Below are 72,089 nucleotides of genomic sequence, written 5' to 3' on the forward strand. Positions count from 1 at the left end.
AACAAATAAAGTTATTCGATCTAATGTAATTCCAGTTGATCGTAACTTAATTAATGTAGTAATAAAATTTACTGCTCCTAAAATAGAAGAAATTCCAGCTAAGTGTAAAGAAAAAATTTTTAAATCTACTGAAGAACCTCCAAGAGCGATTCCAGCAGAAAGAGGAGGGTAAACTGTCTATCCTGGTCCAGCTCCGTTTACAACAATTCTTCTCACTAATAGTAAGGAAAGAGCAGGAGGTAGTAATCAAAATCTTATATTATTTATTCGTGGTAATGCCATATCTGGTGCTCCTAATATTAAATGTACTAATCAATTACCAAATCCTCCAATTATAATTGGTATTACTATAAAGAAAATTATAATAAAAGCATGTTCGGTTACAATTACATTATTAATTTGGTCATCCCCAATTAATGCTCCTGGATGACCTAATTCAGCTCGAATTAAACTTCTTAAAGATGTTCCTACTATTCCGGCTCAAGCTCCAAGCTCAAGCTCCTAAAATAAAATATAAAGTTCCAATATCTTTATGATTGGTAGAAAATAATCATTGTCGCGATTTGATTAAGTGGCTGAAATTTAGGCAATAGATTGTAAATCTATTTATAAGAGTTTTTCTTCTTAATCAAATATTATTTTATAATTATTTAGGCTTTATAGTCAATAATGATATCAAACTGCAATTTTGAAGGAGGTAAATTTTTACGAAGGCTTAAAGGATAACCCTATATTTACAGCTTTGAAGGCTATTAGTTTAATTAACTTAAAACCTCAGCATATACAAAAAAATATAGAAATTAAAAATAATCCCAAAATCGAAAAAAAGTTATTAAAAAATATAAATTTGTATTATTACTATTTAATCTCCGTAATTCAGTTATTTTCAAAATAGTTAAGTATAAATGCTGAATAACAAATTCGTAAATAAAATAATAATGTTACTAAAGTTGATATTATTATTAATGCTAATATTGATTACATAATGTTAATTGTTGAAATACGAGTCATTTAGGTAAAAATCCTGTGAGGAGTCTTAAAACTCCCCACAAATTCCGAGGCAGGAGAGCTGCATAGCAACAGCGAAGGAGGCGAGAATGCCGGAGGAGTCAAGGGCAACAAGGTCAAACGGTAAACAACGGACCTTGGACCCGGGCAAAGCGGAGACACCGTGAATTAACGGTACCACGCTGGACATTGGACCCTCATACGGCAAGGGCAACAGGGTCGAACGGTAAATTGGCGGACTTCGGACCCGCACAAGAGGACGCACCGTGAACTAACGGTGCGGCAGTGGACCTTGGACCCGATCACGCGAGCTGGAAAAGGGAAATAACGGGACCATCACAGGCTATAAAAGGCGGCGCAAGCGCAGCACACAGGAGAGTAATAGTGCGAGAATCAAAGCGAGTGCGTGTACGCGAGACTAGTAGCAAGTTAATCAAGTGCCGAGTACCAGGATCAAGATCGCAAAGTCGAGACGCCGAACGACTGAGAGTCTACAAGGCTGAGGCTTCAACGCTGAGATCCAAAGGGTGCTAGGTCGTGGTTAAATCGAGCTTAGGGAGTCCTTGCGTGGAGTCTGCGATAAAGGTGGCTGGGCGAAGAGGTCGAACCGAGTTCAACCGGCTAGGCGATACACCTTGCCGACACAATCCGGACCAACTTAGGGAGCCTGCGATAAAGGTAGCTAGGCGTAAAGGCAGAACGGCGTTCTACCTGCTAGGCGAAACACCTTGCCGGTCCCGATAGTGAGGTTCGCATAACATCCAGAGTCTCGAAGGAGCCGTCACGAGGCAGATACCAGCAACAGTCGACGACGAGGAGCGACGCCGCGAAGGACAGCGACGAGGAGCGACGCCGCAGAGGACGACGACGAGGAGCAGCAGCAGCTGAAGAGCCGCGAGGCTTGTACAAGGAGACGAATAAAGACAGTTACGATCCCAACAGAACTCTTGCGTTATTCATTGGTCAAAGGCAATCACCCAATATAAATTTGGTGGAACGAACCCATAACCTCTCTGAGCTAGCCGCCCGTTAACGTAGCGAGCGAGAATACATAGAAATCAGGTCGTTACATCTGGCGCCCATGAGTGATTGCCCTGACCAAGAGAACAAAAGATCAAAGATGGGAAAGTCCTGGATTTATAATCTCAGGAAGGAGGACTTCGCCGAGGTGAGCAATGTTCTGGGAATAGAACTTGAGGGCTCGGTAGAGGCGATGAGGAAGACCCTGGCAGAGACGGTTGACCGCATAACAGAAGACCCGGTCGTGGCAGAGTTAGTGGCAGGTCTGGAGGTCAAATTCCGGAAGCTGCCGGTCCCAAAATTCAAGCTAACAGCCGCAGATGCCGAAGGCCTTATAGCAAGCCTGGATATTCAGAGCATGGCAAGCGACGGCAAGGCAGCGAGAAGGCAGCCGCGAGAGGAAAGAAAGCGTACGGCCACATCCGCAGGACTACGCCAAGGTGGCCAAGCAAGTCCGAGAGTGGAACTTTCGGTATGACGGCAACGACAAGCCACTGGAGTTCCTGGAGCAGGTGGAGTGGTCAGCCGTGACATATGGTCTGGATATAAACCAGATCCCACGAGCAATGCCGGAGCTGCTGCAGGGCAGAGCCCTAAAGTGGTTCATAGCCAACAACCGGCAGTGGGACAACTGGGGAGACTTCATATTCAGCTTCCAAGGATATTTCCTTCCTCGAGGCTACATGGAGAAGCTAGCGGACCAGGTCAGGCAGCGGAGGCAGACATACGGGGAAAAATTTAAAGATTACATGGTGGACATGCAGACGATGATGCGGCCCCTGGGTATGTCTGCCAAGGAAGTCCTGAACAGGATAAAGGAGAACAGCACGCCGGCCCTCCGAATGTTTATCCGGCCGTACGAGTGTCTGCACCTGGACACCCTGATGGCGCTGGCAGACGAGTTCGAGGAGCTGGAGGAGCAACGGGAGAAGTTTGAAATGGAAAACCACTCCCAGAGGACACAGAACCGCCCAGTGCCAAGGCCAAGGGCAGAGCAGGGTGCGGTGTGTAGGCGGTGCCAGGAGGACACGGAGGCGCCACGGAGGCATACCCGCAGGAACACGGACCACCAGCCGATCGCAGTGGATTTATACAGAATCCGGCCAACGCGTGTCGCAGATGCGGGGGCGCGGACCACTGGACGAAGGAGTGCCGGAACCGGCGACTCACATTCTGCTGGCGATGCGGAAAGATAGGCGTCCGAACGGTGGAGTGCTGTTCGGGAAACGCGCAACGATCCCAGCCTCCGAGGGGCGGCCAGGGATCGTAAGGTGCTGCCTCTCAAAAATAATGGGCGACCTGAAGGCGGAAGAAATGCAACTGTCCGCCACAGTGCTCATAGGTGACGCGAACGTTAAGGCCACGGTGGACACCGGCGCGACAGCGAGTTTCATCAGCAAAGAGCTGGCGGACAGGCTGCAGGCGGCAGGAAAGGTTGGACCCACAAAGAGGCAAGTACGGATGGCGGACGGTAGATGCGGAGACGTAAAATCGCAGTTAGAAATTCAAATCGGACTTGGCACAAGAAAAGTGTCAATGGAGCTTCTGATCCTCCCAGGATTGATTGACGAACTGGTGCTAGGATGGAACTTCCTCAACAAAATCGGAGCCGAGGTGAAATGCGCAGGTCACAGAGTGATGATACCGGCGAGGGACAGACACCGAGGCTGGCTAGAGGAAAAACTGTCGGTAGCAGTCGTGGAAGCCGCGAAGGAATTTTCGGAGAAGGATGTGGACCAGTTTTTAAAGACCGAGTTGGAGAGCCTGGAAAATCTGCAAGGCACGTCAAACGTGGCAGTACACAGGATCACCATGAAGGACGATCAGCCGGTCAAACAGCGGTACTATCCGAAGAATCCAAAAATGCAGGGCGAGATCAACGCCAAAGTAGACGAGCTACTTGAAAAGGGATGCATCGAACCGTCAAGGAGTCCGTACAGCTCACCAATAGTCATGGTGAGAAAGAAGACCGGGAAATGGAGGCTCTGTGTGGATTTCAGGCAGATCAACGCAAAATCCGTGAAGGATGCATATCCAATGCCGATGATCAACTACATCCTGGACCAACTCCGAGAAGCTAAATATATAAGCAGCCTCGACTTAAAGGACGGGTACTGGAAAATACCGTTGGAGGCAGCCAGCAGGCAGTATACCGCATTCACAGTGCCAGGGAAAGGCCTGTTTCAATGGAAAGTTATGCCTTTCGGTTTACACTCGGCATCAGCAACATTCCAGCGGGCGTTGGACCAGGTAATTGGACCAGAAATGATGCCGCACGCTTTCGCGTATCAGGATGATATAATCGTCATCGGACGGGCACTAGAGGAGCACATGCGGAACCTAAAGGAAGTATTCAGAAGACTGCGAGCGGCAAACCTGAAAGTAAACGCGGATAAGTGTAAATTCTTCAGGAAGGAACTTCAATACTTAGGGAATCGCATTACAGACCAGGGCATCGGGACGGATCCGGAAAAGGTATCAGCGATAGCATTGCTAAAACCACCGGCAAATGTCAAGGAACTACGGCAGTACTTGGGAGTGGCGTCGTGGTACAGGCGTTTTGTGCCAGATTTTGCCACGCTAGTGCATCCGCTGAACGCCCTTCTCCGAAAGGGTGTCAAATGGGAATGGACCGACGACCACCAGCAGGCCTTTGAAGCTGTCAAGGCAAGATTGGTCGCCGACCCAATTTTGGCATGCCCGGATTTTACAAAGCCGTTTGTGCTGCAGACCGATGCCAGCGATTATGGGCTGGGCGCCATTCTCACTCAAAATTCCGACCAGGGTGAGCGTGTGATATCCTATTCCAGTCGGACCCTAAACGGGTCGGAAAAAAGTTACTCCGCCACTGAAAAGGAATGTTTAGCAATCGTGTGGGCCATAAGAAAATTAAAGCCATACCTGGAGGGATACCACTTCAAAGTGATAACAGATCACATGGCCTTGAAGTGGTTAAATAGCATCGAGAGCCCAACCGGAAGAATCGCGCGGTGGGCACTGGAGCTCCAGCAACACGACTTCGAAATAACATACAGGAAAGGCCAGCTGAATATTGTGGCGGACGCACTGTCGCGGCAGCCCTTACCCGAAACCTGCCGAAGGTTGAAAACGAAGTCACCTGGCCAGTCAGCAGAACAAGCCGAATGTAGCTGGATAAGGGACATAAGGGGCAAGATAGCACAGAGCCCCCAAAAATATCCGGACTATTTAGTGGAGGCCGACCGGCTGTACCGGCACATTCCTCACAGAGCAGGCAACGAGGATGTGGGCGCATGGAAGCTATGCGTACCAATCGGGTCAAGGCAGCGAGTCATGGTTGAGAACCACGATACGCCGACGGCCGGACACATGGGCAGCCGGAAGACGATCACGAGGGTGGCAGCGAGGTATTATTGGCCGGGCATGCACCGCGACATTAGGAAGCACGTGCGGAACTGTGAGAGCTGCCTCAGGTACAAGCCCAGTCAGCTCCAGGCAGCCGGAAAAATGCTCACACAGATCCCAGAGGAGCCCTGGGCCACAGTATGCGCCGATTTCGTTGGGCCGCTTCCTCGGTCGAAACACGGGAACTCGATGCTACTAGTGCTCGTAGATCGGTTCTCGAAGTGGACGGAAATAGTACCAATGCGGAGGGCTACCACGGAGACGCTGGAAAAGGCAATCCGGGAAAGGATTGTCTCAAGGTACGGCGTGCCGAAGGTCTTAATCACCGATAACGGGGTGCAGTTCACGAGCAGGGCGTTCAAGCGGTTCCTGACTGAGTTGGGAGTGCGGCACCAGTTCACAGCCCCGTACACACCACAAGAAAATCCCACGGAGAGGGCCAATAGAACCGTAAAAACAATGATCGCCCAGTTTGCCGGACAAGACCAGAGAACGTGGGATGAGAAATGGCCAGAATTGCAGCTGGCCGTGAACACTAGTGTAGCCGAGTCCACAGGGTATTCGCCGGCATTCGTCACGCAGGGTAGAGAGCCCAGGTTACCGAGCGCGTTGTTTGATGAAGAAACCACCGGCACAGGAAGGGAAACCCAGACCCCGTCGGAGAATGCGAAAAAAATAAACGAAATATTCGAGCTGGTCAGACGGAACATGGAGAAGGCGGCGCAGGATCAGGCGCGCCACTACAATCTCCGGAGGCGCCCTTGGAAACCACAGATTGGAGACACGGTATGGGCCAAGGAGCACCATCTATCCAAGGCGGCAGAAGGATTCGCGGCGAAACGAGGGACCGTTTAAAATAATTAATTTCGATTCTCCGGTTATTTGCAACCTGCGGCACGAACACACGGGCAAGGAAAGGAAAACACACATAAGCCAGTTAAAACCCCAAAGCAAAGAGGGGCAGTGTCAACAAATCCGGCGTATCGGAGGAGCACTGTACCCTAACCGAAGAAAGGGGGAGGACGATACGCAGTATCGAAATTAACGGTCAAGCACACACACAATGGCACACACATCAGGAGCGCGAGAGCGGGAGGGTTTAAAAAGCCGTAGGCACCGTTACCGGCTAAACACACACATGCACGGGTTGCGTAGGAGGCGTGTACACGGAGGGCACCGTTACTTTTAAACGTTACACGGACACAGAGCGGAGAGCGAGTCCCGTTACCGGTACACTTCTCCGCGAATAACGGAACCGAGGATACGCGGAAGAACCGAGGTTTCGTCAGCGACGGCGCTGCATGGTGCAGGTCTTTCCAAACAAGATCGTCATCATGAGCGCACGTGAGAATAACACCCAACAGCGAGTGGAACACGAGGTGAGGGAGGAGCGCGCCAGGGAACAGCCAGTGGCGAAGTGGAGACGGGACTCCGATTCCGTTCTCCAGCTTCTGGCGTCCCCCCTGGTGTCGCGATCCCCGTCACCGGTCAGCGAGGCGGACGAGGAGTCCACCGGGGAGATCTCGGACGTGGAGCTGCCGTCCGAGGAGGAGGACCCAGGCGCAGACGCGACGGAGATCGCAGAGGTAGTCGCCATCTCTTCCGACGAAAGTGGGCCGGAGGACGCGAGTGAGGAGGAGGAGGAGGGGACGGAGACCGTCAGTCTCGAGGTGTCGTCGGACGAGGACGACGTGGCGCGGCGAGCTGCGAGGGACAGGATGATCTTCCGCCGGTTGAGCAGGGCGACGGCAGGGCTCGGGAGGATCGGCCTAGGGCACATACCACCGTCGGGCGAGCCCAAAGAGTGGGCTCGTATATTGGAGGCGCGGGCGGTCACTGTCCGCCAATGGGAGGCCCGGCGGGCGGCGAGGAGTGCAGCAGTCGCCGCGTGGCAGCAGAGGCTGAGGGACGCCGAGGCCGAGGAGGCCGCACTGTGGGAGCCGCCGCAGCCGCCGCAGTGGCAGCCACAGCCGCCGCAGTGGCAGCCACAGCCGCCGCAGGAGCAGCCACAGCCGCCGCAGGAGCAGCCACAGCCGCCGCAGGGGCAGCCGCAGCCGCCGCTGTCGGCACCGCAGTCGCCACCAGCAGCGCGGCCGCCGCCGGTAACGCAGCCGCCGCTACCGCCACCACGATCGCCGACGCCACCACCACCGCCGCCACCACGATCACCGTCACCGCTGCCACACTCGCCAACACCACCACCATTGTCGCCGCCGAGGCAGCAGGAGTGGCACCTGCCACAAGCGCAGGTCGCGCAAGCGCTGCGGACCATCGTGGTGGAGGGGCGGCGGTGTCATCAGCAGACGGTCACGTGGACGTGGCCCGCGCCCGAGGAGGCAGCAGAGGAGGCCAGGATGAGAGAGGCCATCGAAGCCATCGAGTGGCGGCGCCCACCGCCGCTGAGCCCGCGCGATCCGAGGGCCAGGTCGACGAAACGCGTCGCGGAGACGGCCGATCGCGCGGGGCTGGAGGTGACGACCGAGGAGGAACGTGAGGCCCAGGAGGGGCTGGAGAAGGGGCCATGGGAGTGGCCAACCCCGCCGGAGACGTCGCGGGACTCGGCGCCACCCCCGAAGCTGGCGCGGCAGACTTCGTGCCCGGAGTCGCGAGCCCCACCGGCGAGGCCGACGCTGCGGAGACAGCAGTCGGAGGGCGCGGAACCGTGGGCGGAGGTTCCGGAGGCGGATTGGCCGGCGCGGGTGGCCGAAGAGGCGCAGCGACAGCGAGGGAGGCAGAGGAAGGCCAGGTGGGCCAAGCTCGTGCTGGAGGAGGGACAGCGCTACCGAGTCAAGGTAGCAGGGGGCCGGGTGCGGGTGTTTAAGGCCCAATAAACAGATAATAGCATTTGACCCAGCAGTTATTTTTTGGGCAGGGGATCACAACAAGGCACAACACAGAAAAAAAAGAGTGGTCCGCCGCAGCAGCCGATCGCGGAACGGGGGCGGTGAGGGGGGGAATCGCGGGCCAAGCACGCGGGCCGGCAGAAAACACGAGGCTGCCGCAGGCGTAGGGCGAGGGGGGTCACTTGCCGCCGCAAGGGTCTCCCGGGGCACGCGGTCCAGGGTCAGCACCCCGAGACATGTCAGGGGCATCAGGGGCATCATGGTCATGGTGTCGCTGTAAAGAAAAAAGTCGTTAATTAAAGGAAAACTATCATCAGCAAGTTAACTTACCAGTTTTTCCAAAACAACGAGGCCGTGAGGAAATTAGGGACGGGGGCGCCAGGCGATAGGCGGTCGATCGATAGTTGCGATCGATGGGTACAAAAAATACTGGATTTCTCAAGAAACGGTCACACGGAGGCAACTTAAGACAACGGAAACGATAACGGCAACAACGATGGCAATGCTGGAACCACTATCGATAAGTGCGATCGAGGTGTGGTCAGACGACGGGAATCGGAATGGTGATGTCAAACACGGGGAAATGTCTGGGCGGGAAATTCAAATTCTACGCGGGGAATTATCGAAGGAACAAGATGCAGTTTTGGGAAAGTTAAAGTCTTTCGGGGAACTGTCTGGGGAACAGGCTAACGCAGCACAGCCATGGGAAAGTTAAAGGTCTTTCAGAGCGCTGTCTGGGGGGAGTCTTACGAGGGCAGCTCAGGGAAAGTTGAAGTCTTTTGGGGAACTGTATAGGGTCACGAGGAGAACGAGTTTGGGCGGGGAATTTGAATGAACGAACAACAGGGGCGGGGAGATCACCACTTTCATAACATTTCCGAAGAAAGGGGGAAATGTGAGGAGTCTTAAAACTCCCCACAAATTCCGAGGCAGGAGAGCTGCATAGCAACAGCGAAGGAGGCGAGAATGCCGGAGGAGTCAAGGGCAACAAGGTCAAACGGTAAACAACGGACCTTGGACCCGGGCAAAGCGGAGACACCGTGAATTAACGGTACCACGCTGGACATTGGACCCGCATACGGCAAGGGCAACAGGGTCGAACGGTAAATTGGCGGACTTCGGACCTGCACAAAGAGGACGCACCGTGAACTAACGGTGCGGCAGTGGACCTTGGACCCGATCACGCGAGCTGGAAAAGGGAAATAACGGGACCATCACAGGCTAAAAAAGGCGGCGCAAGCGCAGCACACAGGAAGAGTAATAGTGCGGGAATCAAAGCGAGTGCGTGTACGCGAGACTAGTAGCAAGTTAATCAAGTGCCGAGTACCAGGATCAAGATCGCAAAGTCGAGACGCCGAACGACTGAGAGTCTACAAGGCTGAGGCTTCAACGCTGAGATCCAAAGGGTGCTAGGTCGTGGTTAAATCGAGCTTAGGGAGTCCTTGCGTGGAGTCTGCGATAAAGGTGGCTGGGCGAAGAGGTCGAACCGAGTTCAACCGGCTAGGCGATACACCTTGCCGACACAATCCGGACCAACTTAGGGAGCCTGCGATAAAGGTAGCTAGGCGGAAAGGCAGAACGGCGTTCTACCTGCTAGGCGAAACACCTTGCCGGTCCCGATAGTGAGGTTCGCATAACATCCAGAGTCTCGAAGGAGCCGTCACGAGGCAGATACCAGCAACAGTCGACGACGAGGAGCGACGCCGCGAAGGACAGCGACAAGGAGCGACGCCGCAGAGGACGACGACGAGGAGCAGCAGCAGCTGAAGAGCCGCGAGGTTTGTACAAGGAGACGAATAAAGACAGTTACGATCCCAACAGAACTCTTGCGTTATTCATTGGTCAAAGGCAATCACCCAAAATAAATTTGGTGGAACGAACCCATAACCTCTCTGAGCTAGCCGCCCGTTAACGTAGCGAGCGAGAATACATAGAAATCAGGTCGTTACACTATCATTGCTTCAAAGTTGCTTTGTGTCTGCTCCGTTGGTTGACGTTGTTGAGTCATGTTGTGTTCTAGACATGCTGCTTGTGGAAATGAAGTTTTAGATACAGGAGAAGCCAGTCCTAATTTTAGAGCGCTTGCAAATGTCACATTTTTGTTGAGGGTTACGGGTCCTAGTGAGGAGCTGGGTGCAGTCGAAAAAAAGACTTCAGGGTTTGATTTTGATGCTGTGAGCTGTGTGTTGTGGGAGCGGGCAGTGGTTCCTCGTTGATGGATGCGACTTTTTAGCTCCTTGTATATTGGGCAACCTCTGTAGTTGGCTGTATGAGTGCCGCCACAGTTGCCGCACTTTTTTACATTGGAGTCGTTTTTGCTCGCTGGGCAGAGTGCTGAGTCATGAAGGTCTCCACAAACTACACACACTGGGCGTAGTGTGCAGTATGACTTTGTATGGCCATATTCTTGGCAGTTCGTACATTGTACCGGCCCATTGCGCTTATGTGGTTGCTCTACTGTGATTCTACGGTGGAGAAGGAACTGAAGTTTGTATATGGGGTGCACTTCGTTTCTATTAAAGGGCTTAGTTTCCGGTTCCAGCTCTATCTTGAAGAGTGGTTGCGGTTTCCTATCCCTGTTCAAGATATTGAAGACTGCCTTAGTGTTAAAACCTTTGTCTTGTAGTGCATTTTTTACTTCTTCAGGTGTTACATCGGATTCAATTCCTTTAAGTACAACTTGCAGACCCTTGCTGCTTTTAAGTTGGTACGTGTAGAAGTTCTTTTTCTTGTCATTAAGATATTTAGACAACACTCGGTAATTGTCTTCGTTCTTCGTTTGAACTTTTGTTTCGTGTATGCTGCCCTTCACAAGGGGAATTATATGGAATTTATCTTTTCCAATAAGCTCAATTATTTTGTTAACAAGTGCATTGCAGCTTTTCTCCCGGATGTGTATTGGGGCGGGCTTCGGTTTCTTCTTCTCAGCTTCGGTAGCTTCGTCAACCTCTTCGTCAGTAGCGGAAATAAATACAAAAAAAACTATAACTTTGCTGATTTTTTTATTAGTTCTTCGACATATAGTAATGGTTAATTTTTCAGAATTACGGTATAAATTTCATCAAAATCGGACGACTATATCATATGGCTCCCATAGAAATAATATAAATATATAAAATAACTATCTATTAATTGAGCTGCAAATCATCATAGCTTCAATGTTTTTAACAAATACGCAAGTAAATCTTAATTTTAATGTTTTCAAAAATATTTAGTTCTTGCAATAGCCGGCTTCTTCGGCTTGCCGAATTTTGCTTCCTTTCTTGTTGGTTTTGTGGTAAGCTATCCAGTGGGAACTCCTGCATTCGAGTCATACAAGTTAATCTCCCCACTCTCAATATTTTAACTTTAACATTTTTCTTAGAGTTTTTTTTGTATTTATTATTGACTGATGTGATTATAAAAAAGTTTCCCCATTCTATATTATGTTTCTACACTAAAGATTTATGCTAAATAACAATAATTATAAAAGAATACGACTTGAAAAGCTAAAAAAAATAACATCCTTGTTCGTAATATTAAAAATAGGAACAAGGTAAATCACCCACCATTTATTTACAAACACAATAGGAGTCCTTCTGGTTGGTCCGTCAAACTACGGGAAAACTAATATTATGATCAGTCTAATTAAGAGTCCAGATGGTCTGAGATTTGCAGATATATACGTGATTTCAAAAAGTTTATGATATGATTATTTGTAAAAACTTTTAAAACTAATTAAGGGTATGGAAACTGAAACTGTTTTAGCACGGACCGAAGCTAAAAATAACTCAATGGGAGTGGCCAACCCCGCCGGAGACGTCGCGGGACACGGCGCCACCCCCGAAGCTGGCGCGGCAGACTTCGTGCCCGGAGTCGCGAGCCCCACCGGGGGATGTTCGCATAACATCCAGAGTCACGAGGCAGATACCAGCAACAGTCGACGACGAGGAGCGACGCCGCGAAGGACAGCGACGAGGAGCGACGCCGCAGAGGACGACGACGAGGAGCAGCAGCAGCTGAAGAGCCGCGAGGCTTGTACAAGGAGACGAATAAAGACAGTTTCGATCCCAACAGAACTCTTGCGTTATTCATTGGTCAAAGGCAATCACCCAAAATAAATTTGGTGGAACGAACCCATAACCTCTCTGAGCTAGCCGCCCGTTAACGTAGCGAGCGAGAATACATAGAAATCAGGTCGTTACACTATCATTGCTTCAAAGTTGCTTTGTGTCTGCTCCGTTGGTTGACGTTGTTGAGTCATGTTGTGTTCTAGACATGCTGCTTGTGGAAATGAAGTTTTAGATACAGGAGAAGCCAGTCCTAATTTTAGAGCGCTTGCAAATGTCACATTTTTGTTGAGGGTTACGGGTCCTAGTGAAGAGCTGGGTGCAGTCGAAAAAAAGACTTCAGGGTTTGATTTTGATGCTGTGAGCTGTGTGTTGTGGGAGCGGGCAGTGGTTCCTCGTTGATGGATGCGACTTTTTAGCTCCTTGTATATTGGGCAACCTCTGTAGTTGGCTGTATGAGTGCCGCCACAGTTGCCGCACTTTTTTACATTGGAGTCGTTTTTGCTCGCTGGGCAGAGTGCTGAGTCATGAAGGTCTCCACAAACTACACACACTGGGCGTAGTGTGCAGTATGACTTTGTATGGCCATATTCTTGGCAGTTCGTACATTGTACCGGCCCATTGCGCTTATGTGGTTGCTCTACTGTGATTGTACGGTGGAGAAGGAACTGAAGTTTGTATATGGGGAGCACTTCGTTTCTATTAAGGGGCTTAGTTTCCGGTTCCAGCTCTATCTTGAAGAGTGGTTGCGGTTTCCTATCCCTGTTCAAGATATTGAAGACTGCCTTAGTGTTAAAACCTTTGTCTTGTAGTGCATTTTTTACTTCTTCAGGTGTTACATCGGATTCAATTCCTTTAAGTACAACTTGCAGACCCTTGCTGCTTTTAAGTTGGTACGTGTAGAAGTTCTTTTTCTTGTCATTAAGATATTTAGACAACACTCGGTAATTGTCTTCGTTCTTCGTTTGAACTTTTGTTTCGTGTATGCTGCCCTTCACAAGGGGAATTATATGGAATTTATCTTTTCCAATAAGCTCAATTATTTTGTTAACAAGTGCATTGCAGCTTTTCTCCCGGATGTGTATTGGGGCGGGCTTCGGTTTCTTCTTCTCAGCTTCGGTAGCTTCGTCAACCTCTTCGTCAGTAGCGGAAATAAATACAAAAAAACTATAACTTTGCTGATTTTTTTATTAGTTCTTCGACATATAGTAATGGTTAATTTTTCAGAATTACGGTATAAATTTCATCAAAATCGGACGACTATATCATATGGCTCCCATAGAAATAATATAAATATATAAAATAACTATCTATTAATTGAGCTGCAAATCATCATAGCTTCAATGTTTTTAACAAATACGCAAGTAAATCTTAATTTTAATGTTTTCAAAAATATTTAGTTCTTGCAATAGCCGGCTTCTTCGGCTTGCCGAATTTTGCTTCCTTTCTTGTTGGTTTTGTGGTAAGCTATCCAGTGGGAACTCCTGCATTCGAGTCATACAAGTTAATCTCCCCACTCTCAATATTTTAACTTTAACATTTTTCTTAGAGTTTTTTTTTGTATTTATTATTGACTGATGTGATTATAAAAAAGTTTCCCCATTCTATATTATGTTTCTACACTAAAGATTTATGCTAAATAACAATAATTATAAAAGAATACGACTTGAAAAGCTAAAAAAAAATAACATCCTTGTTCGTAATATTAAAAATAGGAACAAGGTAAATCACCCACCATTTATTTACAAACACAATAGGAGTCCTTCTGGTTGGTCCATCAAACTACGGGAAAACTAATATTATGATCAGTCTAATTAAGAGTCCAGATGGTCTGAGATTTGCAGATATATACGTGATTTCAAAAAGTTTATGATATGATTATTTGTAAAAACTTTTAAAACTAATTAAGGGTATGGAAACTGAAACTGTTTTAGCACGGACCGAAGCTAAAAATAACTCAATTATGATTTTTGATGATGTGGCTTGTGAAAAACAGAATAATATTCGTAGCTATTTCTGTATGGGACGTCACAAAAACATTGACTCTTTTTATATGTCAAACATATAAGATACCAAACCATCTTATACGGGACAATACAAATGTAATTTTATGTTTAAACAATATCAATGTTTCACAAGCTACTGAAGTAACATACCTTGGAGTGCACTTGGAGAGACGTCTTACTTGGCGTAAGCACATAGAAGCTTAAAGAAATCTACTCAAAATTAGAGCTGGGAGTCTACATTGGCTAGTAAACGCCCGTTCACCGATAAAGCTGGAGTATAAAGTACTTTTGAACAATGCAGTCCTAAAGCCAATTTCGACGTATGGCTGCTTACTATGGGGGAACGCTCGCGTTAGTAACTTAGAAACAATCCAAAGAGCTCAATCAAAAATTCTGAGAACTAAATGTGGGATATGTAAAAAAGGATGCTTTAAACTTGCGTCACTTATATCGGGATCATATTAATACTGTAGCAAGCAGTCAAACATACATTGTAAAGAACTGATTTTGTTAATTATCTGCGGCTAGCTCAGAAGATGAATGTATCCGTCCCACCAAATTTATATAAACGTGACCACCCTATTGATGAGTGAGAACGCACAGAAAGATCAGAAGTGTACAAGAATCTTTATTCGCCGACTTGACCCTCGGCCTATGTGTAGAAATACGCTCCGCCGTCGGTTTCTTCCCACGTTGAACGGCTTGCTTGGTTATGACTGCTCTTGGATGAAGTCTCCGTCGCCTGCTACGTTCGTGGTGACTTCGGCTGCGTTTTGCTCGGCGGACTAACAGAGCCTAGGGATGCGTCACCGTTCCCAGACTAGTGTGAACAGGCACTGTGCTCTCAAGGCGCACACCTTTCGCAGCCGCATCCTTTGCTCTGTCCTGGCCGGTCGCAGCGGACGTCTGCTCAGTTTCTACCTGACGGTTCAAGCGTACGCCGGAAGCCGCCAACGCAGTCATTGGGTCAAACGCCAGGATCTGGACGAACGCTTCCACCATACCCTCTGTCCCGCAGACTTAGTAATGGTTAATTTTTCAGAATTACGGTATAAATTTCATCAAAATCGGACGACTATATCATATGGCTCCCATAGAAATAATATAAATATATAAAATAACTATCTATTAATTGAGCTGCAAATCATCATAGCTTCAATGTTTTTAACAAATACGCAAGTAAATCTTAATTTTAATGTTTTCAAAAATATTTAGTTCTTGCAATAGCTGCAAGGGTATATGAACTTCGGCTTGCCGAATTTTGCTTCCTTTCTTGTTGGTTTTGTGGTAAGCTATCCAGTGGGAACTCCTGCATTCGAGTCATACAAGTTAATCTCCCCACTCTCAATATTTTAACTTTAACATTTTTCTTAGAGTTTTTTTTTGTATTTATTATTGACTGATGTGATTATAAAAAAGTTTCCCCATTCTATATTATGTTTCTACACTAAAGATTTATGCTAAATAACAATAATTATAAAAGAATACGACTTGAAAAGCTAAAAAAAAATAACATCCTTGTTCGTAATATTAAAAATAGGAACAAGGTAAATCACCCACCATTTATTTACAAACACAATAGGAGTCCTTCTGGTTGGTCCATCAAACTACGGGAAAACTAATATTATGATCAGTCTAATTAAGAGTCCAGATGGTCTGAGATTTGCAGATATATACGTGATTTCAAAAAGTTTATGATATGATTATTTGTAAAAACTTTTAAAACTAATTATGGGTATGGAAACTGAAACTGTTTTAGCACGGACCGAAGCTAAAAATAACTCAATTATGATTTTTGATGATGTGGCTTGTGAAAAACAGAATAATATTCGTAGCTATTTCTGTATGGGACGTCACAAAAACATTGACTCTTTTTATATGTCAAACATATAAGATACCAAACCATCTTATACGGGACAATACAAATGTAATTTTATGTTTAAACAATATCAATGTTTCACGAGCTACTGAAGTAACATACCTTGGAGTGCACTTGGATAGACGTCTTACTTGGCGTAAGCACATAGAAGCTTAAAGAAATCTACTCAAAATTAGAGCTGGGAGTCTACATTGGCTAGTAAACGCCCGTTCACCGATAAAGCTGGAGTATACAGTACTTTTGAACAATGCAGTCCTAAAGCCAATTTCGACGTATGGCTGCTTACTATGGGGGAACGCTCGCGTTAGTAACTTAGAAACAATCCAAAGAGCTCAATCAAAAATTCTGAGAACTAAATGTGGGATCTGTAAAAAAGGATGCTTAAAATTGCGTCACTTATATCGGGATCATATTAATACTGTAGCAAGCAGTCAAACATACATTGTAAAGAACTGATTTTGTTAATTATCTGCGGCTAGCTCAGAAGATGAATGTATCCGTCCCACCAAATTTATATAAACGTGACCACCCTATTGATGAGTGAGAACGCACAGAAAGATCAGAAGTGTACAAGAATCTTTATTCGCCGACTTGACCCTCGGCCTATGTGTAGAAATACGCTCCGCCGTCGGTTTCTTCCCACGTTGAACGGCTTGCTTGGTTATGACTGCTCTTGGATGAAGTCTCCGTCGCCTGCTACGTTCGTGGTGACTTCGGCTGCGTTTTGCTCGGCGGACTAACAGAGCCTAGGGATGCGTCACCGTTCCCAGACTAGTGTGAACAGGCACTGTGCTCTCAAGGCGCACACCTTTCGCAGCCGCATCCTTTGCTCTGTCCTGGCCGGTCGCACCGGACGTCTGCTCAGTTTCTACCTGACGGTTCAAGCGTACGCCGGAAGCCGCCAACGCAGTCATTGGGTCAAACGCCAGGATCTGGACGAACGCTTCCACCATACCCTCTGTCCCGCAGACTTAGTAATGGTTAATTTTTCAGAATTACGGTATAAATTTCATCAAAATCGGACGACTATATCATATGGCTCCCATAGAAATAATATAAATATATAAAATAACTATCTATTAATTGAGCTGCAAATCATCATAGCTTCAATGTTTTTAACAAATACGCAAGTAAATCTTAATTTTAATGTTTTCAAAATATTTAGTTCTTGCAATAGCTGCAAGGGTATATGAACTTCGGCTTGCCGAATTTTGCTTCCTTTCTTGTTGGTTTTGTGGTAAGCTATCCAGTGGGAACTCCTGCATTCGAGTCATACAAGTTAATCTCCCCACTCTCAATATTTTAACTTTAACATTTTTCTTAGAGTTTTTTTTTGTATTTATTATTGACTGATGTGATTATAAAAAAGTTTCCCCATTCTATATTATGTTTCTACACTAAAGATTTATGCTAAATAACAATAATTATAAAAGAATACGACTTGAAAAGCTAAAAAAAATAACATCCTTGTTCGTAATATTAAAAATAGGAACAAGGTAAATCACCCACCATTTATTTACAAACACAATAGGAGTCCTTCTGGTTGGTCCATCAAACTACGGGAAAACTAATATTATGATCAGTCTAATTAAGAGTCCAGATGGTCTGAGATTTGCAGATATATACGTGATTTCAAAAAGTTTATGATATGATTATTTGTAAAAACTTTTAAAACTAATTAAGGGTATGGAAACTGAAACTGTTTTAGCACGGACCGAAGCTAAAAATAACTCAATTATGATTTTTGATGATGTGGCTTGTGAAAAACAGAATAATATTCGTAGCTATTTCTGTATGGGACGTCACAAAAACATTGACTCTTTTTATATGTCAAACATATAAGATACCAAACCATCTTATACGGGACAATACAAATGTAATTTTATGTTTAAACAATATCAATGTTTCACAAGCTACTGAAGTAACATACCTTGGAGTGCACTTGGATAGACGTCTTACTTGGCGTAAGCACATAGAAGCTTAAAGAAATCTACTCAAAATTAGAGCTGGGAGTCTACATTGGCTAGTAAACGCCCGTTGCACCGATAAAGCTGGAGTATACAGTACTTTTGAACAATGCAGTCTTAAAGCCAATTTCGACGTATGGCTGCTTACTATGGGGGAACGCTCGCGTTAGTAACTTAGAAACAATCCAAAGAGCTCAATCAAAAATTCTGAGAACTAAATGTGGGATCTGTAAAAAAGGATGCTTTAAACTTGCGTCACTTATATCGGGATCATATTAATACTGTAGCAAGCAGTCAAACATACATTGTAAAGAACTGATTTTGTTAATTATCTGCGGCTAGCTCAGAAGATGAATGTATCCGTCCCACCAAATTTATATAAACGTGACCACCCTATTGATGAGTGAGAACGTACAGAAAGATCAGAAGTGTACAAGAATCTTTATTCGCCGACTTGACCCTCGGCCTATGTGTAGAAATACGCTCCGCCGTCGGTTTCTTCCCACGTTGAACGGCTTGCTTGGTTATGACTGCTCTTGGATGAAGTCTCCGTCGCCTGCTACGTTCGTGGTGACCTCGGCTGCATTTTGCTCGGCGGACTAACAGAGCCTAGGGATGCGTCACCGTTCCCAGACTAGTGTGAACAGGCACTGTGCTCTCAAGGCGCACACCTTTCGCAGCCGCATCCTTTGCTCTGTCCTGGCCGGTCGCACCGGACGTCTGCTCAGTTTCTACCTGACGGTTCAAGCGTACGCCGGAAGCCGCCAACGCAGTCACTGGGTCAAACGCCAGGATCTGGACGAACGCTTCCACCATACCCTCTGTCCCGCAGACTTTAGAAGTCAACGTATCTGATGCTCGCACGGCGCTTGTTGTTCGTCTTTCGTGGTGTCCTCGTTGTCATTGATCTGCTTCCAGATATGTTGATTGGCTAGGCTCCTAGCTGACGTAGCGCTCGCGATTCGGTAAGCTGCCGTTCTGGGACTCTAGCGTTGAACTGCTGTGCTCTCAAAGCATACGCCTTTCGAGACACTAGCTGAACAAACGCGCGTCCTTCCGGGCTAGACGCATCAGGACCTGTACAATTCTAGCGGGACGATCTGACATACGCCGGATTTCACCAGTGCAGTCCTTTTAGGCAGGCTGCTAGTTCTATACCCCTTTTCTTCCGTGCCCACGGTTCCTTGTCGAAGGTCTCCATTTGTTCAACTCTGTCGGACACGCCGGGTGGGATGCCAAGCTCAAACAGCGAAAGAAGTTGTGACAAAGCGCCTGGACTTAGCCGTGTGATGCCGTAAGGACCTCAGCTACCTTCGTCTCAATTCAGAGACTTTAGCTCTTAGTCCCGAACGTCTCGACGTAGCGATCTTGTTTCCTTGATGACTCCGCACGGCTCTACTTGGTTCTTCACGTTGATACTTGTTGACTGGTAGAAAACGACTGATCCAGCTTCCTGCGCTCGGCCTGCTTATATAGGCCTCTGTTTACCGCTAGTTATCGGAGTCTCCTTGGCTCCTGGTCCAAAGTCCACGGTTTTACCGTTCGACCTTTCGCCCTCTGCGCACGGCATCAATGCACGGCCCTTCGCTACTCCCTTATATTGTCGTCTCGCTCTGACTCTCCCATTACTTGTCTGGTCCTCAGGGCACCACTCTCTCTCGCCGCACTACAGTTACTACAGGCGAATTCGCCGCGTAACTGGTCACTGGTAGGCCACTGCTTGCGTGTGTTTATACTGCATTTGCTTTTTAATTTGTGGGGAGTTTTTCACGACGTAGCGATCTTGCACCTTTTTGACTCCGCACGACTCTGCTCCTCGCTGACGTTGATTCGATGTGTCGTGATAACTGCTTGATGATTGACTGATGACTGACTGATCCCGTTTCCAGAGTCCAGACTGCTTATATAGGCCTCTGTTTACCGGTTATTCTCGGTGTCTCTATGCCTCCTGGTCCAAAATCCACGGTTTTACCATTCGAACTTTTGCCCTCTGCGCAGGGCACCAATATCAAAGTCCCAAGTCCGGTGCTGTCCCGTTATTTCCTTTTGCACACGGCGCTTCGCTGCTCCATAATATTGCCGTCTCTCTCTGACTCTTCCATTCCTTGTCTGGTGCTCAGGGCAGCACTCTCTCTCGCCGCACTAGCATTACTACGGGCAAATTCAATTCCTATTATTTCCTTTGTATGTCTCTTTTAAACTTGCCACAAACAATTTCAAAAAATTTTTTTTTAGTCTACGAGTGAGTAAAAATGGAAACCATCGGTGTAGACGACTACAGTGCAGCAGAATTTCGAAGATGGTTGGAAACCTCGGATTCCAGAAATGCGGCAACAACGCGGCACTCGCATGGCGTCTAAATAAAGTATTTCCCAAAGCCCGTGGAGTTTGCGCAACGTTGGGTTCCAAGGACATTTGCGCGGCAGAAGCTGGATCAGAGGAAAGGCCCAATTTGTCAGCAGACGGCAATGAGAACAATAAAGCCGAGGCTACATCGCTCACTTGCCAAGATAACGGCGAAACCCGAAACAACGTTTCGTTGGAATCCATAAAGCGTCAGTTGCAATTACTCTAATTGGAAAACGAGTTGCTGAAAAAGGAAGTTTATCGGCATCAGCCGGTAGACGGTGTGACCGCATCCTTAACAAACGATATTCCACAATGTCAAAACAACGTGGCCACATCCAATAACAATAATGCTGTCCCATTAGATTTGAAAAACGTCATCGCCGAGGATGCCAGATCTGGCATATCATTATCTAATAACAATTATTTGCTGACCATGGTGACAGAGATGCTCCCTGTTTTTGATGAACTGGTTTGGGTACGACTAATAAATGTTTCAACTGCAACTGTGTTGGACATTTCGCAGCCGTATGCCGCAAGCCCAAGCGCTAGTATGGATCCTGCAAGCTCAACTGTCGATTGATCGTAGCACGATCAGGCTATGGTTCCGCCACAATCCCCTTTCCATTACACTTGAGTATCAAATGGATTGTCACCAACCGTTCAATACAATCCCCAATAGTCAAGGCTGTCCGTCAAAAATTATGTAATATTTTCTGACCTAGTGGCAACCAAGTCAAGTTTCATTTATGATTACTATTCTATTGGGTATCATGTTTTTTGGTTTCTACATATATGCTTTCACATTTATCATTGTCGTCTCCATTGCACAGAATTTTGTATATAACATTGTTTTTATCGAACATTTGAATTTTTGACTTTGTTTTGCTAAACATTTATCGTAACATTCGGAGTCCTTTAAGCGTTCTGATATTCTTGGTATTTATATTGCGGACATAAACTGTTTGGATTCTGGGCATTTTGGTTTTTGGTCAATGTTTTGGTGTCTTTTTATTAATGTTTTTCTTAAATGCTTCCGGAAGTTATAGTATTTTAGAATAAGTCTAATCTCTTCTTTGCTTTCTTCGTGAAATATTTGGCCAGAAATGGTTAGCATCCGATGAATACAACATTCAGCAGTTTTATAATTTATTGCCTTTGGGTGTTTGGAATTTAAGTTTATGATTCTTCTTGATGCTGTTGGTTTTTGTATACCACTTTAGTTTTAAAGTATTTCCATGTCTATGAACCGTTGAGTCTAAATAAGCTCGTTCATTACTATATCTGCGATAATTGGTGAAGCAGGGAATCCCATCGGCATTCCCTTCAGTTGTGCATATATATCGTCCTTGAATTTAAAGTATCTGTTGTCTTGAATGCAGAATTGGACATAAACGGTTTTGTTTTTAATATCTGTGTGTTGTTCTATTTTTGTTCATTTTTCTCTGATTCTGTCTAGTGCAAGATCTATCGGTATACTGGGGAATAACGAGACTACATCGAATGATATTAATATTTCATCATCAATATCTTCCCTTGATTCCACTGAGTTTTTAATATTTTAGAACGAGTCCGTCGTGATGTTCTTTAATATGTTTATAATTTATTTACAAAGCCCATATGATGATGATCCAATCGATGAGCATATGGGTTTTAAGGGAGTCCCTTCCTTGAGAATAATTGGTATTCCGTACATCCGTGGTGGTAGTGCTGTTTTGGTGACTAACATATTCCTTTCGGTCCGTGTAAAAAGTGTGTACATGATTATTCATTGTTTTTGGTTTGAAGCCATGATGTTGGATCCTTTCGCAATATTCTGTATGTGTTTTTCTCTTACAATATGTTGTCCATTTTTTGGTTGTAAGTATCTTTGTCCATAGCCACTGTCTTGTTTCCTCTGTCAGAGTTTAAAATTAGTATATTGTCATTTTCCTTTCAAAATCTCAGTGTCTGTACCACTGTGTCTAGCATTGCACGATCTATTGCACTTTCCCGAACTGACGTCAGATAGTCTTTGAAAAGTAAAGAGAATTTGCACCAAGAGCTCTCCGACCGCTATGTACTTAAAGAGAGGGAATTTCTTCTTCTCTTTCGCGCTTTGTCGTCTGGAGGGAATGTAAGTCAGCTTAGTTTAGCCTTCTCTCCAGAATGGTTTTGATTCTTTTAATTTTTTGGTTTATCTTTTCCAGATACCGTAACAGTTATGATTTTTAAAATAAAAATTCCGATTTAGGAGTTAACTTACTTTACGTTATGATATGGCGACCGTGAAAATGATAGGAAATCAACCGGACATCTACAAAAACAATCAAAAATCTAATGTGTAAAAAAAACTACACAAGGAATTCAAACAAGGATAATTGGAAAAGACAAGAAAGAAAATGGAACGGAACGGCAACGAAGGATTTTACAAATATAAAAGTCTGAGTGAGAAGGGTGTGTGAGTGAGTAGAGTGTGAGTGAGTAGAGCGTTAGTGAGTAGAGCGTGAGTGAGTAGAGTGTGAGTACTGGAAACTCCATTACAAATTTTAAAAACTCCTTTGTCCGAATATAAATGTTATCATTAAATTAGATACCGAAAAAAAACAACCACATAACCGACGCGCTATCCAGAATTCCTAGGCATCCTTTAACTAAAGCTTTGCGTATAACAGATTCGAAATGCTTATATATTAGATTTATGTTGAAGAACTGTATTTAGTTGATTTTTATGTTCTGAAAAATAAAGAACACTCGCTCGTAATTATAAGTTTGGTCAAATCGGTCGTTAACATTGCTCATTTCTCTTCCTTATCCCAAGGCTAGTAGTTAAAAAGGGTTGTTTCTTTCTACCATAATCAATTTAATAAAATCAAAGCTGCTACGCGCGGGCCCTATTAGCATAGTGGGCAGTTATCTAGTTCGCGAGGAAAACACAAATAACATAATGTAGTGGCATTTATAAGAAAAATAAAACTAAGTAAGTGAGGAATTGAGAAATTGGATTGTGACCGTTGGACAGTGATTTAAGTAAAAAATTTGATGACACTGTTTTGATTCTAAAATCCTCGATTCTATCAGAGATTTCAAAACGGGTCTCGCAAATGCTTTCCCACTCGACTTTAGCCGGCTCCCATCAGAAAACAAGCTCGGCATAGGCCAACTTCGCTGCCCGCATTGGAACTTCCAAAATTCTTTGGAGGTTATGTAAATTGGTTCTCGGTCCTCAAGAACTAGTGGGATGGTTCGAAGGGAGGCTTAGCTGAGGCCACCAGGCGGGTCGCCGGTTGCGGATAGCGAACGACCTTCTGGGAAGGTTAGTTGCGAATAAGCGCAAGCAAATTAGCAACCCCGGACAAACGCGGGTATACCGATGGAGGTATACCGACAAGACGCTTGTTTGGCCGTCTTAATACCGTAGCCTTACACACCCCCTCCCTCACAACTACCTACCTCCATCCTATCCCCCACATCTCACCTCGGTGCCTGACTATTTGACCTCTCGCGTCTGATAGGCCAACCTCAATCAGACAGCTGAAGAAGCAGGACGCTCTTCCAGCCCTAGGACAGCCCGGAGGACTGGACGACCCCAACAGGCGTGGCCTGCCAGGGTCAAAGGTAAAGTGGTACCTGAGGTACCTCATGCAGGGCATGACACCGGAGGAGGCCTTGAAGAAGGCAAAGGAGCCGAGGGAGCAGCTGGCATTGGGGGCAGCACCGGCTGGCAAACGGCTGAACACCAGCCGCACACCACCAACGGACACCCCCAAAAGGTCTAGGCACGGCCCAGGGGCTAGTGAAACGTCCTCACGGGTCCCTGAGCAAGAGGGGCCTAGCACATCAGCAGCAGCGGCAGAAAAGGCAAAAGTGCAGGCCAGGAAGATACCTTCCCAGCCCCACCAAAACCAGAAGCCGACAACCGCTGGAGGAAGACCCTCTAGCTCGGCACCACCGGTCATCGGACCCCGTCCGACTTAGGCGGAGGCTGCCAAGAAAGCCACCCTCATTAGGGTGGCTATACTCCCGGAGGGTTTCCCGGCGGCCAGCCTGACCGCAGAGGAACTATCCGGGCTCCAGGAGTCGGTCATGGACGAGATGCTCACGTCAGCGTGGAGCGGTCCCGTCGTGTTCAGGGGAATCCACTTCAGGGTGGGTTACCTGATTATCGACTGCCTGGATGAAGGCTCAGCTGATTGGCTCAAGATTGCCGTACCTCAGCTGCGGACGTGGAAGGGAGTACCCCTAGAAACATCCCGGCAGCGTACAACGCCACGTTGATCTGCCCGAGGAGCTCCGACCGGACCAATGAGGAAATATTGGCCTTCATTGGTTTCCAAAACCGGGTCGAGACGAACGCCTGGAAGGTCATCTCCAGGAAGAACGACGGAGCTGGTGCACTCCTGGTCGTAGGGATGGACCAGACCGGAAGGGATGAGATAGTGGAGCGTGACCACAAACTCAACTTCCGGTTTGGCCACGTCACCGTGAGCGGTCTGAAAAAGACCAAGAGAGCTCCGGAAGAGACGCCCAATGACGGCACATGCAAGGTTGTCGAGGATACCCTCGAACCACTGAATGTGGGGCCGAAGCTACAGAGTGGTGAGCAGGATGAACAATCCATCACCAGCATGGACATTGGGGACGACCAAGGGGATGGACACCCTATGTCATCCCAAGAGCTGGCCCAGGAGCTCCTCCTGGACGAAAGCTGCGAAGAAGCCGAGGTTACCGTGATAGACGGTGGTGGAGAGACTTGCTCTCTCTCTTCACCAGACCTCACGGAGCATAAAACCTCGGAGTGATAGCTGCAACAAGCAGCACTCGGCTAGCCCAGGTAAACATCCATCGGGCCAAAGCAGCATCTGCTGTCTTGGCGAGGATGTTCACCTCCCAACACCTCGGGCTAGCCCTTGTACAGGAGCCATGGTGGCACCATGGCATAAAAGGCCTGTACACGAAGGACACTAAGGTAATATGCGATCCAGGAGGATCACCTCCCAGATCATGCATCGTTATAAGGAAAGATATCAATTATAGTATCTTTTCAGAGTTCATGAGCAGAGACTGCGTCGCCGTAACCATCAACGGCACAGAAGCTGCACCGAAGCTAGCAGTGGCCTCCGCCTACTTTGCCGGGGAGGAGGCCTGTCCACCGCCAGGAATACCCGGGCTAGTGGACCACTGCCGGACGAACAAGATCCCCCTCATCATAGGATGTGATGCCAACGCACATCACGTGATCTGGGGTAGCATGGATGTCAACAACAGAGGTGAGCAATTACTAGAATTTATTTTAAACAATAACCTAGAGATCTGTAATGTCGGTGCCAGGCCGAAATTTGTTACTAGGGTACGAGAAGAGGTGCTAGACATAACTCTAGTAACCAATTCTTTTAAACCCCACATTAAGAACTGGCATGTGTCACCAGAAGAATCAATGTCCGACCACAGGACAATTTTGTTTGAAGTAGCCTTCAAACAAAAAGATGTAACCCTAAAAGAAACCCCAGAAAAACAAACTGGGACAAATTCAGGTCAACTCTAGAGCTCAATCTTTCCAACGAACCGTCAGGATACCCTAGACATCCCTTGGAATTAGACAGAGCGGTAGACAACCTGGGCCACAAGATAGTAAATGCCTTTGAAGACAGTTGTCCTCTAGGCAGACAGAGGCGGGAAACAGACGCACCATGGTGGAATGCTAGTCTTGAACGACTACGAGTAACCACTCGGAAGCTCTTCAACAAACCAAAAACTGATAGAAACTGGGAACTATACAGGCAAAGCCTGACGCTCTACAACAAAGAGATCAGGAAGGCCAAACGGAAAAACTATAGGAACTTCTGTGAGGCAATAAGTAACGTCAACGAGGGCGCGAGACTGCAAAAAGCAATGGCTAAAAGTGCAGCGGATAGTAATTTAGCCCTGAAGAAAGGGAATAACACCTTCACCTCCACGGATCGAGAGAAATTAGAATTGCTATTTGACACGCATTTCCCGGGGAATACTCCCACTATGGGAAACGCAAGGCGTGATCAACATAGAACCCCTAGGACAGTAGCCAGTGACTGGGCAGCAGCCAAATCTATAGTTACGCCCGAGAAACTCAAATGGGCTATTGGAACCTTCCAACCATTTAAATCACCGGGATTAGACATGATCTCTCCAGCTTTCTTACAGCAGGGGCAGGAACTACTCCTAACCCGCCTAAGAAGACTAATGGTGAGCAGCCTAGCCCTCGGGTATATCCCAAGTGCATGGTGCAGCGCTAGGGTGGTCTTCATCCCCAAGATCGGGAAGAAAGACATCACCAGCCCAAAGTCTTTCAGACCTATCAGCTTAACTTCGTTTTGTCTTAAAACGTTGGAGAAAACTGGTAGACTACATTATCAGAAGAACAGCTCTCAGAGACTGTCCGCTGCAAAACACACAGCATGCATACAGAGCAGGCCGTTCAACAGACACTGCACTTTACCAACTATGTCGCACCATAGAAGGGGCAATTGACAGAAAAGAAATAGCTATCTGTGCCTTTCTAGACATAGAGGGAGCCTTCGACAACATATCACATGATGCAGTTCGAGCTACCCTGCCCAGAAGGAACATAGATGTTACTACGAGCAAATGGATTGGCAACCTACTTGAATCCAGGCAAGCAACATGTACACTGGGTTCGGATAGAGTGACAATTGCAACCAGCAGAGGCTGCCCGCAAGGAGGAGTACTGTCCCCTTTGCTATGGAGTCTGCTAGTAGATGAGCTTCTCAGCAAACTTGCTGGAAAAGGAATCCAATGTCAGGGGTACGCCGATGACATCGTGATAATCGCAAATTTGAAGCGACACTCTGCGACATCGTCCAACTCTGACTAAAGACAACGCTAGACTGGTGCAGGGAGGTTGGACTCAACTTAAATCCTGCTAATACAGTCATCGTTCCCTTCACAAGGAAGTACAAACTACAGAGAATGAGACGAATCTCACTGCTAGGAACTCCTATAGAAACTAGCCGAGAGGTTAAATATCTAGGAATCACCTTGGATAGTAAGCTGAACTTCGATTCCCATGTTCAAAAGACATTGAAAAGTGTTACAGAGCACTCTATACATGTTGAAAAATTGCTGGGAAATCTTGGGGAACCAGGCCTCAGATAATACGATGGCTATACTCAATGATCGTCAGACCAATACTCACTTACGGATCACTTGCATGGGGTAAACGAGCTAAGCTCATCAGCATGCATAACCAGCTAGGGAAGCTACAAAGACTTGCCTGCGTATGCATGACAGGGTTAATGAGGACCTGTCCTACAACTGCCTTAAAATTCTGATGGAGCTAACACCACTCCACTGTGTAACTGAAATTCAACGCAAAGCTACACTCCTGAGAGTAAGCACTGAGTGCACAGGTAGTGGTTGCATTCTAAATAACAGGAATGCGACTAATCTGTTAGGTGAGGTGCCCCTAATACTCCAATCTAGGGATGAAATGGCAGCCGAATTAATCTTTGAGCAGAACTTCACAGGCCACCTAGGCAATAAGAAAGATTGGACCACATTGTCTGAAGTGCACCCTATGGCTAAACACACCATAGCATGGTACACAGATGGATCCCTGACACAACAAGGCACGGGCCTTGGAGTGGTAGGGCCTCGCATAAAATACCGCGAATCCCTTGGCCAATATACCAGCATATTCCAGGCCGAGGTATGAGCCATTGGACGTTGTGCAGAGCTCAACATACAGCGTGGATACAAGGAAAAGGACATATCGATCCTTTCGGACAGCCGAGCAGCAATTACTGCATTACATAGTAACAAAATCACCTCGAAGCTAGTCCTAGAGGTGAAGAGTAAGCTAAATATATTGGGCAGCCGAAACAGGCTGGCCCTCAGATGGATTCCGGGACATAAGGATATATCCGGAAATGAACTTGCCGATAAAATGGCAAAACTAGGAGCCGAACAGCCCCTGATAGGACCAGAGCCCTACTGTGGCATAGGGAGGCACACTATAAAGGAATACCTTAGGAAAGAGGAAGGCGCCATGAGGCAAGAACACTGGAGGAATACCCCAGACCTAAGGCAAGCCAAAACTCAAATAAACAACTACAACAAGAAGAGGTTCAAGGAACTTATTCAACTAGGGAAAAATTCACTTAGGATCGTTACCGGATTACTAACCGGGCACTGTAGACTGAAAAGTCACCTAGGTAAGATGGGAGTAACCAGCAGTAGAACTTGCAGATTCTTCGACATAGGGGACGAAACCTCTAAAGACATCATCGCAGACTGTCCGGCATTAGCAAGTATAAGATGTAAAATCTTAGGAACCAGAACTCTTACACCTGAGCTCCTAGTAAGAATCAACCCACTAAAACTCCTCGACTTTATTCGAGGAAGTGGGTTGATATCGGAGCTGTAGGCTCTGAATGGGGTACAATAGATCTTACAGGTCGCGGTACATTAAACACCCCGATACTAATAATAATAATAATAATGCAAATTGATCAGATTCTTACTCTATGTTCAGTACAACCATAGATAGCCATCCTGATCTCACCAATATATAGAAGCTGCAACATCTACGATTTTGTCTGAAAGACTCAGGTTTGGACAAGTTTAACGTAATGTAAATGGATTGGGAACGACAGAGCAAATCACAGGATGCCTCATTGTCCTTCTTCAAAAACTGGATCCATCATGCCAAGCCAAATGGGAAGAAGGCTTGAACGACCTGGCAAGTGTCAACTTAATTGCGACGGGCATTGGAGACGGTGGACTTTGCCATGGCCACATATGCGCCTGGCTACCAGGTGGGCAATAATAAGACAACTCATACTCGTAGATCCGCATTTGTTGCCACAAACCTAACTTCATGGATTTGTATTTTTTGCCATGCTGCAAGGCCTGCAATCTACTATTGTCCGAATTTTAAAGACCTATCTCCCGTCAATCGCCTTCAAGAAGTAAAAAAAATGGCATCAATTGTTTTAAAAATAGGCATCAATTTCGACAGTGCAACTCCAGTTATTACCGTGCGTGCGGAGCTAAGCACCACACTTAACTACACGTTGGAAATTCAGTAAAAAAATGGGCTCAGCACTTGAACGATAATGCTCCATTGTCCATTGCATTGCAACATCTCCTTCCTTGATTGCCCAGGATTTCAGAAATGAGATTGTGTTTTTAGCTACTGCCACTTTGTTAAAAAATCGTTCCGGAATCATCGTTTATTGCCATGCGATTCTCCAGCCCGATTCTTAGCTTCAAATTAGGAAGATTAAATCCCAAGCTTGTGTCACTAGAATAGGGGACTTCAGTTTCTTGACGGATGGGTAATCTGTTAACATAACATTGCAGTCTCGAACCTCTGAGTACTCAACCACTGCTGTGGTTGCCACTAATGTATCCGAGCGGCAAGCTTTAATGTTGACATCTGCCCCAGAACATACAACTCGCTCACACCAAGTTTCATACCTCACTGCGTTTGAATCTTTTAATTGGAGCAAGTTTATTCTACGATCTGGTCTGTGTTGGTCAAGTGAAGCTCCTTCCTGAATTACCTTTAATTTAGAAAACTCATCAAGGTTGGTTTCCTGGAGCTACGGCCGCTTAAATCGCTGTTCCCTAGTCCGACTAATTTGGTATCTGTGGCCAGTATTGAAAATGATTTGGGGAAGTTTAAAACACAAAAGTAAAGAACGCGTATGCAAAAAGGGAGAGAGCGAAAAAAAAACTACAAGCCACGCATACGCATTCATCGGGGGAGACAGAATAAGAAATAACAGAATGATATTCGTGCAAAATTAAAGAGGATGCAAATTCAAGAAAAAGAACAGGGTAAAGATAAATTTAGATAAAATTTTTTAAATTCTGATAGCTAGCACAGATTAAAAGGAAAAGCAAAGTTCCATACAGAAACACTGCAGTTAAGCTAAGCCTGATTAAAAGAAACAGTCGCAGCAGCGAAATAACATTTATGTAAGTCTCTTAATTATCTGCGCTCTATGCTATCAAGCCATTTGCAGCTTCTATGTAAGCTCGCTCTATCGCACTTTTCGTTTGTATGTTTGGCGGTCGGCTTATCGGTCTGCAAGTTTTTAGTCGCAAACTACTTTCCGTACCGGCAACTTTATCACTGATACTCTTCGGTCCTTTACAAGAATAATTTGTACCAATTGGAAACTAAACTTCAAATCTTCTTTGAAAAAGCTCATTAGCTCAACGTTGTTGACCCCGACTTCATATTGTGCACTAACATTGCCTAAAAAATCACCCAAAGAGAAAATTAATTATACCTGCGTGCATTGGCAGAACCTTTTAGCGTTAACTGCAGTGAATAGTTGCAGTGTTAATAGTTTAATAGCAAAAGGTTGTCTATTAAACATAGCGGTACTATTACCCCTATATGCGCTTATGCAAGTGCTTTCATCTTCCCGCACTCATCTCCCGCTTTTGCCAAAATTCAAGGGCTTGACTCTCATTGTTGTTGCTGCTGTCATGGCCAGTGCAAACGATAAAAATGAAACTGCTGATGCAAGCAGGGTTCCTTTTTTAAAGCGCAAGACTATCGCAATTTATTAAAGATTATAGCGATTAACTTATTCCTTATCAACTTCTGTATTGACTCCATTTGACAAGTCTGGGCTTAATGTGAGGTTAGCGCTGATCGATGAACTTCGAGAAACCTTTAAGAAGGTTCTTGAGGATCTTGAGGAATTGGATTGTGACGTTTTGGACAGTGATTTAAGTGAGAAATTTGATGACACTGTTTTGATTCTAAAATCCTCGATTCGATTAGAGATTTCAAAACGGGTCTCGCAGATGCTTTCCCACTCGACGTTAGCCGACTCCCATCAGAAAATAAGCTCGGCAGAGGCCAACTCCGCTGCCCGCGTTGGAACTTCCAAAATTCTTTGGAGGTAATTCAAACTGGTCAGATTCTTACTCTATGTTCAGTACAACCATAGATAGCCATCCTGATCTCACCAATATATAGAAGCTGCAACATCTACGATTTTGTCTGAAAGACTCAGGTTTGGACAAGTTTAACGTGATGTAAATGGATTGGGAACGACAGAGCAAATCACAGGATGCCTCATTGTCCTTCTTCAAAAACTGGATCCATCAAGCCAAGCCAAATGGGAAGAAGGCTTGAACGACCTGGCAAGTGTCAACTTAATTGCGAGGTGGGAATCTATGGAATCATTTTTGGACTTTGCCATGGCCACATACGCGCCTGGGCAATAATAAGACAACTCATACTCGTAGATCTGCATTTATTGCCACAAACCTAACTTCATGGATTTGTATTTTTTGCCATGCTGCCAGGCCTGCAATCTACTATTGTCCGAATTTCAAAGACCTATCTCCCGCCAATCGTCTTCAAGAAGTAAAAAAATGGCATCAATTGTTTTAAAAATAGGCATCAATTTTGACGGCTAAGCACCACACTTCACTACACCTTGGAAATTCAGTAAAAGAGGAGACTCAGCACTTGTACGATAATGCTCCATTGTCCATTGCATTCAACTTCTCCTTCCTTGATTGCCAAGGATTTCAGAAATGAGATTGTGTTTTTAGCTACTGCCACTTTGTTAAAAAATCGTTCCGGAAGCATTCTTAGCTTCAAGTTAGGAACATTAAATCCCGAGCTTGTGTCACTAGAATAGGGGACTTCAGTTTCTTGACGGATGGGTAATCTGTTAACATTACAATGCAGTCTCGAATCTCTGAGTACTCAACCACTGCTGTGGTTGCCACCAATGTAACCGAGCGGCAAGCCTTAATGTTGACATCTGTTGACTGGAGTAAGCCCCAGAACATGCAACTCGCTGACACCAAGTTCCATACCTTACTGCGTTTGAATCTTTTAATTGAAGCAAGTTTATTCTACAATCTGGTCTGTGTTGGTCAAGTCAAGCTCCTACCTGAATTACCTTTAATTTAGAAGACTCATCAAGGTTGGTTTCCGGGAGCTACGGCCGCTTAAATCGCTCTTCCTTAGTCCGACTAATTTGGAATCTGTGGCCAGTATTGAAAATGATTTCGATCGGCTGGATGATCTTCTTCGGCGATTTTGGGAAGTTTAAAGCTACAATGAGCCAATAATTCGAGTTTCCAAAGAAGAGTTAGATTGTGGGGCGCACTTTGTTAAAACTGTCACTCGCTTACCAGCAGGTGATTATTGCGTTAGACTCCCTGCCAAGCTTAGCCTGGATTAACTGGGAGACTTGTCTCTCGAGAAAAGACTTGCGCATCGCCAAGCTGTAAAGGCTCAATTCGCATCATTCATAAAGGAGTATATTGATCTGGGACACAGGGCTCTAGTCCCTGCCGCTGATATCAATTCGTGTCGATATTTTTTGCTCGTCATTGTGTCATAAAAAAAGATAGCTCTACCACAAAGCCTCGCGTCGTTTTCGATGTTTCGGCGCCCAGCTCATCCGGCTATTCTCTAAACGATGTTTTGATGGCGGGCCCAATAATTCAACCTAAGCTGTTTCAGACTCTTCTTCGATTTCGTTCACATCCGGGAGCAATCACTGATGACATTTGCAAAATGTACCGGGAGGGATTCACCTGATGGCGACTTGCAAGTCTTAAAGCTAAACACTGTTACCTATAGCACAAAGCCTGCATCGTATTTAGCGGTGATGGCCATGCATCTCGAATTCTAGCTAGAGGCAAGTTCAAGCTCCGTAAATGTGACTCCAATATACCACGATTGGTTTCTTTAAGCTCTGAGGTTCCGATTAATTGAATTTGCGGTGCTACGGAGCCAGCGTCAGTGTTGTTTCGGAAGGACACTACCAGCTGCTTTGCTTTCTTAAAAGCGCTTACAGTATCTATGCTGGAACTTTGCAGGCTTCGCAAGTTCCAAATTTGCAAACTGTTTGGCTACGCTGTGGCGCGTATTCTAATATATTCATAAGTAAGCAATCGCATCTGGCGTCCTGGACTCACGGCGTCAGACATTCAAACCGGAACTCGACTGCTGCCACGCCTTATTCAACGCTCTCATCTATGAGACGAAATCCAGGCATTGCAGACGAAGGGAATGGTGCGTTTATCAAGTTCACTAGCTTGACTTTCACCACACATTGATCACTTCGGACTTCTTAAAGTAAATGGCGACTGAAGAATTCTTCATTCGTTTCCACCCAATCATTTTTCTGCAGAGCCATCCGAAAACTCAGGCAATTAGATGCTTTCGAGCAAATCTTTGAATAATTTAGCTCATTATCGCTGCCCTACCAAAGGAGCGACTTGGTGGATCCCATGCATTTGAACCCACTGGCTTAGGCTTTTGTGGGCTATTTTTCTTAAAGCCAGATGTTTGCAAGAAGCCTCCAGTAAAGGGATCCGTTTGCGTCTTTATTATCTTTGCGACTAAGTCTGTTATATTGGAGCTGATCAAGAACCAACCAACTTTGTTGGCGCAAGAAACGAGCTGCTTAAATTGAGGCGTTTATTTCTCAGCAGCGACCATCAAAAATCGAAATGTTTCCTAGCGGAAACCTTTGATTGACAGTTTATTCCTCCAAGGTCACTCCACATTGGCGGCCTTTGTGAAGCTGCTGTAAAGACGGCCAAGAACCACTTCTACCGTACTCTGGCTTCGCTATATTAGCCATTGACGAACGAACGCTTCTGTGCCATATTTCGGTTATAATTAATTAAAACCCCTTAGATTAATTTTCAGAGGATCCATCCGACCTGGACGACTTAGCATTCCTCGAGAATGATGTGACCAGTCTGAATTTCAATCGTTTGGAAAAATGACAACGGGTGGCTTTTTTGCAACAGATCTTCTGGACCCCATGGAAAGAAGAATACTTGACTTTGCTGCAGCGGGGCTTCAAGTGGCGCACCACCAAACCTGGTCTAGTCGTCGATGAGTTACTGCTGGAGAAGGAAGAAAATTCGCCACCCATTAAGTGGACGTTGGCAGAGTAATCGAGCTTCTACCTGGCGCGGACGGAGTTGCCGTCCTGAAGACCGCATCAGGCGTTACAAAGCGTGCCCTAAACAAGCCCCAAGCTTCCAACCGGGGTAGTATTTCGGGTCAAGCAGAAGCAGCGGCGAAATAACATTTATGTAACCCTCTTCATTTATCTGCGCTTTCAGCTTTCAAGCCGTTTGCAGCATCCATGTAAGCTGGCTCTATCGCTCTTTTCGTTTATATGTTGAACTCAGCGGTCGGCTAATCGATTGCCTCCTAATACCGGCAACTTTGTCACCGATATTCATCGGTCCATTACGAGAATAAATTGTACCAATTGGAAACTAAACTTCAAATCGTCTTTGTTATACCACTGCAATAAAGGAGACCCTATAAAGTATATATATTCTTGATCAGCATCACTAGGAAAGTCGATCTAGCCAAGTCCGTCTTTCCGTCAATCTGTCCTTCTTTTTCTACACAAGCTAGTCTCTCAGTTTTAAAGCTATCTGCAAAACTTTCCCAAGTTGTCATCCTGTTGCAGGTAGTATATAAGTCGGAACGAGCCGGATCGGACGATTATAGAATATAACTCCCATAGGAACAATCAGAAAAATAAATGATAAAAATATATAACTTTGCTGTTTCTCAATTTTTTAAAAAAATTGATCGCGCAAAAAAAAAAAATTAAAAAATATAACTTTCTTTTTTCTTAATTTTTTTTTTTTGGTTCTTCGAGAAATAGTTATGGTTAAATATTTTAGGATTATGGTTTAAATTTCATGAAAATCAGAAGACGAATCGGAATATTAAATTTAAAAGAAAAGGTAAATCTATTTTGTATATTTTTACCGTTGCAGAGGGTATTTTAATTTCAGTCAGAACTTTGCAACGCAGTGAAGGAGACGTTTCCGATCCTATAAAGTATATATATTCCTGATAACCATCACTAGGAGAGTCGATCTAGCCACGACCGTCTGTCCGTCCGTTTCTACGCAAAACTAGTGTCTTTCTATTGCAGGTAGTATATATAAGTATAAGTATATAAGTCGGTACTAGCTGGCTCGGACAACTATAGCATATAGCTCCCATAGGAACAATCGGAAAAACAAATGAAAAAAATGATGACTTTGCTGTTTTTTAATGTTTTGGTTTCATATAGCTGCCATAGGAACTATCAAATAGTTGAGCTGCAAATCATCATAGCAAGTCAATCATAATTTTAATGTCTTTAAGAATATTTAATTTTTGCAATAGCTGCAAGGGTATATGAAATTCGGCTTGCCGAAGTCTTTTCCTTTGATTTTTAAAAATTCTTTAGGAAATTGTAATAAGTTGATAGTTCAGACAAGATGTTAATTTATTTCAAATCGAAAATGATATCATACAGCTGCCATGGGAACGATCGAAAATCATAAATGTTTTTAAGCATATACGCATAAAAATGAAAAAGCTCATCAGCTCAACAACCAGTATTTCCAGAAATGAATCTAATATTGACAAGATAAACACAACCGACGCTTTTATTATCACTTTGGACGGCAGTAGACGGCAAGGAGATTAATATTTATTGCCGAAATATTTGAAGTCAGCTAAGAATACTCCGATCTTTATAAATAATATAGCAATCAAAAGGTATCACCTTTATAACAGTTTGTGCATACTAAGAATTTTATAAAATATGCTTTCGGATAAATGGGATGAAAGTCCGAAATTAATTTCGTCTTATACTGGAGCTGTTGGGGCCTGTGGAGAAAAGGATGGCATGGTTGCATTCTGGCATTAAATACGTGTACAAAGACCCCACAATTATCTCAATACGATACTCCGTTAAAAAATATTCAATAAACACGTCAAATACATTTTTTAAATGACAACCATTTTTCGTTCGCTTTTGAGAGTTATTTAGCGTTTAAAAATCCAATTATTTTAGAATTATTTAATTAGCATTTTATGCTTACTTGAACAAGCTGAAATCTTTGCAAGTCCAATTAGATGTTTATACCCTTGCAGAGGGTAATATAATTTCAGTCAGAAGTTCGCAACGCAGTGAAGGAGAAATCTCCGGCCCTATAAAGTACATATGTTCTTGATTAGCATCACAAGGAGAGTCGATTTAGACATGTCCACAAGTCCGTCCATTTGTTCGTCCATCTATCCGTCCGTCTGTCCGTCCGTTTCTAAGCAAAGCTGTGTTTCTATAGCAGGTATCTGACGACTATAGCATAAAGCTCCCATAGAAACAATCGAAAAAATAAATGAAAAAATTTTATAACTTTGCTGTTTTTTAATATTTTTGTTTACTTATTCGAGATAAAGAATGATCAAATATTTAAGATTTGCGGTTTTACTTTTATTAAATTCGGACTACTATAACATATAGCTGCCATAGGAAAGATCGAATAATTGAGCTGAAAATAATCATCATCATCATAAACATGCTCGCCAGTAAATCAAAGTTTAATCTAACTTCTTTAAAAGAAGAGAAGGGTTAACAGAATCAAAAGCCTTACTTAAATCTGTATATATAACATCAGTCTGCGTTATGTCATGTCTTCGAGGAAGATTGTCAAAAACGTATTCAAAAAAAAAGTGTTTAAAACGCTATAAAATATTTCAGCGGCACTTTGTCCACTTACTGCGTTGAATCCTTCAGTGGGTTATTTTAATACTTCAAAAAGATTCTTAAAACCGTCACGAGCCTGCCTCATAAGGCCACAAAGCTCTCATTTCTGCAGGAAATGTAATATCTAACTAATTTAGCATGCAGAAGATAAATATATCTTTTGATGTAGGTGGCCCAGGTAACAGACATTGTTAGGTCAAAAATTCGAAAGATATTGTATGTGCTAATTCAATTATTGCGCCTTTTAATGGTTAACTAATATAGACTGCACTCTCCATCTCTGTTAAACGATGTTACCAGATCAAACAGAAGTGTTCGGTCAAACTCATTATCATGATATTTTCTTGTGATTTCTTAAGTATATCGCTCGCTATGTAAACATTCGGCTAGCTCAGAGAGGTTTTGGTTTTTTGGTTTTTTTTTCCATGTGTGATAGGATGTAACAGAGAGAATTCAGAAAATATAAAAAAAATCTAGTTCATTATATTGCGAACATAAATCGCGAAATGGATCATGTACCTCGAAATTCGTCTTACAAATATCGAGGGCAATAGGTCGAAAGTGACGAGTAGACCTTACAGGGATGGAGAACCCATCAGGTAGCTTGAATATGCAAGTCCGTTTGCGAGCTCAGTTTAAAAGCAAGCGATCTGAAACTTTCACAGTCGTCCTCAAACATGTGTAAGCAGATTAAGTTAAAAAAGCACCGATTGGACGTCTATATCCTATAGCTCCCATAGAAACAATCGGATATAACTTGCAAGAATTGAAGATAGTTCGCGCAGTGTAAAAGCTGTTGACATGCATCGTTCCAAATCGTATTTTTATGAATACCTTGTTCAATATAAAAGCGGGTGCTGATCGGACGACTATATCCTATAGCTCCAATAGGAACAATATGGTGAAATCGGTTAAATTTTATTGACATGAATCTTTCCAAATCGAATTTTTATGCATACCTTAATCAGGGTAAGAGTGTGTGCCGATCGGACGTCTATATCGTGAAGCTCCCATAGGAACAATAAGGTGAAATCGGTCCAATCTTTTCAAGTCTTATTTATTAACGCATACCTTGACCAGGGTAAAAGCGCATGCCGTTCGGACGTATATTCTTATAGCTTCCATAGGAATATTTGTTTATTTTTTGTATTACATTAATGTTAGCAAATATCTACCAACATAAACAAAGTACCCGACTCACATCAAGTGGGAGGGGGCAAGGACAGGTGAGTTAGGAGGTTTGTTACAATTAAATCAACAGAGCATTCAGAAAATATCAAAAACTACATTTCATTGTATTGCGAACATAAAATGCCAAATGGATCATGTATCTCGAAATTCGTCTTAAAAATATTGTGGGCAATAGGTCGAAAGTGACAAGTAGACCTTACAGGGATAGAGAACCGTATTTGACCCAGTAGGTAGCTTGAATATGCAAGTCCAGTTATTAATTTATGAGGGAACATGATACCATTGCAGGTTCGACGATCCTTGAGGAAGAGCAGGTTCAGTAGACGAAGTCTATCCACTTAAGACGACGATGAGTATTCCAGTTTAAGCCACGTAAAGCAAAAAAAAGGAACTGTTTCTGTACCGATCCTATAAGGTCCTGATAATTGGTATATTGAGGAGACAAACACACGAGCAGTGTTCATGAATTGGATGAACCAAGGAAATGTATAAGTGATTCGTGGTATAGGGGTCCTCAAATTCCTTAGACCAACGTTTAACAAAGGCAAAAACCCTCTTTGCGTTACTAACTGTAATGCCAATGTGATCAGAGTAGTTTAAGCTGTGGTTGAATAACCCTCCAAGGTCTGTTACGAAATTTATGCGTTCAAGATCATTCGACCCAATAGAATATGAAGTAAGGAGAAGCCTCTTCCGGTAAAAGGACATAAAGTTACATTTCGAGTTGTTGGATGCACCAACAATGCAAATTGTTCAGATCGGCTTGCAAATGTTCATGGGTATTGGGGTTCGATAACGCCAAACAAAGTTTTACGTCGTGAGCATACATCATAACATGAGAAGAGAAAACTACTTGAGGAAAGTCATTTATGAAAATTCCAAACAGTAGGGGTCCTAGGTGGCTTCCTTGCGAAAAACCTGAGGTCACGTGTACTAAGTTAGAGAATGTGCTTTTAAAAGCTTCTCTCTGAGTCCAGTTCGACGGGTATGTTGAAATCTACTTTGTCAACGGGATCGGGAATCCCAAGAGCATTAGTTTTTCGTATAATAACTTATGACTGATGGGGTAGAACTACGATGACAATACGTTAATATTTACTCAAAACTACATTGACAAACGGCCTTAGTATAACACCTCTTCGTTTGGTGGCTATCAAATTGTTTGGGCAGCCATGCATCTTTACACACCCTACCTTTGGTTTTCTAGCATCGAGTTTGAAAATCCCATTTTGTATACAACATTCGCTTTCGGTTCACATTACAGTTCAAAGAGAATTTAAAAACTTTAGCAAGGCATCACTTCATACATATTTCTTTATTTTAAAAGTATAATATTTCTTTCATTTTGGTTCCTAAACTATCAGGTGCTTTCACCAAACACATTATTTATTTCACTGTACTGTTTTCTAAATTATTAATTGCTTTAGTTCTCTTACAAACGTGAAAGATACAGGCCTATTCATAGTTCAGGTCATACACTCACCCACTGTAGGTTCCGTCGAAGGCCTTCTCCGTTCCGCAGATGAGGATGCTACATTTAGATTACAAGTTTAAATAAGGTTTACGCTATATTTCACTGCAGCAAGAAGCACCCTTCGTATCCGTAATACAAACTGCTTTTTTATCTATACAATGTTTATGCTTAAAATTAAGCAAAGTCTTAGTCGTCTGCTCTTCTGGTCGCCTTGTGGTGGGAGGTTGCTGCCCCTTCTTCGGTGTTTCGATCCGCTTGTGACACCGCTTGCAAGGCGTTGAGGTGCTGTGGTACCTCTGTAGAGCCACAGTTTGTTATCCACACGTGACGAAGATAAAAAAAAGCATGGATAAAGCCCATCCGAGGATTAGCACAGTTTGGCAGTCCCCGTTGTTGAAGGAGAACCCAGTTGTCGTACATGGAGGAGTCGATATAGCTGCGCACCGAGGATACGCTGAAGGCCACGAGGTTAGTAGAGCTGCGCAAGGTTGGTTGGTACTTCTCTAGCTGGCAGTGCAGTAGTTAGTTCTCGAAGGCGGCTCATAGTTTGACCGCCTAGGTTGCTTGTTCGAGGCTCCAGACGGGAGTTGCATTCGAAGACTTTTGGGTGATGACGGGCCGTGCGGTTTGACAATCATTGCCTTCACTGGGCTACTTGTGTTGTATCCCTGCGCTGGTTGCTTGCCAGCTTTGTGGTTGGTTAGCCGTAGTGTAGGCAGCCGACACGGGATTTGAACACTTCTTGTCTTTTAGCCCGGTGAGTTTCGTGGCCCTTGGTACTGCTGGTATCACCGGTCTCCAAAGCACTGGCGCTTGCGATAGAGGCTTCGTTCCCCGATTCCTTTAACTGTGTATTGTTCTCTTCCTGGATCGTGAAAAGGTTGGTAGAACCCAGTGCTAACCACGCATACCTGGATCACGTATGTTTGGTTGCGATGTTTGCAGAAAAAGAACTTTGCCAGAAATGCATTGCGCTACCATTCACTCGGAACTTTAACGTGATAGGTAACTATAGCGTATATTTGCAACTCTGCTTGGTAGTTTGTGCTGCGAATGGCACGGAGCTTACGTAAAACGTTAATGTTTAAATTAAGACGGTTTTAGCTTCAAAACAAAAAAAACAGAACCTGTCCACTACAAGCTAGCGTGATCGGGTCCAAGGTCCACTGCCGCACCGTTAGTTCACAAAGCGTCCTCTTTGTGCAGGTTCGAAGTCCACCAATTCACCGTTCGACCTTGTTGCCCTTGCCTTGTGAGGGTCCAATGTCCAGCGCGGTTAGTTCACGGTGTCTCCGTTTTGCCCGGGTCCAAGTTGCGTTGTTCACAGTTTGACCTTATTGCCCTTGATTCCTCCGGCATTCTCGCCTCCTTCGCTGTTGCTATGCAGCTCCCCTGCATCGGAATTTGTGGGGAGTTTAAAGACTCCTCACAATACCTTTTCGTCAAACCTAGATCGACTGCACCGCGACTTCCAGGCCTTTTCGCTCAATTTCGCACGTCACAATTTGAAAGAAATAAGAGTCGTTGTGGTGTGATTGTGTGTCGACAAAGTATTGAGTACATTTCTCAGTGTATAAGAGTCAAACAATCAAAGCAGAAATGCCAGCGGAGACAGACAAAGAGCAGGTGCAGGCATCCAGCGTTGCCAGCATAGAAAACGTTCATATACTCGATGTTGATATTTTTGAGCGTGTAAAACAACTTTATTAAAACATTAAAAAGATAGCCAATAAAGAAAAACTAAAATCTATTTTCAAACTCGTAAAAATAAACTTGAAAAATTATCAAAGGAATTTTACACCAATCATCAAACTATTTTATTGAACGATTGTTCACCCAAGCATGAATATTTTACCTCCGAGCTAGAAGCAAGGTTTTACGAGTCTTACTTAACAATTTATTGCGAGATTGGTGACGCCTTCGATACCCTGTTTGCAACAGTACTCAGCGACACTACTCCTAGTGCTTCCAATTCAACGATGCACTACCAAAATGGCTAGTATCTAGTTATTCTGGAAAGCTAACAGAATGGCCAGCCTTTCATGATGTCCTCCAACAACCTATTCACGATAATGTTACGCTTTTCAGCGGACCGAGATCAAGGCGTGCATCAAATGGATTTGACTAAAGCGAATTATCTCATCGTGTGAGATCTCAGTCTTGGCAGTACAAAGAAAATCCGCCTTCTCAGCATTGATATAATTGAAGGTCTCAATATTCAACAAACACCATAGCAAACACAAGGAGTCACCGGCTTCCAACGAAAAGTCGTCAAACATTCAGGCAACTCACATAGCAGGATCAGTAGCTGCCATACTTCAAGGGTTACTACCAACTCTGTTCGCTGCGCTCATTGCAATGACCAGCACATCTTACGTCGTTGTACTGACTTTTTAGCAAAGGGTTCTTTCACTCGCAAATGCGTTAGCCCTACCCATTCATTCTCTTTCAAAAACTATTTACAATGTGGACAACGCCATCATACTCTATTACGTTTCCCAACTAAGATAAGGGCTAGTGATGTCTCGGAGCCTGCAGGAAACATGACTGCTCTGGTTCGCCTTAATAATAGTGCCACAGCTCAGTCAGCTGTGGTCCGAGCCCTTATCGATCATCACTGATTTCCAGTTTCAGCAGAAATCAGGGGTAGGAGGGAATTCTACTACAAGTGCACATTTCGCACAGAATTCACTTTCAGCTCAACTACTAATTCGGAATTCAAGATGTGTGTGGAAAATGCGTTCGTTTTACGTACATTGACTTCTGCTTCGCTGTTGCTGTGCAGCTCTTCTGCATCGGGATTGGTGGGGAGTTTTAAGACTTTTCACGTTTCCCCCTTTCTTCGGAAACGTGATGAAAGTAATTATTTCCCCGTCTGTAATGTTCGTTCATTCAACTTCCCCGCCAAACTCGTACTCCTCGTGATCCCCAGAAAGGTCCCCGAAAGAAATCAACTTTCCGTAAACTGTTCCCGTAAGACTTCCCCCAGACAGTGCCCTGAAAGACCTTTAACTTTCCCATAGCTGTGCTGCGTTTGAACTGAATTGAATTTGAATTTCCCGACCAGACAGTTCCCCGTGTTTGAAACCACCACCGATTCCCGTCGTCTGGCCACTCTACTGAACACGTCACGATCGCATTTATCGGTAGTGGGGTCCAGCATTGCCATCCTTGTTGCCGTTATCGTCATCGTTTTCCTTGTCCTAACTTGCCATGGCTGTGACCGTTCATTGAGATATCCAGTATTTTCTTGTACCTATCGATCGCAACTAGCGATTGACCGCCTATCGTCCAGGTACTTCCGTCCCTAATTTTCTCACACCGTTATCGGTGATCAAAATCTTCTGCACGCCGTACCTTGAGATGATCCTTTCCCGGATTGCCTTTTCCAACATCTTGGTGGTGGCCCTACGCATCGGCACCATTTCCACTTTGAGAACCGATCTACAGGGTTGCCCATATTCGACGGACCCATGTTTTTTTTTAAATCAAAGAAAAAAATAAAAATTTGGCGGTTGGCAATCTTAATCATTTAATTTGTTCCAAGTAGATTTGTTTACATCAATTTTTGAATATGATATCTTTCAAATGGCCGCCTCTGTCGTTGATGGCGTATGGTGCCCTTTTTGCAGCATTTTCCATCGTTTCCGCCAACATATCGGCCGGAATAGCGGCTATTTCTTCACGAATGTTGTCCTTGAGCTCTTCTAGGGTCCTTGGCTTGTTAACGTAAACCTTTGACTTCAAATATCCCCACAAGAAGAAGTCAGGCGGCGTCAAATCGGGCGAACGCGGTGGCTTTTTTTTTGCTTATTTACGGTCCCATTCAATGTAAAATGGGCTTCATCGGACATGATAGTTTTGTTCCAAAATTGATCGTCATCTTCGGCCATTTCGATGACTCTCCATGGTAAAAATCAGCTTGGACTGACGCTTCAAACGCGGTATGTCATTAAGCGATCTGGCATCTCTGTCAAAAGTTATGGCGTCGTCAGATGGGTCCGTCGAATATGGGCAACCCTGTACGAGCACTAGAACCATCGAGGAAGTTGCCCCACGAAATCGGCGGGCACGGAAGAGGCGGCCGCCTCTGGGATCTGAGCATTTTTCCTGCCGCCTGAAGCTGACTGGGCTTGTAGCTGAGGCAGCTTCCATGCGATCACATCCTCGTTGCCCGCTCAGTGAGGACTGTGCCTGTACAGCTGATCGGCCTCCACTAAGTAGTCCGGATTTTGAAGGTTCTGGGCTTTCTTGCCCCTCATGTTCCTTATTCAGCTACATTCGGCTTGCTCCGGCTTCGTCTTAATCCTTCGGCAGGCTTCAGGCATGGGCTGCCGTGACAGTGCCTTCGCCACAATATTCAGCTGGCCTTTCCTGAACGCGATTTCGTTTGACAGGGAAATTTGATTCACAAAGACTTAATTAATCGATTTTATAAAGTTTTGGTAATCGAAGTACTTGCCGTCAAATATTGGCAACGATAACGTTGGTAATTTAATTGCAGGCGTATGAGCCATATTAACTAGTAGCGTCTGGCCTAAGCTGCTCCTGAATACTGAGTTCTACGTCCAGTTCCCAACGATAGTTTCAGCTCTGCTGGATCCAATTGCTCCATGGATTCCTGTATAGAAATTGCGAGTTTGAAATACTATTCCAATATTAACAAGCGGCATAATAGCTCCAACGGGGCTAAGTTGAAGCAGGGATCTACTGATTTGGCATTACGCAATTTCGATCAGGCAATTCTGTGCATAAGACGCACTCATACAAGGTATGCAGGAGTGAGCGAGACGACTATCTGTAGTGGAAAGCTCGTCAGAACAGTGCCGTAGGCATTCTTAAAAACGGTTCAAGATGCTGTGCGGATCGGGGCTATGTGCGATATATGTGGATGTGATGTCTATTTATAAAGCGATCTATAGACACAATGTCGACTCCAACCTCGGCTATGTCCAGCAGCAATGGCGAAACACAGCTGCCGCGAGGCGGAATATAGGGGGCAGTGACGGGATGCAGCTGCGGTGTGGCGTTGATGTTGGTATGTGTGGGGAAGACCCAATGTCGACTTCAAGCTCGACTAAGTCTGGCGGCGTGGGCGAGAAACAGCGTTGACGTGGCGCAGTTCGACAAAATGAGCGTCTGGGTACACCTGCAGCGGGAGCCGTATAAACGCGTGCGATAACCGAGAGGAAAGTGAAAAAAAACTTAACTTTAACCACCATACGATTTAGCTGTTAAACTAACTCGGTTCTATCACCGTCGACAAAATGTTAAATCAATTACTACGATTAAAAATGAAGATGCTTATGAACGGTATCTGGTGCGATTCCGCCGATTCATCAGCCAACATATGCTTTATTAGCATCGTGGGAGAATTTAACATGAGAATTTAACATGTGAATTACAAATTGGGATATGCTATGCAAGTTAACAGATTCTTACATTTTAGTATGAACTTCTAATTTAGAGGGAAATATCATGAAAATGAGTTGGACCTTTCCACAGAATTAGGTAGGCAGCACTGTCAGCTAAGGTCCACTAGGGTCCAGAGATAGTGGCGATAACGGGCGAGAATTCAAAAAAGCTTCTTTTCTCGGTTGTGATTGTAAAAAGCTCTTTAAACGTAAATCTTAACTTAATCAACGTCCTGTAGAGCAGCCCATTGGCACTCTTTAGCGCCGCCAAAAGGCCTCCGAAATATGCAGCTCTGGAGGGAATGAAATGAAACGTTATAAGATCTGTGGCTAGATGGAATGATATAAACTCTTGATTGGACTTATCATGCAAGAATTTCTGCAGGTCCTGCAAGGGGACCTTCACAATGCTTGTGAAGGTTCAAGTCCAGAGAATGCAATAGTCATCATTCTCTGAAATGAATTTGGCGCTATTTTTAAGCCAAAAAGTAATCGTGTGAATCGATAGGAGCCATTGCTCGTTGAAAAGGAAGTTATGTCCCTTCAGATTTTTTCAAGTTCTATTTGATGAAATCCTGACATTAAATCAAGACATGAAAAGTATTTTGCTCGACCTAGTTGGTCTAAAATTTTTTATTAATCTGACGATAGTCAATTACTAATCGCCACTTTTTTTCTTTGTAACCTGGAGCTGATTTTTAAGAGACAAGCAATAATGGGCTATTGTATTCCGATACTGAAGGTTCGACTATCCCGTCGCTGATTAATTTTCCGACTTGCTTTTGAATTTCGTTCACCTGACCATGTGGGCTTCTATAGTTTTTTATGTAAACGAGTTCATCATCTTTCAATCTCAGTTTTTGTTTGTAGAAATTATTTGTGCTAATTGGTTCGGATTCTAATCCGAATATGTCATTATATTTTTTACATAAATTTGTGAGTTGGAATTTAAATTGTGGGGGAAAATTTTCTGACAATTGGGATAATACAGACTTTTCTCTATTTTCTTTGTTTCCTTCGACTACTTCATAGTTCAACAGTGAATCATATTTTAAATTGTCTGCACTGACCACTTTATCTTCGTTTGTTGTATTCAGTAGTCTTATGAAGGCATTTTGTGTTGTAGCTATTGTACTTGTTATATAAATTCCCTGCTCAATTTCTTGAGTTGGAATTAATACACTGTCCTCTTTTGAATTTAATTTTATTTTTCTAATGTCTTGTGATCTTGCTGGCAGAAGAATTGAGTTATTGCCAGAACTGTATTCTATTGGAACATAAATTGGAAATTTTAAATTGTTTGGTCTTATTATAAGCCAATCTTCAGATGGCTGAAAATCTAATTGACAGTTGTACTTTTTAATAAAATCAATCCCTAAAATGCCATCACAAGGGACGGCTAAGTGTAAGTCTACGATATGAAAATCGTGTGGAATTATGTACTTGGTAGTCTGTATTTCAATTGATGTTAAGCCTTTGGATTTATTCCCCGTATATCTATTATGTTATTATTTTGTACGTTTTGAAATATATCTGAATTTTCTTTTACTATAGAGATTTCGGCACCTGTGTCTACCAAAAAGACAAGTTCTTTTCCGGTAGCCACATGGGTGAATGAGACGAATATATTCGGACTGAGATTAATAGTATGGACCGTTACTTTTTCTACTGTTGAACATTTAAAGGGGGTTCGGAGTTTCCCGACGTGTCATTGGCTACTCTTACATTGCTTGTATTGTTGTTATTGTAGCCTCCGCTCGAGTTGCCACGGCCCCTTGAGTTTCCTCTGCAGATGCCGCGACCATTGTTTTGGTTGGTATTGTTGTAGTAACCATAATTGTTACCACGACCACGAAAATTACCTCTATAACTTCCACGTCCGCGGTTTCCGCCGCGCTGTGTATAATTGTTGTAGTAGAGGACTTGAATTTGGTTGTCCAGTTGCTTCTGTGCAACTGTTTACGAATTTTGAAACTGCTTCGTTCATTGTGTTGAAGTTGCCGGCTTGCATGATAAGTTTTACCTTATCAATCGTGCAGTTTTTAGTCATTGCTTTTACTGCGTGCTGTGTGGAATAACTTCTTGCTAGTTCTAGTGATAAACCGTCTGTTATGTATGTGGGATTTTAGTTTATTTTTGTTTATTGATTAAGTATTAAGTATTAGAAATAGAAATACACTTCAGCAAAATTTAAATCGAACAAGCTCTCTCGTCTTCACGTCCTTGGTTATCGTCTTGGAACCACTCTCGTCAAAGGCTCGAACTCAACTCTCCGTCTTCTCGTCGTCTGCATAAAGCCAACTCTCGCTTTTTGCTCATCCTCGTTGTTCGTCTTTAATTTCAGTTTGTAGTCTTCTCGTCTTTCGTCTTTACTTTTGGATCGCACATCTTTCGTAGTTCTCGTTAAGCTTTAAGGTTGTTGTCTAGGGTAAACGAATGGCATGCTTGCTCCTTAAAGCAGACACCCCACATGTATGCACTTTCTAAAGCCTTCGTCATCTGCTCAATTTCTGATGTGTATTGATTAGCAGTTTTATTTCGTTGCTGTAGATTCATTAGCTTTGCTGACAATACCTCTACAGTTTCGCCTTTGACGTTGCTTTTTAACTTGGCAATTACTTCACCTACCGTTGTTTCGTTTCCAATTAGATTTCTTGCTACGCCCTTTAGTTTTGTCCTTATTTTAGAGACACCTAGGCTTTCTTGTTCGCTTTTTATTGACTCTATAATATGCAATGCATCAATGAAACTGGTTAAGTTTTCTGCTTTACCATCGAAAACTGGTATAAGCTTTGATGCAGTGTTAATGAAGTCGATATTTGTTTGCGCCATTTCGAAGTTATTGTTCTTAGTTATGTTTGCGCTTGAATCTGATTCTGAATCTGTTTTATTATCTGCGTTTGATAATAAAACGGCTGGGATAGTAAGATTATTTAAATCTTCTTCCTTAATTTCCGCGTTAAAAATTTCTTGCTCCGTTTGATCTAAACCAGTTGACTCTTCCAATGTTGATTCTTCATCGGTTTCAACTGTTATTGCGGTATTAAGAATGGTAGGTACAGAGATATCCAAATTGAATTTTTCTTTTATCAATATTAGGTTTTCTCTGAGTCTTTGCAAATATTTTGATACCCTTGACCAATGGTCGTCATTTAATTTTCCCCGTTGCCCATGTATTAATATGCGCACCTCGTTAAAACAATTTACTACTATTTCTGCGTGTTTTTTTTATTGTGCTCCCTTGAATTGGTCTGTTTTGATTAAGGGATTTGTAGGATTTCGCATACAAATCGTTCCATTCCATGGCAATATTATCTATGTAATTTTACCATGAGGATCGTGGTTTCACCGAGTATAGAATGGTAATCCACTATCTCTTTTACTGAGACGTATGGCAAAGTATTTAGGATTAAATCCTTTATTTTTTTTTATTGTAAGCAAACAAAAGGCTAAATTCCAAATTGTACTTTTCCATATAGTTATATTCGAATTCAGTGATTGTAATGAAGTTTTTATGGCAATGGAGAATGTTTAATGCACGCATTCTAAATTATAGATCTTTAGTAATTATTTCCTCAAGACAGCTATCCAATTCTATCGTGTTAAATGCCATAATTTAAACAAAAATAATTAAAAAAATTTTTTTTTTATATCTTATCTAGATTGTGTGCTCTACTTAAATACTTCTTCTTTAAACATTTATTGTGCAATTTGTATATTTTGGTAATAAAATTTGCACTCAAGATGACAATGATTATTATTAAGAGTACATGTACCCAATATAGGTCAATATTGTTTGGTTCTACTTTATTAATAACGTTAGCAATGGAGTCCACTGACTTAACGTCTACGATTCCCATTTTGGGTAGATGTACTTCTAATATATCGGTATTATTATAATTAATATGATATTCATCAGAGAATTTATCTATTCTATTGTTATTCATTCATATGAAGAGATTTTATATGGATATACGTAAATATTCCTGTCTAGCTTTTAAAGTCTGAGGAGCACTCAGCAAAATAACGTCATCAAACAAAAAAATGTAGGAATTTAGTTATTCAAATCTGATTGATTAAATTATTGTCTTGTGGCATAATCGCATAAATTTCATTTTATTAAAATTGAAAATTGGAAGAAAAAAAAAATTTTGTGTTAATATTCATTGAAAAATTTAATACTATTTTGTATTAACAACGCGAAAACTTTGTGAACGCAGTAGTTCGAGACGATTTTAATTTGCGAAAAATTGTGAAACTATGTCGAAAGCGCGACGAAAAGGAGTGGCTACGATGATGTTCGATGGATCACTAACAATTATATTTCAATAATTTCTCTTAGAACCTAACTTATGCTACGGTGGCGAGAGACGGGGCGAATTCGGAAGAGCGAACAGACGAAAGCTTTATTGGCTCCCGCTCTCGCCCTACAACTAGTGATTTAAATACAAGCGCTGAGTGCGCAAACACCGCCCCCTCTGAAGGGACGTCGTCCTTCAGCCCAGAACGGGCAACAGGGCCAGTCGGTGGACAGCTCGCCGATATTCGCCGTCCTGCGTCCTGACGTCCGCCACGCGAACCTTGCTATCGGCGCCGGCGTGCACCGCTACCACTCGTCCGATCTTCCACTGCTGGGGCGGAAGATTGTCTTCTGCGACGACGACGAGCGCTCCCACGACGAGGTTGGGCTCCCCCTGGTGCCACTTGGACCGCTGCTGGAGGCTGGAGATGTACTCCCGGGACCATCGCTGCCAGAACTTGTGCCTGAGAGACGAGACACCTCGCCATCGTCGCAAGCAGGTCAGGCTGATCTGGTCCGGGAGCGCCGTTGATGGTGGGGCCAGAAGAGGGCCGCCGATGAGCAGGTGCCCGGGGGTCAGGGCCTCGCCGTCGTTCGGGTCGCTGCTTAGAGCGCCGAGGGGCCTGGAGTTGAGCACGGCCTCCACGCTGGTGAGCAGAGTTCCGAGCTCCTCCGCGGTCAAGAGGTCTTGGCCTACCGTCCGAAGGAACAGGTGCTTTGCAGACTTCACACCTGCCTCCCATAGTCCGCGGAAGTGCGGTGCTCTGGGCGGTATGAACGCAAACTCGCATCCTTTTTTTGATGCGAATGTTTCGATACCGCCCCCCTGCTCCTCCAGACGGGCTCGGAACTCTCTCATGTGGCGATCTGCGCCGACGAAATTGGTGGCGTTGTCGCACCACACCTTCTCCGGAATCCCGCGACGACTCACGAACCTTTGAAATGCCAACAAGAACGCATCAGTGGTTAGGTCAGACACTAATTCTAAGTGGACCGCTTTGGACGCAAAACAGACGAACAAGGCCACGTACGACTTGTACGGTGGCTTACCACGGATACGATACGTTGTGCTGAAGGGACTACAAAAATCAACGCCACAAATATTGAACGGGCGGAGAGCTCGAAGTCTATCTACTGGCAAGTTTCCCATAATTTGCGTCAAAAGTTGCGGCTTACAGCGAAAGCAGCGCATGCACGACCGAACTGTTCGTCGGCAGACTTCTTGAGCATTAACTAGCCAGATTTTCTCGCGCAGACGACTTACGAGAGCTCGTGGGCCAGCGTGACAGTTCGTAACGTGCAGGTATGACACATAGGATCTGACGAACTGTGAGCTTTTAGACAGCAACAACGGGAATTTGGCTTCGTACGGGATAGGAGCATTCAATAACCGACCCCCAACTCGTAGCAATGTCGAGGAGCACCAATCCGATTTATTTTCCTGAAGAAAAGGGTTTAACTTTTGAATATTCGTTGCTACCGGTGTATTCTTCCGAATTTTACTTATGTCGTCCCTGAACTCGTGAAATTGGACAACTTCGACAATTTTATCAAAAGCGAAATCCAGTTCTCTTGGCGAAATACTTTTTTCAAAGGGCTTCGACACCTTTCTGCACCTTTGAATAAAACGAAAAACCCACACGAAAACTCTCAGAAGCTTCAGGTGCGACGAAAAAGACTCTATTTTCTGAAGCACATAATTTGGCTCTGGGCTGACTACGAGAGCTATTGCCGATTTGCGTAGCTCCATCGACATTACATCAGCCGGCAGTTCGAAATGTTTATTTACAGGCCAATTATTTTCTGAGTCTAGCAAGAACGAAGGCCCACCGAACCAAATGGACGTTGTAAGCTCCTCTACGTCACATCCTCGGGACACTATATCTGCTGGGTTGACTTTCGTGGGAACGTGTCTCCAAATTGCTTTCTCCGACCACTCCTGAATTTCTGCAACCCGGTTCGAAACAAAAACCGACAACGACGAGGGATGGGTTTTAATCCAGTGTAAAGTGATCTCGGAGTCTGTCCACAGGAAAACAATCTCAATGGGAGAATTTAGCAATGGCCTGACACGATTATAGAGATCTGCTAAAAGGTGAGCTGCACACAGCTCAAGGCGAGGCAAAGTTTTCGTCTTGAGGGGAGCTACTTTCGATTTGGCGGTCAATAAAGACACTTTCAAACCTTCAGCAGTTTTAGTCCGAATGTAGATGCACGCTCCATACGCTCGCATGGAAGCGTCAGCGAAACCATGTATTTGAATCGGGACTTGTGGATCTGTGTTGACGAATCGCGATACCTTAATTTTAGGCAGCTGCAGAAGCGTCGCTTTAAACGTCTCCCACGACGTGAGCAACTGCATCGGTAGCGACTCGTCCCAATCTAATTTTCGAAGCCACAGTTCCTGCAACAACATCTTTGCCTTTGTGACCAAAGGACACAAGAGGCCAGGTGGGTCGAAAAGTCGAGCAGTCACCGACAAAATATTTCGTTTTGTCGCGCGAAGATCCAGGAAAGAGTCATCCAACCGAAATTGAAAGTAATCTTTAACCGGGGGTATCAAATTGAACACTCTAATCTTTTGAAAACAAAATTTTTTTTTATATCTTATCTAGATTGTGTGCTCTACTTAAATACTTCTTCTTTAAACATTTATTGTGCAATTTGTATATTTTGGTAATAAAATTTGCACTCAAGATGACAATGGTTATTATTAAGAGTATATGTACCCAATATAGGTCAATATTGTTTGGTTCTACTTTATTAATAACGTTAGCAGTGGAGTCCACTGACTTAACGTCTACGATTCCCATTTTGGGTAGATGTACTTCTAATATATCGGTATTATTATAATTAAAATGATATTCATCAGAGAATTTATCTATTCAATTGTTATTCATTCATATAAAGAGATTTTATATGGATATACGTAAATATTCCTGTCTAGCTTTTAAAGTCTGAGGAGCACTCAGCAAAATAACGTTATCAAACAAAAATGTAGGAATTTAGTTATTCAAATCTGATTGATTAAATTATTGTCTTGTGGCATAATCGCATAAATTTCATTTTATTAAAATTGAAAATTGGAAGAAAAAAAAAATTTTTGTGTTAATATTCATAAACTGATTTACAATATTTTGCTCTATATAAACCAATATCAGTTATATGTTGTTAGTATATAGCCTAACAGTGGTTATTATTTTTCGAGCAGCGCTTTCGCGCATCGGCTCGGGTTTAGAAGTTTATAATTAAAGACAACTTAGGCATTGGCATAAATGCAGACCTTGTTGCGTTACTTTGCTCGTTTACAAAGTATTTTGTCCAGTTCTTTGATATTTTGTTCGTGTGCTTCCTTCTCCTGTGGGGTTGTTGCTATTTTCCTGTAGTCCTTCAGTAATCGTCTCTGTTGCAGGAGTTTTACCCTTTTTCCACTCCTTTTTCTTTTGTGGATGGGTTTGCTGGACTCCTGTCGTGCCCTGTACTCAGCTATTGTGAGGGGGCGAGGTCCATCTTGTAATGTTGGTGCGTCCGTTTTCTCAACAGGAGCAGGTGCCTCCCACGACGGTGCAGAGGGCGAACTGCCTTCCGCATTCCTTCGTTGGTGTAGCCGGCGGTCTGCCTACCACACTTCAGTTTCCATCGTTGGTGCAGAAGGATTTGCCATTCCTTCCACACATGTCCTGGTCAATTTTTTTTCCTTCCCTTTTTTTGTGTTGATTTTGTTGTTTGTTTCTTGTTGTTTTTTTTTTTTTTTTTTTTATTGTAGTCCGGGCCTTTTGGGCTCAGGCGGCGCCGGTGCTGGTCATCGCACAGGCTTATTACTGTTTTATTTTTTTTTTTTTTATTTGGCTGGAGTTTTTGATTGACGATTTTCGAGGGCGGCTCTGGAGAACCTAATTTTGGACAGGTGAGGATTAGGGATCGGCTTGCATTGTCCACATTGGACGGCCACATTTGTTAAGCACTGGCCCTAATTAGCCAAACTCGCCGATTTACGCATTTTGGGGCCAAAATAACGAAAATTACACAGCGCGCAGAGACAAAAATTAAACCGTCTCACTTTCTACTCGCGCACATGTCACGGTCGCCATGTAAAGTTGGTTGTATGTTTATTAGACTTTATTTAATAAACACAAGAAAAGAGTGCACTGTAATGTTATAATTTATATTGGGCTTTATTATTCCGTCCGTTTAGATCGGGACTCATTTTTAGAATGCTCACTTAAGACTAATTTTGGCTTGGCTTACAAGCCAAGCTGCAAAAGCAGCGCCGCGGCCAACGCTTATGTATCTGAATATATATGTTAACGTATTCGTAAGTGTATTTAGGCGGCGCAAGCAGCGGCCGCGCATGAGAGAGAGAGTGTTATGCTCACATGGTAACCGAATGGTCGGCCGCGCATGCAGACATGCCGACTCAGCATTTAGGATGTGCATAACATTGTTGTGTGGGTCGAATTGCTTTGCACTTGAAGTGCTGGGAATATTCGGACATAAACAAATGCTACAATGTTACAGTGATACAAGCGGTACAGTGTGTACCCTATATATGAGCATACTAGAAGATGTTTGGCAGCTCCAACAAAATTAATGAAATTGTCACAGAAAACGTCTGTAGGTATGGAGCGCGGAGAGAACATACGCTTGAACGCTGCCAGAAATGCCTTGGTTGACAACTCATAGACCACTTCGATATGCACGGCATTGGTCGCCATACAAACTAAGACTGCTGGATACGAATTTATAGGTACTCTTCCTCGAATCCGGAAATATGTGTTGATCGGTCTACAAAAATAGACACGTTATGTGCTGATGGTTTTTAACCACTAAAGAATATGGTTGTGCTGAACTGTTGTACTGAATGTGCTCCATTTTGACAGCATCCAAATCTATGTCGACGATTTGAGGCGAGGTTGGCCACGCGGCGAATGATTGCGTCAAGAAATGAAGGTCCAGGAACCATATAGGTGCTCCAAATTCGGATGTAGTAGCTCCCCGCGATACAATATCGACGTTTCCGCACGTTGTTTCCGATCGTAGGTATATGCAACTGCCGTAAACTCGGATCGACGAATCGCAGAAGCCATGTACCTGCAGCGTCCGAGGCTTAGGTTGCAGACAATAACGAGGGATGGACAATAATGGTACTCTCTGAAATGATTCAACACATTTTCTCCAAGCCATGTTTAGGTTTTGTGACACGCTTTCTTCCCAACTGAGTCCAGCGAGCCACAGTTCTTGAAGAATTATCTTGACAACGATAATAAGTGTGTAACGACCTGATTTCTATGTACTCGCTACGTTAACGGGCGGCTAGCTCAGAGAGGTTATGGGTTCGTTCCACCAAATTTATATTGGGTGATTGCCTTTGACCAAAGAATAACGCCAGAGTTCTGTTGGGCTCGTAACTGTCTTTATTCGTCTCCTTCTACAAGCCTCGCGGTTCTTCTGCTGCTGCTGCTCCTCGTCTTCGTCCTCTGCGGCGTCGCTCCTCGTCGCTGTCCTTCGCGGCGTCGCTCCTCGTCGTCGACTGCTTGCTAGTATCTGACTCGTGACGGTTCCTTCGAGACTCTGGATGTTATGCGAACCTCACTGGCGGGACCGGCAAGGTGTTTCGCCTAGCAGGTAGAACGCCGTTCTGCCTTTCCGCCTAGTTACCTTTATCGCAGGCTCCCTAAGTTGGTCCGGATTGTGTCGGCAAGGTGTATCGCCTAGCAGGTTGAACTAGGTTCGACCTCTTCGCCCAGCCACCTTAATCGCAGACTCCACGCAAGGACTCCCTGAGCTCGATTTAACCACGACCTAGCACCCGTTGGATCTCAGCGTTGAAGCCTCAGCCTTGTAGACTCTCAGTCGTTTGGCGTCTCGACTTTGCGATCTTGATCCTGGTCCTCGTCACTTGATTAACTTGCTACTGGTCTCGCGTACACGCACTCGCTTTGATTCTCGCACTATTACTCCCCCTGTGCTCCGCTTGCGCCGCCTTTTATAGCCTGTGATGGTCCCGTTATTCCCCTTTTCCAGCTCGCGTGATCGGGTCCAAGGTCCACTGCCGCACCGTTAGTTCACGGTGCGTCCTCTTTGTGCGGGTCCGAAGTCCGCCATTTTACCGTTCGACCCTGTTGCCCTTGCCGTGTGAGGGTCCAATGTCCAGCGTGGTACCGCTAGTCCACGGTGTCTCCGCTTTGCCCGGGTCCAAGGTCCGTTGTTTACCGTTTGACCTTGTTGCCCTTGACTCCTCCGGCATTCTCGCCTCCTTCGCTGTTGCTATGCAGCTCTCCTGCCTCGGAATTTGTGGGGAGTTTTAAGACTCCTCACAAGTGGTGAAAGAGGGCTAGTGGGTCGAAAGAGGCCTAAGTTTTGGAAAGGATTGTTCTTTTTGTAATGGCTGGAGTTGGAGTTCCAGCTAACCAATAAAGTGCTCACAAGGTCATCCTTAAACGGGCTTAGATCCTTCTTTGTGTGACTTTCAACAAAATCAGCTTGATTGGAATGCTATTTTGTGAGAGGAAAGTGCCCTCGACGAAGAATTTCCGTGACTTGATTCTTCGTTTTGCGAAAAGTGTGGAGATCATATGCACAGGTTAGCAAATCATCTACGTAAAGCGAAGACTTTCTTACAGCAGGCTTGAGTGGGTACTCCTTGTGATGCACCTCGGCGAGATGAGTCAAACTGCGTATTGCCAAGAACGGGGCAGCTGCCGGTCTGTAAGTCACTGTGTTCAGCTGGTACGTACGCAGGCTGTGCTCTGGAAATGTCCACCAAAGAATGTAGTGGTTTTTACGAGCCTGGTGTTTCTCCGTTTCAAATTGCAAACCACTTTGTGCGTCTCGTTAGAGTTGGAAGGTACTCTGCTATCCAACGTCGCCAAAATACATCCTTCAACTGTCGAGCAATACGAAACTGTTTCCGAAGGCAGTAATTATTTCTATGCGTAGAATTTAATGTTCCGAGCAGAAAGTGATTTGGGGTATGTGTTTCTGAGTCATCTAAAGAAACAGGAACATGGTCTACTGCTTAAAATATTTTCAGCCTCTATTAGTAGACTACGAAGCGTTTCTACTCTTGGTGTCTGCTCCTTTAAAGTTACAGGAATCGCTTTGACGATTAAACCAACCCCTCCCAGCATCCTCCTGAGCTAGTATTACCTGGACATTTAAATTCACAGTTGATCTCTTTAATCGCAAGCGTTGCTTTTATATACTCCCAATCAAAGAGGTCGTTAGTGTTCCTTAGAATATTGTCGACACCAAAAAAGGTTGTACCCATATCGGAGCGAATGATACTGGGAATACCTTGTCTATTCACGAAATTTCGGATGACTACGGTGCATACATCAGACGACAAGTCTTCGGCAAGTTCTAGGTGTATGGTTCTAAGGGTTAGACAGGTAAATAATGCCACCTAACGTTTCTTGTGGCACTTTACATGGGTCCAAAGTAATTAAGCCCTATGTAAGTAAACGGTCGATTACATGGTGTAACCCTATCCATGGCTAATTGCTCCATTAGTGTGGGTACTGGCAATACGTTTCTATTTTTGCAATGCTGGCAGATTTTTCGCGCTTTACGGCTGTACGAATATTAATTAACTTTTAGTTCACTATTAGTTCTTTATTTTGATGGAAATAAAGTCTGTAATTGTGCAAGGTAATCAAGTCGGTAAATTTATTTTCCTTTGGTAGTACAAGTATTATTGGCTGCCGTGTTATTTTTGCTAGTATGGATGCGTTGTCTAGCCTGCCCTGCATAACCAATAATCCATGTTCTTTTAGACCAGGTGTTAAGAAATAAATTTTACTACATTTGGGTTGAAAGCCATTTTGCCTCAGAGTGCTAATTTCTTCGGAATATATTTGTTCCTGTGCCAATCTGTATAAAAGATTTTCAGCTTTGATAAACTCTTTAAGTGACAGCTCTCCATTAGTTTTGACTTTATTTAGTTTAATTATCCTATAAGTCTGAGCATCCATCATATTGTTCGTTTCAGACGCATACAATTTGCCATTGTCAGAACAATCTTGCGCTTTGATTTAAAGTCGTCCGTTAATGGGATTGTTTTATGAATTTGTTGTCTCCAGGATTTCCGAATTCCTATGCGTACAAACGGCTTGTACTGCCTGTGGTCACAGCAAATCCAGGCACGTACTGTCCTTGAATCTGACCAAAACACAGACCTTTCAATTCCAATATTAAGACCATCAGCTTAGTTTAGTTTTACCTGCTACAAAGGAAGTTTCAAAATGGTCACCAGATATGTATAAGAAGAATAGCAACGACTGATTTGAAAATTTTTCACCCTGTCCAACTGTCCGATCAAGTCATATTAAAACCTTTCAAATCTAAGTTTGCGAAATTGTGGGCGCTCTTCACTTCATTGCTTATCTCGTAAGCATCGTCTACGTTGTCAAAGCTTGCTACGAAATCGTCCACATACTGATTTTTTTTTATGATCTTAATAACAGCATCTTTCCTTTTGGTAGCATTCAAAGCATTCAGGTTTTTACATACTGCGTACTGCAAGGTGAACACGATGCGCCGAATATTAATATTTGCATTTTATACACCTCAATCTTGTCTGTAGAATCCCTGCATAGAAATCTGAAGGAGTCTTGATCCGAATCTTTTACTTTGACTTGCAGAAACATTTCTCGGATGTCGGCGCATACAGCTATTATCCCTTGTCGAAATTGAAACAATATTTGAAGTACAGGAGTGTTTTAGTCTGGTCCCTTTAAAAGTTGACTATTTAAGGAAATGGCATTGACTTTAGCGTCCGTCTAATTTTGTTTGGTTTACACTCCAAAATGTGGAAGGTAACAAGTTCGAGACCCGATCTTTTCTTCTTCTTCTTTTGACAAATTCCTTGCATTCTGTTTTTTGACATAATGTATTATAGCGTTAGTATAATCCTTTTGTTTCTTCGGAATGCAAATGTTGCTTTCTATACAGCGAAGCCTTTTTAGCGCCCTATCAAAGCTATCATGAATAATTATATTGTCATTGCATCACAAAAGTGATACCTCATATCTCGTTGGACTCTATTGAACTACTTGGTAACGGAAGGCTTACAGTTTTAAAGTATTTTACCATTAGATAGTTTAGTTCATACTCATAAGAATGTAGCGTGTAACGTTTGACTAAAGTACAAAGTACTTTAAATGTGTTCAAGGATCTGTATTGGCTGGGCACGCTAAATGTTCCGGCTCTAGCTCGTCGGCTTGGGGGGTGGAGGTCTTGCTCGTACAGATCTTGACAGTGTCTACGTATTACTATTAATAAAATCAGAATTGAGCGTGCATGCGACAATATCAAAAGCTAGTTACTTAACCGGAAGAAAAGATGCATAATTTAAAAAAAAAGAAAAGTTTGAGAAATTATTAAAAGGGGACAGTGTAAAAGAAAGAGAGAGAAATTTGTTGTTTGCGACGCCTTGTAATTTGGCTCGCATATTGCCCACCCTACCTATGACCACCTGCCGCTAGAGTATAACTCTGGTGATCCCTTGTATACTCTAAGATCGCAGAGACATCAGCTGAGTTCATTTAGTTAGTTCATTAAGCTTCCATTTTAATAATTATTTCAATCGCAAGTAACATATTTAATCTTTCTTAGATAATTTACGACAGGGTGAAACAATTTCGGCGAGAAAAGAAAAAATATAATAAGTGTTAAATCTCAAGGGTAAATACTGGGCTTCACAGGTGTATATAATTATTAATGTAAAGTACATATGTATGGTGACAGTATAAACTAGTGCTTAAATATAGTAAAAATAAGTATGGGGTATAATAGACAATATAAATTTTCAAAAAAAAAAATAGTTTTATGTTCAAAGGAAATTCAATAATTTGTTCTTTTATAATTATTAATATTCATTCTCATTTCATCATTCATCAGTGGTTCGCTGGTTAATTACTTTTAATTTTATTAAATTAATTTTTTTTTTTCAGAGGAAATATTTTCAGTGTAAATTTAAAGAATTCATTTTTTTTTTCTTTTGTTTAATTCACTTGTGGCAAGGTTATATTTATAAGTAATGATTTTCTTAAATTTTCGGCATTGATATATATATATATTTTTTTGTTTGTTTATGAGAATTTAATAGGCACAAATATTTTATTTTTTCTTTTTATTTGTTTTTTAGTAATTTGAAATAATGGTAAAACAACTCACACAGCTGGTTCCTCGGCGGACGATCGATCTTCCGACGCAGGCAGGCTGGAAAAGAAATCAAGGCATGCTTTGACATGGGTTATATTTTATATAATAATATAATATAATATATATTATATTATTTGTGCACTTATAAACGTTTCATAATTATTTTGTTGTTTTTCGAATCAAAACGAATTTAAGAAAACTTTTGGCAGGGAGATAGAAACCGTAAATTAACCGCGCACTAGATGAATCATAACTTAATTTAGATCTTATAATTATTTAATTAAATTAAATTTTTTTCCATTACACAATTATCGTCACTTCAATTTTCAACCACTTTATCTTTTAATACATTTTTCTTGATTTACGTTAACACATGGTTAGGAATTTCTCCCAGTGTAGCCTGGTTGGCTGATATGCACGTGAACATTTTTCGCAAGCTGTATTTTTTTTAGGTTACAAATGAGGTTAAGATCGAGCCCAAGCGTAGTTTTTAAATTTTTTTTTAGATTTGGGTTAGGGCCGATCTAATTGAACATTTTTTTTTCTAGCTTATATGATTATTTGGCCGATGTATTTCCTCGTTGAATCAAACGAGAGATCACTGTTTCAGCTGCTGATCGCTGAATAAAAATTTGGGGTGCTCCCTTAGGCACTGCGGTTTGTCAAAGGCGGGTGCTCCTCAGGGCGACTGCAGATCGCCGTCAATGGGGTGTTCCTCCGGGCGGATCCGAATCGCTGGGCAGCGTGGGTGCTCCTCCGGGCGGATCCGAATCGCTGGGCAGCGTGGGTTCTCCACAGGGCAGATCCGTAAGTTAATTGGGCCCCTTGCACATGCGCTCGTGCTGGTTTGCCGTGGCGGCTTTGGCGGCCGTATCGGGAACCGTAAAATTTCAGCCTTTTAAAAGAAATCGAAAATTCAGCACTTGAAAATATTTAGAGAGAAAACCCCCACAACTCACTTTTTTGCTTGAATTATTCGCGGGAAAAATCATTTTGCGAGAACTTCGAAATACCGCGTGTATAGTTTTTTTTTTTTTCACCACTTTGCCGAATGGGAACGAATAAAATTTACCACGTCTGACTGCCACGCCGGTTTAATTAAGAAGGAAGTTCAAAAATCATGCGGCGTTGGTTTCGGCCTTTTCCAGAAATTTCTGCCAGCTGAAAAATCCGCCATTTCGGCTTAGGACAAGCTTCTCAGCAACAGCTGATTGCAGAACTATCTGGCATCACCCGCAAAAATACTAATTAGTATTTTTTTTGCTAAACACTAATTTCCGACACTAAATTTGGCTAGGCATCTGGCTACTCTCCAAAGGTCGCTAAATAAAAAAATAATCGCCAGTTTTCAAGCCAAAACAAACAAACGTTCTTCAGGCGCCGCTACAAAGCCCCCCCCGGAAAATCTGGCTAGGGTTACACTAGACAGATACCGACTGAAGACACGTTATTGTCGAATATCTGCATGATAGGTACCTATAATTCGACCCTGTAAATCTTCCAATTCGTAATAAGAGTTTCCTAGCTTTCTTCGAACCCTCGCTTTCACAAAGGACGGACCGAATTTTGCGTTGTAGCCGGTTTGAAAACAGCTTTGTTTAAAATTTCGACGGTAAATCTCTTGAACTTCTTCAAAAGACACAACTCTAGAGCGAAGATTATATCGCTTCTCGTTTATATCGTGCTTTTCCTGCATTAACTTGCAAGCTTTATCTCGAACTATTTCAAATGAATCCTGACGATTGAATTTCAAAGAACGATCATCTAGTAAATTCAACTTTCTTAACAAAGAATATGTACCACCGGATGTAATCATATGTTGTCCGAAGACCATGTAGTAGGGAGAGGTTCCCAAACTAGCGTGAACGGACGATCTCAACGCGCAACATATTCTGTTGAGATACTCATCCCAGTCCTTTTGGTCAGGTCGAAGATAAGCCCTAATTGCAGAAATTACAGAGCGGTTAACGCGTTAGGACGCATTAGCCTGAGGCGAATGGACGGCCGTCAGCGTATGCGTAATGCCGTATTGCTGCACTAATTTCTGAAAAGCGTAAGAGCGATATTGTGAGCCGTCGTCGGACACTACCGTTTCAGGAGTCCCATATGCCATAAACAACTCCCCTTCTAAATATTTTATAACTGCACTTGTATCTATTTTCCTTACGGGTTTGAGAAAGACATATTTTGAAAAATGGTCGAGCACAATAAATATACCGATATTTCCACTTCTGGATCTGGGATAAGGTCCAAGGAAATCTATGAACAACCGTTGAAAAAATCGCTGACTTTCCGGCGCATTTCCTAATGGCGGTCGCAATACACAATTTTGAGCTTTAGTGGTTTTGCACACTTCGAAGGCATTTATATAAGCCTTTACATCTGGAACAAGGACAGGCCAAAAATAGTATCGCCTTACTCTCTCAATCGTCTTGTGTATGCCGCCGTGAGAAGATTAAGGACTATCGTGAGCTCGTGAGAGGATTTCTGGAACCAGTTCTTTAGGTATCCAGAGCTTCCAGACATACTCATCATGAACTTGCTCTCCCGTTAAATGTTCGGCTTTCCGATAAACATAACCACTGTCAGACTTAAGATCAGGAAAATTTTCTTGGTTGGCTTTTACCTTTTCTACAAGGGAAACATACTCAGCTGATTGGAAATGCTCTGAGTTCATGTCCACAAAAAATCCTTCGCGTAAGTCTATAGCGGCTACCACGTCTTCGTTAACACGGGAAAGTGAGTCGGGAACAATATTTAGAGAACCCTTTCGATGTTCAATTGTGAAATCATATATTTGTAAAGCTAAAGCCCATCGAGCTAGTCGTGAATTTAGGTCGTGATTGGACATTAGCCACTTCAATGAGGCATGATCTGTTATGATTTTAAATTTATGTCCCTCCACATACGCCCTAAAATTCTTAAGAGCTGCTACCGCCGCTAGACATTCTTGCTCGGTGACAGTATAATTACGCTGAGCTTTGTTCAGCTTCTTTGAAAAGAAAGCAACAGGCCGTTCGTCTCCTTCTTCCGACAGCTGTACTAGTACTGCGCCTATCCCTGTTTTACTAGCGTCGCAATGTATTGCGAAAGGCTTTGTAAAGTCGGGGCTGCATAAGACTGGAGCCTTGCTGAGTGAAAGTTTTTAGCCTTCGAAAGCTTTTATGGCCTCGTCGGTTAAACTAAACCTTCGTGTTGTGGTCATTAAGTCTGTGAAAGGAGCTGAGAGTGAAGCGAAATTGGGAACAAACTTACGTTACCATCCACACAAACCCATAAAACTTCGTAGACTGCGTAAAGTCTTTGGTAACGGAAAATTAGTAATTGCGGCCACCTTTTCTGGGTCGGTGCGTATTCCACCATCGCCGATTATATGACCTAGATATCGCACACGAAGCATACAGAAGTGACTTTTGCCAATATTGAACGTCAAACCTGCACGCTTTATCTGCAGAGCGATCTCTCTGAGAACTTCTAGGTGCCTCTCAAAGCTGGAAGAAACTACCAATAAATCGTCAAGGTAAATGAACACCTCGTTTCTGAGATGTTCTGGCACAACCTTGTCCATTAAACGGGACATTGTAGTGGCATTGCACAGCCCAAAAGGCATAACCTTAAACTGGTAATGCGGTCTACCAGGGACAGTGAAAAGCCGTTTTGTCTCGTGATGAAACCTCTAAAGGAACCTGCCAATAGGCATCATTAAGGTCAAGGCTGGATATAAATTCCGCCTTAGGCAAACGACTTAAAATTCACGCTATCTGGGGAAGAGGGTATGCATCCATTTCCGTGAAACTGTTTACCTTTCGGCAATCTAGACAGATCCTAACTTTTCCGGGTTTCGTCACCATTACAATAGGAGAAGACCACGAACTTTCGGACTCCTCTATCCCACCCAATTGTAATATTCTGTCAATCTCGGCATACATGGCCTTTTCTACTGCGGGTGAAACAGGAAAGTGTCGTTGTTTGATCGGTTTAGCCGTACCGACATCGATTGAGTGCGTTATCAAGTTGGTCTTGCCGAGATCTTCTTGAGTGAAAGACGGAAAACAATTAATGACGCTCGTTAATTTGGCTTTGTCAACCTCGGAAAAGTTATGCTGATCAGCATTAACCTTACGGTCGGGATCGGATTCTAATGAGGATATATTAATGCATTTCGGAAGCAAATCGTAAATTTTCCAGAAATCTATTCCTAAATACAAATTTTGCTCCAGTGAAGGTACCACGTAGATTTTTAAAGGTCTTTTAACGTCGTTGTATTCTACAACAACTTTTAAATGGCCAACTATCTGCTGAGATGTTCTATCAGCAGTTGGAGCGCTGCCTTTTATCGTCTTAAATTCTTTACTGTTAATTATGTCTCTGGCAAGGTTTCCACCGACACAACTTATCGACGCGCCAGAGTCTAACAGTCCGTAAACGGTACGGTCGAACATGCGAATTGATAAAAAGGGTCGAGGATCTTTTAGTCCTGCAGGTAGAGAGCTAATATATTCCAGTCCGGCTTTACACGTTTTGACCTCTTGCCAAAATGATTTCATTCGGACGGAACTTCGCGTTTTTCGCTTTTCTAATTCTTGTTCATTATTTACTTCCGGGATATTAATTTTTTCTAATATTGAAATTTTGCTATGAAGCAAAGGACAATCTGGGGATATTTGTACGTCATGGAAGAAAGTAGGTGCAACTATAGTTGCGTGATCTATGGATCGGTCATCGTTGCTTGACTTCGAACGCCACTGGAGGCCTTTTGTTTGTATGGCGGCATCGACCCGCCCGCTCTGGAGTTTTTTGAATACTTGTTACAACTTGTTTTGTATGTTTTGGCAGCTCCGCATCCGTAACAAAAAACTCTTCTTTCGGCTACACAGTCCTGATACCTGTGACCTTCCATGCGGCAGTTCCAGCACAACAAGGAAAAAGCTTCGATATCGCCTTCTTTATCGGATTCCGATTCTGGAGGCATCTCCTGTTCTGGACTAAATTCCGAGACTTCACGTTTGAAAGGGGATGATCTGAAATAACCCTGACAACGTCTAACATCAGACAAAAACGCTTCACGCCTGCGACAAATCTCCCTTAGTTCTGAAACTGATTGAATGTCGATATTGAAGATTTCATGTCTAATTTCGGGCCGAAGATTGTTTCGGAGAACCCGAATGAGCTTGTGAGGCATCCAAGGCTGTTCCAATTGGTCGATAAGACTTGAAATGGAGTCATAGAAACTATCAAAAGTTTCGTTTGACTTTTGTTTGGTGTTCCTAATCAACTCCTCAAGATCACCATCATCCCTACTCGGTCGAAACTGTAGACGCAATGCTGAACACCATAAGCTTTGTGATATCGCCAATAAAATTCATTAGCTTTCCCTTCGAAAAGAACGCTAGTATTTCTACAAAGTGCAGTGAAATTATTGCCTAACGTCTCCTTAGTTAGTGCTTCAACGCGGTAAATAAAATTGTCTCCTGACACTCCTTCACCGGAAAATTTTATTTTCCAGCCGTTCAATATATGAACTACTTTATCAGGTCGATTTAATAAATCTGCATCGGCACTTCGTAGCGACGCAGGAGAACACGGAGCTAAAATCTCTTGCCTAGAATTCACCCCGGTTTCTTCCCTTGTATCGATCCTATTGATCGATCCGGTTGACTCAGCTCGCTTGGGGTTCTATTAGCACCTTGATCGGACATTATCCTTGACATAGCTTCGGAAACGGACTTTTGAATTGAACTGGCCATACTTTCGGTAAGTGTAGCTAGTAATCTTCGCTCCATGGCTAGTAAAGTGATGGCATTTTCAGTAATAGCACTTGGAATAGTATCACCGCTGTTGATGGTATTGGAATTTTATCCTGACGAAGAAGCTATATCATCTGATACTTGTTTGTCCGCGTTATCTGCGGGCTGACGGTTCTTCGATTGGCTACGAGTTTGACGGCTATCCCCACTTTTTGGGAGAGTTGGCCTACAGGAAGCTTTGCACACCGGACACAGTGCGCTTTTCTTCCAATGCGCTTCTATGCATCGCTTGTGAAATTCATGTTGACATGATGTAAGGCAAACCTCTACTAGGTATACTTCGGCCTTGCATATCGGACAGATGATGTTTGCGCCCCTTTCGGCAACCCTTTCCGGGGATCGGTCTATCCCCATCATGCACACGGATGATAATAAAAAAAATAGTTTTAGCAAACCAACCGTAAACGGTAAGATAATATTTTCCTCTAAAATATCAGCGGTAGGAGAGTAGTTTTAGTGATGAAATTTCAGCGGTACGATAGTAATATCAGTATTAAGATATAAAATATATTATAATAGATAAGCAAAAATCTAAATATTTGAAATCAACGAAAAAATCGAAAGTACGTAATAAGGAATTATTAACTAAACTCTTTGCTTGATGCTCTGCGACGAAGAGTATCTATCTTTTATAAAATTTCTCAGAAATTAGAAAATAAAAGAAAAAGAAAGGAAAGAAGTTTTATACTTTATTTGGACTTGGTTCAGCGGATTGTTCTAAAACATACTCGCTTGTATTCCAACTCCGGATTAAAATAATATAAATCCTCGAGTCACAAGAAGGGAAAAAAAATTTGGTCATAACCTCTTTCTGGATATGGCACAGCTCGTGAGTGATGCCAGTATTTTCCGTATAGAGAAGTATATGTACTAATTTAATTTCATAAGGGTGATTAGCTCAATGACTCGGCATTTGATTCCGGGAAAGAAATTCTACCTAGCTGTGGTTTATGCCTCTGCTTTCCTCAGATCAAGACACCTTGTTCTTTCTGCTATTTAAAAAAGAAAAAAAATTCTCTCGTTAATTTATAATTTTCGGACAGTCAGAAATACTAATAGTCACTCGATCTGTTTTCCAGGAATAATTAAAAATTTAAGAAAGAATTTTAAAAAGAGTAAAGAAAATGTTAAAGACTTAAATTTATGCATCTGTGAGTCTCAATGAATTAAACTTTATTCATTAAGGCCCCACGTTGGGCGCCACTTTTCTTATTAATAATAATAAATTATAACTGTAGCGTGTAACGTTTGACTAAAGTACAAAGTACTTTAAATGTTTTCAAGGATCTGTATTGGCTGGGCACGCAAAATGTTCCGGCTCTAGCTCGTCGGCTTGGGGGGTGGAGGTCTTGCTCGTACAGATCTTGACAGTGTCTACGTATTACTATTAATAAAATCAGAATTGAGCGTGCATGCGACAATATCAAAAGCTAGTTACTTAACCGGAAGAAAAGATGCATAATTTAAAAAAAAAGAAAAGTTTGAGAAATTATTAAAAGGGGACAGTGTAAAAGAAAGAGAGAGAAATTTGTTGTTTGCGACGCCTTGTAATTTGGCTCGCATATTGCCCACCCTACCTATGACCACCTGCCGCTAGAGTATAACTCTGGTGATCCCTTGTATACTCTAAGACCGCAGAGACATCAGCTGAGTTCATTTAGTTAGTTCATTAAGCTTCCATTTTAATAATTATTTCAATCGCAAGTAACATATTTAATCTTTCTTAGATAATTTACGACAGGGTGAAACAATTTCGGCGAGAAAAGAAAAAATATAATAAGTGTTAAATCTCATGGGTAAATACTGGGCTTCACAGGTGTATATAATTATTAATGTAAAGTACATATGTATGGTGACAGTATAAACTAGTGCTTAAATATAGTAAAAATAAGTATGGGGTATAATAGACAATATAAATTTTCAAAAAAAAAAAATAGTTTTATGTTCAAAGGAAATTCAATAATTTGTTCATTTATAATTATTAATATTCATTCTCATTTCATCATTCATCAGTGGTTCGCTAGTTAATTACTTTTAATTTTATTAAATTAATTATTTTTTTTTCAGAGGAAATATTTTCAGTGTAAATTTAAAGAATTCATTTTTTTTTCTTTTGTTTAATTCACTTGTGGCAAGGTTATATTTATAAGTAATGATTTTCTTAAATTTTCGGCATTGATATATATATATATTTTTTTTTTGTTTATGAGAATTTAATAGGCACACATATTTTCATTTTTTTCTTTTTATTTGTTTTTTAGTAATTTGAAATAATGGTAAAACTACTCACACAGCTGGTTCCTCGGCGGACGATCGATCTTCCGACGCAGGCAGGCTGGAAAAGAAATCAAGGCATTCCTGCTTTAACATGGGTTATATTTTATATAATAATATAATATAATATATATTATATTATTTGTGCACAAATAAACGTTTCATAATTATTTTGTTGTTTTTCGAATCAAATCGAATTTAAGAAAACTTTTGGCAGGGAGATAGAAACCGTAAATTAACCGCGCACTAGATGAATCATAACTTAATTTAGATCTTATAATTATTTAATTAAATTAAATTTTTTTCCATTACACAATTATCGTCACTTCAATTTTCAACCACTTTATCTTTTAATACATTTTTCTTGATTTACGTTAACACATGGTTAGGAATTTCTCCCAGTGTAGCCTGGTTGGCTGATATGCACGTGAACATTTTTCGCAAGCTGGATTTTTTTTAGGTTACAAATGAGGTTAAGATCGAGCCCAAGCGTAGTTTTTACATTTTTTTTTAGATTTGGGTTAGGGCCGATCTAATTGAACATTTTTTTTTCTAGCTTATATGATTATTTGGCCGATGTATTTCCTCGTTGAATCAAACGAGAGATCACTGTTTCAGCTGCTGATCGCTGAATAAAAATTTGGGGTGCTCCCTTAGGCACTGCGGTTTGTCAAAGGCGGGTGCTCCTCAGGGCGACTGCAGATCGCCGTCAATGGGGTGTTCCTCCGGGCGGATCCGAATCGCTGGGCAGCGTGGGTGCTCCTCCGGGCGGATCCGAATCGCTGGGCAGCGTGGGTGCTCCACAGGGCAGATCCGAATCGCTGGCCAGCGTGGGTGCTCCACAGGGCAGATCCAATTGTGGGCTGATGTGGGTGCTCCCCGGAACGTCGGCGAAAATTAATTGGGCCCCTTGCACATGCGCTCGTGCTGGTTTGCCGTGGCGGCTGTGGCGGCCGTATCGGGAACCGTAAAATTTCAGCCTTTTAAAAGAAATCGAAAATTCAGCACTTGAAAATATTTAGCGAGAAAACCCCCTCAACTCACTTTTTTGCTTGAATTATTCGCGGGAAAAATCATTTTGCGAGAACTTTGAAATACCGCGTGTATAGTTTTTTTTTTTTTTTCACCACTTTGCCGAACGGGAACGAATAAAATTTACCACGTCTGACTGCCACGCCGGTTTAGTTAAGAAGGAAGTTCAAAAATCATGCGGCGTTGGTTTCGGCCTTTTCCAGAAATTTCTGCCAGCTGAAAAATCCGCCATTTCGGCTTAGGACAAGCTTCTCAGCAACAGCTGATTGCAGAATTATCTGGCATCACCCGCAAAAATACTAATTTGTATTTTTTTTGCTAAACACTAATTTCCGACACTAAATTTGGCTAGATATCTGGCTACTCTCCAAAGGTCGCTAAATACAAAAATAATCGCCAGTTTTCAAGCCAAAACAAACAAACAAACGTTCATCAGGCGCCGATACAAGAATCAATGGCGGAATGAGCAAGAAAGACGGTTGTTATCCGATTATACACGTATTCCTTGTTAGACTCCGTGGATCCGTATGCTAGCCACTCTAAGGCTTTCTTTACGGTTATTAAACTGTTTTCCAAGCAGACACTTCGAATCGCTCTAGTCAAATCACAGTTTTTTATTCCGATCAAGATGCTTGGTCTGGTATCGGCAAGCTCCTTAATTGTTTATACTTGTCACTGAGTGTTTCGATATTGAGAGATTGAACAGGCAGCTTTAAACTTGCAAGTGAGCTACCTGTCAAAGGTAACCAGTTTGTTTTGCCTTCTATTTTTAGAGTCCTTAGAAGACATCTTATCGAGGGAACGACTTTTTTATGATTTCCAATCCAGTTGAGTGTAAGACTTTTTGCGTCTCCAGATACTCCAATCTTTGCTGTCAAACCGTTTCGACCTCCTCATTTTCCAAGCTCCAACCTGGTCTTGGCGTGGAAATTTGCGCTTGTTTTATTTGGTCCAGAAGCTTCTGTTTTGCAATACCATTTAGACGACATGTGACAGAAGGGGCAGCTATATAATATTCTTTTTGCAAGCTTCCAAATGGAATTTCACAACTCTTGCAATTCTAAATTAGAAATACTTTTATAAAACACTTATCAGTTCTAGTTAATGTCCTTAAATTTTTGTCGCTTTTCGTTTATTAAATTGTATTTCTGCTCACGTCCTATGAGTTGACAAAGTTTAGTATATTTTGTCTTGCTATGTAATTTTACTTTAATATTTTTAGCCGGACCGTTCTTGTTAAACATGAGCTGAAATATACTGGGTCACAATAGTGTAACGCATTCAAAACAACAGCTACAGCAACACAACAGCATTCTCCAGCAACACTAGTCTTTGCGATCATTTACATCCATGCTTACTTGGTGTACTGAAAGTCTAAAGTCTGAATTTCAGCAAAAGCAGATATAATTCTCCCTGAAGAGTCGGAACGACGAGGAGAGACGTTGAGGGACGTTGTGTTTGTTGTTAGACATCAGGCTTCCAAAACCACCCTGATGGGGAATGTAGTAGGGAGGCTCTCCAAAGTTAGGTTAATTTATCAGCGTCTTGCGCTCCAGTTCCTAGAACTCCTCCATGAACTTGAAATATTGTGTTCGAAGCGATAGTGACTGTGATAAGCGACGTTCTAATGTGAGGAATCGACGACGAGCCATATCAAAAGAATTACCCAAATGGCTGGGATCATCCTTTTTGGTTTTGCAGATGATTAGCTCCAGTTTCCCATTTTTCGATGACTGCTCAATGTCTTCTAGTTCCCACAGGCGTTGAAGACTGCGATCAACTGTGGTTATGTGGAGAGATAAAGAAGTTGATAATATACCCACACTACTGGGCTAACACCTTCCTGTTCCCAGAATTTTTCATAAGCAATAGAGTACTATCTGGAAGATTCCAAGATGCTGTATCTATATCCATGTGAGGTTGGTGGGAGATTTGTGATGTTATGCAAAGATCAGCTGAGAGTTCGAACGACGACATGAGAGATTTTATTGAAGCAGTTGCGCGGTGTTTAACATCTGTTTTTGAGTCTCCAATGCTTCAAATTTGAATGTGATGACTTTTTAGCGGCAAGCGCTGAAAAGGACTACGCCAAGGTTGCCAAGCAAGTCCTAGAGTGGAACTGTGGTCTGGATATAAGCCAGATCCCACGAGCAATGCCGGAGCTGTTGCAGGGCAGCAGCCCTGCCTTCCGAATTTTTATCCGGCCGTATGAGTGTCGACACCTGGACACCCTGAGGTGCTGGACGAGCAACAGGAGAAAAAAATCTGACAAAAGTCATTTACTAATCGCCATTTTTTCTTTTCCGAATTTGGAAGTGACTTTTTGGGTACTAATAGAAGTGGGCTGTTATAAGGTGATACAGAGGGTTCCACAATTTTGTCATTAATGAGTTTTTGAACTTGTTTTTGAATCTCGTTTTGTTGACTATGAGGATTTCTATAATTTTTTATGTATACGGGTTAATGATCATTAAATCTCAGTTTTTGTTTATAAAAATTATTGTATTATATGATTATATTATATGATCGATTCGGTTTCTAGTCCGAATACATCGCTATACTGGGTGCATAATGTTGTTAGTTGTTTATTGAATTGTGGCGGGAAGTTTTTTTAAAGCTGAGTTAATACAATCTTTTCTCGGTTTTTTAAGTATGTTTGTACTACATCGTAGTTTAAAAGTGGTTCATGTTGAATATTATTAATGTAAACTACCTGATCTGTATTTGTTGTGTTTAATAGTTATATATATGCATTTGGTCTGTTGCTATGGTATTTGCAATATAAATACCATGCTGGATTTCTTGATTCGGAACTAATACACTGTCTTCTGTATTTATTTAAATTTTTCGGACGACTTTTGATCTTGCTGGCAGAATTAGGGAGTTGTTGCCAAAACTATATGTTATTGGAACATAAATCGGGTATATGAGGTTACTTGGTCTAATTATAAGTCAGTCTTCAGACGGTTTGAAGTCTGGTTGACAGTTGTATCTTTTTATAAAACCGATTCCTATTATTCCATGACAAGGAATAGCGAATTGTAAATTTACGATATGAAAATCATGTGGGATTATATATTTATAAGTTTGTATTTCAATGAGAGTTAAGCCTTTTGATTTGGTAACTTCCTGACTTATTCCCTGTATGTTTATTATATGATTATTTTGAATGTGTTGAAAAATATCGGAATTTTCCTTTAATATGGAATTTCCGCGCCTGTATCTAGTAGAAAAACTAATTCTTTTCCTATTGCTACGTTGATGAAAGTGACGAGATTTAAGGTGTGAATTTTGATGTTATCCTGAATTTGTTTGGGCTTACGTTGTTAGTTTTGATTATTGTTGTTATCGCCATTGTTGTTTCCCCCGCGGTTGTTTCAA

General features: G+C 43.0%; 2 protein-coding genes and 1 pseudogene across 2 annotated transcripts; 2 read left to right on the forward strand and 1 right to left on the reverse strand.

Annotated features, from left to right (window-relative positions):
• The window catches only part of LOC128265237 (cytochrome c oxidase subunit 1-like), a 1,494-nt pseudogene extending 929 nt beyond the window's left edge, over positions 1-565 (reverse strand).
• Positions 566-6,713: 6,148 nt separating this feature from the next.
• Positions 6,714-8,243, forward strand: LOC128265235 (WAS/WASL-interacting protein family member 3-like). The gene is made up of 4 exons (XM_053001112.1): positions 6,714-6,791; positions 6,861-7,144; positions 7,216-7,369; positions 7,455-8,243. Exons 1-4 carry the CDS (start codon positions 6,714-6,716, stop codon positions 8,241-8,243), a joined length of 1,305 nt encoding a protein of 434 aa, XP_052857072.1.
• Positions 8,244-24,298: 16,055 nt separating this feature from the next.
• On the forward strand, positions 24,299-25,286 carry LOC128265238 (uncharacterized). The gene is made up of 2 exons (XM_053001113.1): positions 24,299-24,690; positions 24,846-25,286. Exons 1-2 carry the CDS (start codon positions 24,568-24,570, stop codon positions 25,281-25,283), a joined length of 561 nt encoding a protein of 186 aa, XP_052857073.1. The 5' UTR covers positions 24,299-24,567; the 3' UTR covers positions 25,284-25,286.
• The last annotated feature ends 46,803 nt before the right edge of the window (positions 25,287-72,089 follow it).

Source organism: Drosophila gunungcola, unplaced genomic scaffold (assembly GCF_025200985.1).
Source record: "Drosophila gunungcola strain Sukarami unplaced genomic scaffold, Dgunungcola_SK_2 000104F, whole genome shotgun sequence".
In the NCBI taxonomy this organism is placed as follows: Eukaryota; Metazoa; Arthropoda; class Insecta; order Diptera; family Drosophilidae; genus Drosophila; species Drosophila gunungcola.

What these genes read in the sequence shown, in the direction of transcription:
- LOC128265238 (XM_053001113.1), top strand. Translation starts at nt 24,568, where the DNA reads ATGGACGAGATGCTCACGTCAGCGTGGAGCGGTCCCGTCGTGTTCAGG. An exon ending in CTGATTGGCTCAAGATTGCC is followed by an intron (nt 24,691 to 24,845) that starts GTACCTCAGCTG and finishes AACGCCTGGAAG; the next exon opens with GTCATCTCCAGGAAGAACGA.
- LOC128265235 (XM_053001112.1), top strand. Translation starts at nt 6,714, where the DNA reads ATGGTGCAGGTCTTTCCAAACAAGATCGTCATCATGAGCGCACGTGAG. An exon ending in AACAGCGAGTGGAACACGAG is followed by an intron (nt 6,792 to 6,860) that starts GTGAGGGAGGAG and finishes TCCGTTCTCCAG; the next exon opens with CTTCTGGCGTCCCCCCTGGT. An exon ending in GACAGGATGATCTTCCGCCG is followed by an intron (nt 7,145 to 7,215) that starts GTTGAGCAGGGC and finishes GCGAGCCCAAAG; the next exon opens with AGTGGGCTCGTATATTGGAG.